General features: G+C 33.8%; 1 protein-coding gene across 1 annotated transcript; it reads right to left on the bottom strand.

Annotated features, from left to right (window-relative positions):
* Positions 1-8,308: 8,308 nt before the first annotated feature.
* LOC114334234 (phenoloxidase 1-like) lies at positions 8,309-58,448 on the bottom strand. The gene is made up of 13 exons (XM_050655056.1): positions 58,363-58,448; positions 48,187-48,309; positions 43,724-43,991; positions 40,178-40,398; positions 32,485-32,687; positions 25,527-25,779; positions 23,613-23,777; positions 22,784-22,912; positions 20,864-21,191; positions 14,505-14,740; positions 13,125-13,359; positions 11,610-11,906; positions 8,309-8,605 (listed from the first exon to the last, which is right to left on the bottom strand). The coding sequence occupies exons 2-13, from the start codon at positions 48,292-48,294 to the stop codon at positions 8,502-8,504; spliced, it is 2,547 nt and encodes an 848-aa protein (XP_050511013.1). The 5' UTR covers positions 48,295-48,309; positions 58,363-58,448; the 3' UTR covers positions 8,309-8,501.
* Positions 58,449-60,392: the final 1,944 nt, after the last annotated feature.

Here is a 60,392-nt window from a genome sequence, read left to right as displayed (position 1 = left end):
TGTCGTTTTGAACCTGAGGGTCTTTGATGATATATTTCAGGTAATTTCTGGTTGGTATAACCTGATCCTGAATGGCTAGTAATGAACCCTCCGTCTCAGGGAACATCTTTCCTGATGTCAACCAGTAGTTCGACGCTATATCGTCGACATAATCTTGGCTGACCTCATTGGGATGTCGCCCGTGCAGAGGTTTACCCGTCCAGGCGAGCACTTTTCGTCCTTAGTAAGGTGGTTTATGCGCATTTCTGGTTCCCTCAGTTTGATCGGTGTTGTGTCATCTACTGCGCAGATAGCGCGATGTAGAGTAGATGTCTCAGCCTGCATCTGAAAATAAGTTCTTATATTAGCAATTTGTTTATCTAATTGCTCACCTATATTCATAAGTCCTCTTCCTCCTAGATTCCGTGGTAATGTTGTTCTTTCTACTGCACTCTTAGGATGGTGTTTTTGTGCCTTTGTGAGGTGTGTTCGAACTTTTCGCTGAAGAGCTTCTATATCTGTTTTTGTCCACTTAACAATACCAAATGAGTAGCTAAGCGCGGAACATGCGTAGGTGTTTAGTGCCTTAAACAAATTTCTACTGTTAAGGTGTGAGCGAAGCAGCTGTTTTACCCTTCGTATAAACTCAGTAGTTATCTCTGTTTTCATTTGTTTATGGTCAATTTTCCGCGCTTGCTTTACTCCAAAATATTTATACATATCGTTTTCACCCATGGCCTCGATGTTCTGGCCATTTTGCTTATCGAATCCTCCGGGCTGTACTTTTCCTCTGACTATATTTAAAATACGGCACTTATTATTATTATTATGATTTAGCCATACGGCTCACACTCCCTCTAAGGGGAAAATTGACTCATCCCAGATACCTACGGTATCAAAAGGATTGAGCTCTGGTGGGACTCTTTCCGTGTTATCGAGCCCTAGGTGACTTGGAATGCAGGTGTATCTCCCAGAAATTTTCGTACGCATCTGGCCGTCGCGAGTAGTACAGCTTTCTGCGTGGTCTTATAAAGATCTTCAGTCAGACCCAGCTTTTTTATGCTTTCGAGGAGGGTCTTCGGAATGACTCCAGTAGTAGACATAATAATCGGTATCGTCTGGGTACTTTGCATTCTCCATTGCCTTCGTATTTGAATTTCTAGATCTCTGTACTTGTCGATCTTTTCAGTAAATTTACTACGTAGATTATTGTTGTTAGGTATCGCCACATCAATTAGTGTTGTTTGTCTTGTTCATTTATTAACTAGTACAAGATCTGGTCTATTATGTGCCACTGTTTGGTCTGTGAGCACAGTGCGGTCCCAGTATAGCTTGTAGTTGCCATCCTCAAGCATACTCTCAGGGACGTATTGATAATACGGGAGATGGTCTGTTTGGAGAAGTCCCAGCTTGATAGCTATCTCTTGATGAAGGATTTTTCCCACTGCGTCATGCCGTTCCTTGTATTCAGTTGCAGCAAATGCCTGGTAGCCCCCTGTAAGATGTTGGATGGTTTCTTGGGCTTGACATCCATATCGGCATTTGTCGTTTTGAACCTGAGAGTCTTTGATGATATATTTCAGGTAATTTCTGGTTGGTATAACCTGATCCTGAATGGCCAGTAATGAACCCTCCGTCTCAGGGAACATCTTTCCTGATGTCAACCAGTAGTTCGACGCTATATTGTCGACATAATCTTGGCTCACCTCATTGGGATGTCGCCCGTGCAGAGGTTTACCCGTCCAGGCGCGCACTTTTTCGTCCTTAGTAAGGTGGTTTATGCGCATTTCTGGTTCCCTCAGTTTGATCGGTGTTGTGTCATCTACTGCGCAGATAGCGCGATGTAGAGTAGATGTCTCAGCCTGCATCTGAAAATAAGTTCTTAAATTAGCAATTTGTTTATCTAATTGCTCACCTATATCCATAAGTCCTCTTCCTCCTAGATTCCGTGGTAATGTTGTTCTTTCTACTGCACTTTTAGGATGGTGTTTTTGTGCCTTTGTGAGGTGTGTTCGTACTTTTCGCTGAAGAGCTTCTATATCTGTTTTTGTCCACTTAACAATACCAAATGAGTAGCTAAACGCGGAACATGCGTAGGTGTTTAGTGCCTTAAACAAATTTCTACTGGTAAGATGTGAGCGAAGCAGCTGTTTTACCCTTCGTATAAACTCAGTAGTTATCTCTGTTTTCATTTGTTTATGGTCAATTTTCCGCGCTTGCTTTACTCCAAGATATTTATACATATCGTTTTCACCCATGGCCTCGATGTTCTGGCCATTTTGCATATCGAATCCTCCGGGCTGTACTTTTCCTCTGACTATATTTAAAATACGACACTTATCTAGTCCGAAGTTATATTATTATTATTATCCAGATTTAGCCATACGGCTCACACTCCCTCTGAGGGGAAAATTGACTCATCCCAGATACCTACGGTATCAAAAGGATTGAGCTCTGGTGGGACTCTTTCCGTGTTATCGAGCCCTAGGTGACTTGGAATGCAGGTGTATCTCCCAAAAATTTTCTTACACTTCTGGCCGTCGCAAGTAGTACAGCTTTCTGCATGGTCTTATAAATATGTTCATTGAGACCCAGCTTTTTTATGCTTTGGAGGAGTGTCTTCGGAATGACTCCAGTAGTAGACATAACAATAGGTATCGTCTGGGTACTTTGCATTCTCCATTGTCTCCGTATTTGAATTTCCAGATCTCTATACTTGGCGATCTTTTCAGTAAATTTACTACGTAGATTATTTTTGTTAGGTATCGCCAGATCAATTAGTGCACAACCTTCTGTTCTCTTTTGTTCCACGATGCGATGTTCCAAGTGCCAATTCGTAGTTTATTTGGTCTCTTTGTCGTTTTATTTTCATGGGTCGTCATCTGTGTATCCGTCCAGTTCCGAGGCTTCTGTTAGGTTCTATTGATACTATCAATTCCCAAAATTTGTTTAAAAATTTTATCATGAACTCTAATTTAATACAACTAATTACTGATGTTGTTCTGAAGCTATTTTCTTGTGGCATTTTTACAATTTTAACTATTTAGAATGGGAAATAAGCCACAATATTATTAAAAAATGATTTTTATTAACGTTTCGACGCCCAAATCGGGTGCCGTTGTCAAAATACAAAATACTATTAATATAAACAAAAATGTTGTTGCTTAGTAAAAAAATTCTAAAGTCGTCCCAGGAACGCAACTCATAAATATTGGCAATATCATTTTAAAGTCTTCTACTTTAAAATGTATCATATGTATCTGAATTGCCGATATAAATGAGTCAAATTAAATAAATTATTAGAAGAATTTTTTTACTAAGCAACAACATTTTTGTTTATATTAATAGTATTTTGTATTTTGACAACGGCACCCGATTTGGGCGTCGAAACGTTAAAAAAATCATTTTTTAATAATATTGTGGCTTATTTCCCATTCTAAATAGTTAAAACTAATTACTGAACCTACAAGGTTTAGAGTCCACAATCATCCTTCAATTTTAGATTTATTTTTGGCAAATGACGATCAATTAATTTCTACACTTGAAGTGTCGTCTCCTGTGGGTATTTCTGACCACTCGCTTATTACTGCTCACATTCAATTTAATTTAACACCGTCTTGCAAAAATAATTTCGTGACCTATGCCACTACCGATTTCTTTAATGTCAATTCTGTTTTGTCCCAGATAGACTGGCAATCTTTTTTTTTTTTTTCACCCAGATCCATCATCAATGTGGGACTCTTTTCTTTATACGTGGGACTTTATACAACAATTTCTAATCATACAACCGAACGGCAACTATACAGAAATCGATTAAAGCCTTGGATTAATCTCTCAGCTCAGTGGCGTAACAAACTCCGTCGGGGCCCCCCACAGAATTGGAAATCGGGCCCCCTTTAAAAAATCACCCAATGCGACATGTGTAACAAATACCTATATATGTGTTACAGCCCAGTAAATCAACGTAAAATATGGCGATACCGTGTAATTTTCAGTGTCACCACCGAAATGGTCAACTCAAGACTTTTCGAGTTATTTATGAGTAAAAATGTTTATTGCTCAACAAAAAAACCACGTTTTAGGCGATTTTTCGCAAATAGTTCAAAGAGTAAGTATTCGATCGAAAAGAATATTGATAGCAAAATTGTATCTAGCTTATAAGAAAAAAGTGAAACAAAAATGAAGTCTATCGACTCAGTAAAAAAACTTGTAGCTCATGAAAAGTTTTTCTTATTCGTCAAATTCCAAATCGAATATTTCAACGTGATATAACCAAAAAATGAAATACTGTTCGGGGAAACTCATCAGAAATTTTTTAAAGTGTTTAAAAGAAGCTTTATTTTTTACAAAAGTTTCTAGCATTAAAACTAAGCCAGTTACGCTCAAAATACAGCTTATCCCATTTTTTGGTAAAAAATTGTGAAAATCTCCCCTTATTTAGCACCCCAAATGAAACTAATCATTATCGCCTTTACAAATTACCTAACTTTTTTATACGACCTGTAAGTTTTACCGGTTCAAAGTGCTTATTTTTAAAAGGGTTCTAGTTTAAGGGCTTGAACGAGTCACTAATCACGAGAATATGCAAATTTTAAACAGCCATGTCTTAACCAATTTTTGTCTTACAGAAAAACAAAATAAAGCCAAAATATTTATAAAAGCAAGACCTACCTACATTTCTTTACTCTTTGAGATTTTTCGTATCACTAATACTTTTTAAGATATTTTGAAAAAAAAAGGCATTTTTCCAAAATAAAAAAACTTTTAAACTTTTACAAAAATAAGAACTTCGAACCGGTCAAACTTACAGATCATATAAACAATAAATATTTAAAGTAAATGGTAAAGCGCTAATGATAAATTTTATTTGGGGTGCGAAATAGGGGCAGATTTTCACGATTTTTTTTGTACCAAAAAAGGGGCCAACTTTATTTTGAGCGTAACTTGTATAGTTTTGGTGCTAGAAACTTTTATAAAAAATAAAACTAAAGCTTTTTTTTTGAAACATTTAAAAAAGTTTTAAGAGTTTTTCCCGAAAATTGCTTCATTTTTTGGTTATTTCAGGTTGAAATATTCGATTTGGTATTAGACAAATATGAATAATTTTTCATGAGCTTCAACTATGCTTTTACTGTGTCGATAGACTTCATGAATAAGTACACCATTTTTTGAATCTTATAAAGCTACATTTTTGCTACAAATATTTTTTCGATATCTAATACGATAAATACTTATTTTTGAGTTTTTTGCGAAAAACTCGTCTGAAATAGTTGTTTTTTTTAATAAACATTTTTACTCGCAAATGACTTAATAAGTATTAGCATAGATAAAGAAACTCTATAGAAGAACAAAAGTTGTATATAATTAGTCAATTTATACATTTCCGGACTTATTTTAAACGTATGTTTTCCACCCCAAGGAGGGGTGTCACCCCCCGAAGTAAAAGCAACCAACGGCATAAATCCAACTTTGAAGTGGAGTGTAACTAGAACCTAAATCCAAATTGTCAAGCAAATACGTCCGTCGTGACGCTGATAATTTCACTCCAAAAGTGCCTTTTATTGAGCTATTGGTGTATTCATGAATTGTTTATGACGACTTACATTTTTCATCTTTATTAAATGATTACATTAGTATTATTCTATGAGATGAACAACTTTCTTCGTGCACTATCTACTATCAGCGAATATATTTACAATTTTATTAATTCGGATGGACAACTTTATTTTCAATACTGCACTGCTTAAAAAACGTATGTATGCAAATAATATAAAAACACATTTTTTACATGCAATCTTAATAGCCGAGAACGAAGATGACTTACAACGCCTACTACAAAAATTCAAAATAACCGCCGAAAAGTATAACCTGACACTATCCAAAGAGAAAACCCAATCGATGGTAATATTCAGGAACCCAATTAGATGTAAGTTAGTAGTGGACGACCATATAATCGAACAGGTAATGGATTGCAGATACTTAGGTGTGGAAATATCTAGCGACAGGCATCTGTGGCAAGAATCAAAACAGCAGGCAATGAAAGCAGCGAGAATATCTGGTTTCCTGAGGGATATAATCTGGCGGAATAAATATATGAGCACCGAAAGCAAAGTCCGCATGTATAAGACATGTGTTAGACCTGTACTGACATACGCAGCTGAGACAAGGGCCGAGACAACAAAGACCAAACAGATAATGAGAACAACAGAGATGAAAACCCTAAGATCCATAAGAGGTATCACACTCAGAGATAGAGTACGAAACGAAGACACATTGAGAGAGCTAGGCGTTCAGGACGTAGTGAGATGGACAAGAGCACGACGACGCATGTGGAGGGACCACGTAGATTGGATGGATCCTGAACGTATGGCGCATTGGGCGAAAACACAGAAGCCCAACACCAAGCGACCCATAGGAAGACCCAAAAAACGATGGTACGAGAGTTGGAGCTCCGGATCGCAGCAAAGACTGTAACAGAAGAAACAGGACATAGTCCTATTACAAGAAGAAGAAAACATTTTTTACATATATTAGACAACAAGATGGGGTCTTGACATATTGGGGGCCCCCGTAAGCTTCATGCTGCGGGGGCCTCTGTTACGCCTCTGGATAATTGTAGCGAAGTACTAAACGTAGGTAAAGATTAAAGAGAAAATTGATTTCTAGATTTAGAATTATTGTTCTAAAATTCGGCAAATTACAATTATTCTCAAATCTTTCAATAGTCACGTACAAAGCATTATAGTTTATTGTCGTTACCATAAAATTTCGGAAGAGATTAAGTTTCTAGATAATATGAGATGATTCAGTTGGCAAATACGTCTATTAAGAAATTTACGTTTTCAATTTTAAACACACAACGTAAAATTTTATAACAATAACAGATTTTTACATAATATCAGATGACAAGATGGGCCCCTAAGCGATTGGGCCCCCGCAAGCTTCACGCTGCGGGGGCCTCTGTTACGCCCCTGTCTCAGCTACACGCTTAATTCGGCATAAGCGAAAGCTTTGGCGAACATATTTATAAACTGACTGGTTCCCGCGATGATTTCCTCGCTCACCGCCATTTCTCCAACCGAGTCAAACAATCGTTGCTAAACTTAAGAACAGAATTTGGAGAATCTATGATTGCAAGTGGTAATAGTAAAAAAATTTATCGGTATATACGCACATCCTTATTTTCTAAAGTGTCCATACGACTACTTCAAAAAGCTGACGGGTCTTTATGTTCTTCGAATCATGAATCTTCGGAATGTTTATCTTTATTTTTTCCCAGGTTTTTACAGATGAACCGAACGATACCATTCCTCAAATAATGTGTCCACCTCTTTTTTCAACTCTTGATAATATCTCGTTCACACCGGATAAACTTAAACAATATTTACGGAAATTACGCAATAATTCATTTCCTGGATTAGACGGACTAACATCATTTTTCCTTAAACAATGTGCAGAATCTGTAGTCATCCCCATATCTCTCATAATGAATGTTTCTTTTAATCAGGGGTATCACCCCTCGTCCTGAGAATTGGCTTCGGTTACTCCTAAATTTAAGAAAGAAAATAAACTTGATTGCAACAATTATCGTCCAATAAGCCTAGTTCCTATTGTCGGCAAGGTCATGGAATCCATTATTTCGGAAGCTATGTCTGAGTTTCTCCTTCAAAAAATGACATCCTCCAACAACAGCATGGCTTTATCAAGTGTCGTTCAACCATCACAAACCTTCTTCATTGTGTAAACGACTGGACGTCATCGTTAAGTAATCGGCTTCTTGTTGATGTAGTCTACTTAAAACATATGTTTTCTTTCAATTACTTTGGTCAGAATCCACGGCTCACTCCCATACATGAGCACTGATCTAATTACTCTTTTATACATTCTGATCTTTGATTCTCGTGTTCGGCTCTTAGATTTAATAGTATTGTGGAGGCTTTACATACACTTGTTTGCTGCTTGAATTATCCCTTTAGTCTCTTCCGTGATATCGTTATCTGCAGTGATTGTTTCTCCGGGATATTTAAAACTCTCCACTCTTGCAAAGTTATATGGATCTATCGTAACATTTCGCCCTATTCTAACTCGTCCCTTTTGTCTGTTGATACACATGTATTTGGTTTTCTCTTCATTTACTCTTAAACCAGTTTTCTTCGCCTCTACCTCCAATTTATTGAAAGTCTCCTTCATATTGGTGATTGTGTTTCCCACAATGTCAATGTGATCTGCGTGTGATAGTACTAATTTTAGTCCATTTACTCTCAGTAATTCTGTTCTAACTACTTTTTCCAGGATTACATTAAAAAGGATAAAAGAAAGTCATAAAAGGTAAAGCAATATTTAAATTTATTACCAAAAGTAATACAAAGTTTGCCCAAAGCCTACAAGGTAAGTTATGCACAGTACCTACATAGTAAATACAAAATAAGCAGTTAAAAATAAAAAAGAAATCTGAATAATTATTAATGAATCCCTTCGCAAAGAGTAAACAAAATAATTCCATTCCTGATCCTCATACTTGGTTAAGTTGCTGCAAAGGTATATACCGGTTCTTCTTCTATTTTAGGTGAAGGTTCTAAAGGCTCATCGGTAGGAAGTGCGTAGGGATCGAAAGGTGGTTCTGAAACTGCATTAATAATATTAAAAATAACAATTAAAGACCAAACATAAAAATTATAAAATGAGACAAGATAAATATTTTCTTCTGGCAAACCGACATGTTTATTTTATATATTTATCCACATCTGGCGTGGACCTTAGGAAGGCGCTTCACAGGGCCAATTTAAGGACATTATCCACTTATTGTAGGCAAGAAGAATAATCAAAACGATCGAAAATATCTACCAGAACAACACAATAAAAGTAAAAGTAGAAGAATAAATAACTGACCAGGGCCGGATTTAAGGGGGGGCAGGCTGGGCAGCTGCCCGGGGCCCCCACAAAGCCCCAAACTTAAAAAAAAGCAGCATATTATTCACATAGAATAATTTTTGTCAATCAATTAACTGTAATATTTCGTTATATGGAAGGTTTCTCTCCTATTAAAAATGTATTTTTGGTAAATTACGGTCATAAAGCAGAAGGTATATTTAAGACATTCTTGCAAGAAGATGATATCGATTTGAAAAGCTACAGGGCACAGTCCTACGACAATGCGTCAGTTATGAGTGGAAAATACAATGGTGTTCAGCTAAAATTTAGATAACACAATATTATCTTGGCGTTGTAGATTCCATGTGTCGCCCACTCTCTAAATTTAGTTGCTAAAGCTGCAGCTAAGTGTTGTCCTGATGCCATAGAATTGTTTGATTTTTTTAAGGACTGTGTGAACCCTATGTATTTTTCACTTCCTCTACATATAAATACAACTTGTTAATCGAATGTTTAGAAACGTATTTAAGCGAGAGCAACGCCGACCATGGCAGAAATATTATTGTTCCTAAAAAAGAGTGAATACTACTAGATGGTCGTCTAGAAGTGATGCCGCAAAAGAACTAGTTAAAAGGTTATAATCAGATTAAAGTAGTATTATCCAAAATTTCAATTGACGATGGGCAACAATTTGTAGCGATACAAATGGTTTGTATAATCAAGTGTGTTTACTGAAAACTGAAAACAGGGATATTTGCAATATTTTGGAATGAAATCTTAGAGAGGACAAACAGCACAAGTCGTATTCTCCAAGATCCAAATATTGAATTTAATTCAGGAGTGGCGGCACTTAAATCAATTAAAAAATTTATATTTTTTTAAGGAATATTTCAGAGACTTAAATGACAATATCAGAGAACTTTAGGACTCAAAATTTTATAGCTATTATAGATCACTTCATTTTCTCTTCAAGTCATAGGCTTTCGGCATATCCATTCATTTAAATTTTGGATTTTTACATTATTTGGAAAATTTAACTCCCAATGAAATTGAAGCTCACTCACTGAAGCTTACCGACAATTATAGCAATGATTTAGATAAAAAAACTAGGTGTCGAACTAGTACAATTTGTAGAATTTTTCAATTCATTTAAAGAGGAAATCGGCTCATCAAATATAAGTAAAGAACTTCAAATGTACCGACGGTTAAAAGAGACAAATGTGAATGATGCGGTTCCAAACGTTGTAGTGACACTTCGTTTATATTTAGTTCTGATGGTAACTAACTGCAGTGGAGAGAGATCATTCTCAAAATTTAAGTTAATTAAAAATCTACTTTGGTCTATGATAGGCCAAGAGCGTTTGAACCATCTCTTTATAATGAGCATTGAACACAATGCCTTAAAGCAACTAGAAATGCGCGACATAATCAAGGAATTTTCAGTTAAAAAATCTCGAAAAGTACCCGGACTTTAACCATACCATAGTCATAACAACAATTTGTTTAATGGTAGGAGGTAGGGCCCCACGCCAATTCTGCCCAGGGGCCCCCACTGCCTTAAATCCGGCTCTGTAACTGACACAATGGAACCTGGCAATAAGAGAAGACAGGGGGATTCCCTGAGCACTCTATTCTTCAACCTGATCATGAATGAAATAGTAAAAAAACATAAGAACAAACGAACAAGTGATGGAGATGACACAATACCGCTCAAACTGATGGAACAAGACATGCGCATAAACCAATTATCTAAGCAAGAAATAATGTGCACCTAGATGTGTAAACCATTGCATGGGAGACATCTCAATGAGGTTAACCAAGAATATGTCAACAACAAACATCTTTCCTGATGTCAACCGATGCTTCTTATGATTCAGGATCAGGTTATTCCAACTAAAAATTACCTGTTGCGTATTTTCAAAGACCCTCAAGTCCAAAACGGCAAATGCCGATATGGAGGTTAAGCCCAAGAAACCGCCCACATCTTACGTTGGGCTGCCAGGCGTTTTAGCCTATACAGGCGTAGAAAGATTCTTCATCAAGAACTAGCTAGCAAACTGGAACTTCTTCAAATCGACCATCGCCCTTTTTATCAATACGTCTCTGACATAATGCTTGAAAACGACAACTGCAAGCTATACTTATATCACACTGTGCTCACAGACTCACCAATGGCACACAATAGACAGGATCTCCTACTAGTTAATAAATTTACTAGGCAAACAACCACAAAACAACTTAATACCATGCACAAAGCGATACTACTCTCAACGTTCAGATGCGTACGAAAATTTTTGGGAGATATTCCAACGTACCTACAAGTCACCTAGGGCTCAATAATACGGAAAGAATTCCACCAGATTTCAATCTGAGCTGAGCATTTTGCTTAGCTGTATTGAATACAGGGGATCATACGTCAGTCAAGTATATGAGGATATCTAATTTTTTATATCTATTTTTTTAATCCATACAGTTGAATATTTATATTGTTAAAATAATAAAAAAATATAGTCAGTACTCAAAAAAAATTACATAATCACTTCTACTAATGAACTGACGATTTTTACACTCACAAAGTTTTAGCTGACACGGACTTTCATTTACGTTTCAATTCTAACCTGTATTATATTAATTTAACTTAAAAAAACCCTACTTTATACTGTAAATCATATGTTTTCAATAATGTAGGTAAATAATCATTATCAGGTTTTTTAAATTCTAAATATTTTAATTCCTATTTTATTAATAATAGTATTCACCTCTTGACTCTTCTGAAGAAGAGGATGATCCAGAGCTGTCATCTTCGTCGCTACTGGAGCTATCGGAGCTGTCGAAGCTATAATTTCGTTTTCGTTCCTTTCTTTTCTTTCGTTCCTTTCGTTCCTTTTGTTCCTTTCGATCTTTTCGTTCCTTTCGTTCCTTTCGTTCTTTTCGGTCCGTTCGTTCTTTTCGGTCCTTTCGTTCTTTTCGGTCCTTTCGTTCTTTTCGTTTACCTTCATCTACATCATTGTTGTCGACATCAACTGGATGTTCTATCTCACTGTTATCGACGTTTTCTGTAAAAAAAGAACAGATGTTATAGCTATATTGACATGACTTTAACTAGATTTGTACATGTTAAAATATGTAAGTAAAAAATATACCTCCTACTATAGGAGGAATCCTGCTGCTTGCAAAAGATGGACACAGAGTAAGAAAACAACAAGATCCCTGTTAGCCGAAAGAGAAAAGAAGAATCTGAACGACGATGTAGGTGATGCATATTTACTAAGAGAAGTGTAAAAAGACAAAAGAAAAACTAGAAAAGAAAATAAAGAATATAAAGAAGAGATAATAGAATTCAAAAACTCAGAGCTGAAAATAAAAGAGGAATTAGAAAATACAAAGTAACATCTAAATAACATGGAAAATAGATTGAAAAGGCTTGAAAAGGAATCAAAGAGAAACAATAGTATAGTAACTGGATTAAACTTTGAAGCAGATGAAGAGAAAATAAAAGAATATATGACAAATTTTATAAAAATTTGTTTGCTACAAATAAGACGTGGAAAAAAATAGAATTATTCAGGAAAAGAGTCAGTTGAAAAAGGTGAAGGAAAAAGAAAACTTGTTGAGTTGGTCATTGAAATCCAATATGTGAGGTTTTCTCCAAAAAATTCCAACCACGTGGGAAGAGTCCTGTGTTGCCCTGAGTAATATCCAGGCGTATCTAGAACATCATTTAAATTTTATATAAATATGTAACATAACATAATCGTTTACATTTAAAGGGTTTTTATCCAACACATTTTGGTGGCTCAGGCATGCTATTTTTTGCTTTTAGAACACTGATGATAGATTTCTTAATCCGAAAACGTTTTGTCTTATTGTGACCCTTATTTAGAGTATTTTAAAATATACCTTTTACAACAAAACTAATATTTTTGTGATTTATGGTATACAGCCAGCTACAGGAAGTTTAATTTCCTCGTGGAGGTTGTTTTTAAGTTTTCATGTAGGGATTCTTCTTGTTCCCAGAAAATATCCATTAACGTTTAGTTTTAAGCCTTTTCAATTGTAGAATTTATGTAAATTCTAAATATAACCCCTGTTTGGTTCTAGGGCTATTTAGCAAGTACAAAAGTTCACTGATGATGGACTGATAGGTCCGAAAAGGTTCTGAACACATTTATGTAATCCATTTTGATTTTTAAATAAATTATACCTACTACTAAGGAGTTTTTTACTTCGATGTTTTTGTATTATTTTCCTTTCGCTCTACTAAGAGTACGTACCATTAACTTTAGGTGCTGCATCTATTTGGTTATTAAACTGAATAAACACGTCTGTGACTTTCATATTCGGTGTAAGAAACTCTTGAAGAGTTTTAATACGTTTCGTAGGTTCTTCAGGTACTCTAGGTTGCCTATCAAATGGATAACCCATAGACCGACGATCAGGATACTGGTTATCCCTAAGGCCGCAATAACTTCCGGCATCACAGGATTTTCCAGTAACGCTATTCTGAACCTAAAATCAAAATATTAATGTTGAATGAGTTGCATGTGTGAATTCGTGATATGAAATGAGATAAGGGACGTATTCACAATTAATCTATTATTTACTCCGGACCACCGGTTTCGCTGTCTATAATATGCACAGCATCATCAGGTCCCGGTAACAGTAAACTAAATGATGCCGATACAAAGAATGATTTCAGAAGTATGCACTAGCATATCTTTTTGCTCAATTATTGCTATTAGAGAACATGGAAAGAATGGAGTTAACTGAATTGATTAACAAATATTTAACTTAATAAGTTCTTGAGCCACTTTCTCCTTAAGCCATTGAGGCTCTCACAAATTCTATGGTGAACTCTAGATTAGTGTAGGAATGTCGATACGAACTCATAAGACTGGCGCAACATAACAGTGTTACACTGATATGGGTTCCAGGACATCGGGGCATATACGGCAACGAAAGAGCTGATACACTTGCCAGGGGAGCATCAGATACAAAATACCTGGGTCCAGAGCCAGCAGTGGGAGTGCCAAACAGCACCGTCCATGAACGGAAAAAAGCCTGGATCTCAACATGGAAGCCCAACATAAGCTCAACATAAGCTCAACATAACTCACACTGGGAGGGAGTACCTGGTCAAACACACAGCACAATGTAATATTGGACGGACATGTGCTAGTAGGGCTGAGTTACTGCTAAAAAGAAGCAGGAATCAACTCATAACAGGTTTTTAATGAGTATGCGCTTGTTAAGGGGCACCTGCATGCAACGGGGCTTTTTCGTGGAGACTTGAGCTGCAGACTCTGTAGCACAGAACCGGAAACAGTCAACCATCTTGCGTGACTACGAGGCATTGGGTCGCTCGCAGCAAACATTTTTTGGAGATAAGGAAGTGACTTAAAATATATATGGCACCCACTCACTAGACCTATATAAGCTAGTACAGGGTTCCTTAATTCTGGAATGGGTTTCATAAAGGTATAGAAGATGTACAATAAGCCAAGTAGCTGCGGTACGACCGGTATATAATAGACAGCTTCCAGGAAAAAAAGTCACTTCCAATCGGTCAAAATTTAACCAAGGCAAAAAAGTATTAAAATAGTTACTAAAACTATACAGTTTGAAATTGGGATGAACGAACCTAGTATACTTACTTTATCATCAGAATAGTCAGAAATCATAACGAATAATTCTGCTTCAAACCGTTCATTTCCTTTTGGTATCAACATATTTTCTGGCCAACCACATCCACAAAAATCGAATTTAGTCGTTGCTTTGACATCAGTTTTATCTGGTCTATTTTTATCCAAATCTCGGAAAGTTCTTCCAAATGGAATCGTCACTGAAGATTCGCTCGATTTTCTGGATATTGAGTTCTGTCCGGATTTCACTAAAAGTTGAAAACATCGAGTATTTGAAAATTATTATTAGTGAGACAATAATAAGATATTGCTACGATTTTCATTAACCATGTATTCCTTCACCATAATCATTAACTACTATTGTTGATGCTTTACCATCAAAATGGATTCAGACTAAAAATAGAGACACTACAGGCAATATATTTATCTATATTAAGTACGATACAAGAAATAGCTATTTGTATAACAAGAGAGGAAAGTGCTACTTTTCCTCCCGAGAATGAAGTTTACTGCCCGACGTGTAGCGGAGGTCAGTAATCATTCAAGGGAGGAAAAGGCACTTTACTCCCATGTTATACATATGGTTTTTCCACCTTCCTCAAATAACAAGTCATTTTTTCATTTTTACTTAATTTATTTATGTAGGTAACTAACCAACAAAATTTATTAGAACTAAAACTAACAAATAGTTACAATATAACTGTCAACTGTCAAATATAAGTCAAATTATTAATGTAAACATTGTTAAATCAAAATAACAATTTACTGTTTTTTACCATTCAGCAAAATACAGGGTGTTTTATAAATAAACGTTAAAATGTATAGATACTTACGTAATAGAAATTAGATATTGTACAGGGCGTCAATAAGTTATATTTCATGAATGAAATACGTCATGGTATTTCATTCATGAAATATTCATGAAAATTTCAATCAATTTGAAACTAATGCTCATCGACATGATTACCATACAAGAAATTCTAATAAGCTCCGAATATCTCAGTATAAAACATCAAGATTAGAAAATAGTTTAAAATTTTATGGGAATGAAATTGTACAATAAGCTTCCTGGTGAAGTGCAGGAGATTGCTTCTTTTAACAGTTACAAAAATAAAATCAAAAACTTATTAGCCAAATGCTACTATTCAGTCAGAGAATTTCTTGAAGATACTGTATAAACCACTATCTTATTTTTATGTATAAATTGTTTTGTATATGTCTAAATATGTTATATTATATGTGTTAGGTGTTAGGTACCTTTATAAAAATTGTTGCTGAACAATGTTCAGCCTGTAACTACGGTTCTACAATGTAGAATCATCTCTGTGACTTGTCCTATATATTTTTGTAAGAATGTCTTTAAAGGATAAATAAATATTTCTATTTCTATTTCTATTTCTATTTCTATTTCTATTTCTATTTCTATTTCTATTTCAAATATAACTTATTGACGCCCTGTACAATATCTATTTTCTATTACGTAAGTATCTATACATTTTAAAGTTTATTTATAAAACATCCTGTATTTTGCAGAACGGTAAAAAACAGTAAATTGTTATTTTGATTTAACAATGTTTACATTAATAATTTGAATTATATTTGACAGTTGACAGTTATAATGTACCTACTTATTAGTTTTAGTTCTAATAAATTTTGTTGGTTAGTTACATAAATAAATTAAGTAAAAATGAAAAAATTACGTGTTATTTGAGGAAGGTGGAAAAACCATATGTATAACATGGGAGTAAAGTGCCTTTTCCTCCCTTGAATGACTACTGCCCTCCGCTACGCGTCGGAGGACTGAAATCGCCTAAATTATATCGCCTAAATGAAGGAATAATGGACGATAAAAAAGAACTACATAACAAAATCAAGGAAGTGGAGGATAAGATGGAAAGGATGGAAAAACAAAAAATTCTAAACAACCTAACAATAACTGGACTTACAATGAATACCGATAATGAAGATACACTCGAAGAAGCTTTGGAAAAAATGTTTCAGACAAAACTCCTTTTGAAAACAAAGATACGTAGAGCGCAGAAGATAGATGCATAGTGGAAATTGTAGAATGGAATGACAAAATAAAGATACTCCAAGAAAAAGCAAAGCTAATGGGGCAAGACATTTTCATAGACGCGGAACTTACAAGAAAGGAACAAAAAATCCAGAAAAATATAAGAGATATAGTCAGAGAAGAAAAGAAAAAAGGTGCTATCGTTAAAGTGGGCTATCAGAAATTAGAAGTGAACGGGAAGAAAATGAAGTGGGATCACAGGTCCCAGAAACTCACAGAGGCAAGCAAGTTAAAAAACTAAAGGCCGAAACGAAACCCGGAACTATAATGACTAATAGGCAAAGAAATTGGAAAAGCGAGAAAGAAAATGAATTACCAGATAAAATGCAAAAATCATACAAAAATAAAACAGATTATTGGCAAAATGAAAAGGACAATCAGGAAACAGAAGAAGAAACGGACTCTCGGGTGCAGAGAGCTGATTATTCACTCACCTTAAACTCTAAAATCAATGAAACTGAAGCGAAAATCAAAACAAACCCAAATGGAGTGCAGTAGGACGAAGAAGCAGAGGACGCCCGACCAAAACATGGAGGAGTACCGTTGAAGAAGACTACAAAAGTATGAAGAAAACCTCGGGAGAAATAGCAACCATGGCCAGAAATAAAGGGTAATGGAGAAGCTTCGTGGATGCCCTATGCTCCTTCACGGAGTAACAGGATTGGATATACAGGGTGGGGCGTTAGTATGACAAAGTCCAATTACTCGTTTGTCGTAAGAGATACGAAAAAAAGTTATTTAGGTAAAAGTTGGGGCACTTATAGGACCATAATTTAAAAATATTTTAAATATACAGGGGCGTGCGTATTGACAGGGTGACACAAACTTATGTTTGTTTAAATGGAACACCCTGTATATTTTTACATTTTTGGATTTTACTCAATGTTTCCATTCTTAAAATATATCGTTCTGTAATATTATACGAGGTAGTTTAAAAGATAATTACGTTTTTTTTTTGTTAATTTCGTAGCAATATTTACACCCGGTAAAATTGTAGTGATTTGACATAAATTTTTTATTTTACGTTCAAACGATTTTTAATATAGTCTACTATTGTTAAACATTAACAGTGTAGCGAAATGTTAAATTTTAGTATACAGGGTTGGTCGAAACTCGGAATGAGTATTTTCTTAAATGGAACACCCTGTATTTTAGTATTGTAATGAAATGATATTTTATGGGATTTTTTTATTTCGTAAGCATTCCCTATACCTAAGTGCTTTAATTTGTAAGTTATTCGTGATTCTTTAAGCCAAACATTAATTGCAAGAAAAATTACGTGAAATTTTATTAGGTGGCCGTGAAAATATTCAATCAAAAATAATTTTTCGAAAAAAAATAGAGCATAATCTGGCCTGATCCTTAAGTTATTAATATTGGATGAGATATCCAAATAAATTCGTAGATAAGATTTTTGGTCCGCAAAGTATTAATAAAAACATACAATATTCTACCTAGACGGCTATGACACTAAATTTCCTTAAAAATTTGATATTATACAATTTTTATAGTTCCAGTTGCTTTGTTACCATTACTAATATGAGTTTTTCTAACGAGGAACTGATTAATAAGATTTTTGTGCTAGTGGAGTATAACAAAAATGTGCTACTAGCAATAAAAATTTTTCATCAGAAATTCCCTGATAGACGACAACTAAGAAAAGAAACGTTTAAAAATATACTAGAACGGTTTCAACGGACTGGACACTTAGATTATGATAAATCTGATCGAACAAAAACTATTGTAAGTGAAGAAAACAGGAATTAAATGTAATCCTTAGTGTCACTGAGGATCTGCATATTAGTACGTACAACCGTTCTTACAATCTAAGTATCTCTTTTTGGTTGTCGTCTATAAGGGAATTGCTGATGATAAATTTTTATTGCAAGTAGCTCATTTTTGTTATACTCTCCTAGCACAAAGCCTTTTTAAACAGTTCCTCGTTAGAAAAATGAATATTAGTAATGGTAACAAATCAACTGTAACTAAGTATAATGTCAAATGTTTAAGCAAATTTTGTGTCATAGCCAACTATGGAGAATTTTGTATGTTTGATTAATATTTTAAGCACCAACAACCTTAACTACGAATGTATTTGGATATCTCATCCAACAGTCATAAATTAAGAATCAGACTAGATTATTATGTATTTTTTTTCGAAAAATTATTTTTGATTGGATATTTTCACAGCCTCCTAATAAAATTTCACGTAATTCTTGTTGCATTTAATGTTTGGCTTAAAGAATCACGAATAACTTACAAATTAAAGCACTTAGGTATAGGGAATGATTAAGAAATAAAAAAGTACCATAAAATATCATTTCATTACAATACTAGAATACAGGGTATTCCATTTAAGAAAACTCAGAAAATACTCATTCCGAGTTTCGACTCACCCTGTATGCTAAAATTAAACATTTCGCTATACTGTTAATGATTGACAGTAGTAGACTATATTAAAAATCGTTTGAATATAAATAGAAAATTGATGTCAAATCACTACAATTCTACAGGGTGTAGATATTGCTACGAAATTAACAAAAAAACGTAATTAACTTTTAAACTACCTCGTATAACATTACAAAACCATACATTTTAAGAAGAAAACATTGAGGAGAATCAAAAAATGTAAAAATATACAGGGTGTTCTATTTATAAAAACATAAGTTTGTGTCACCCTGTCAACACGGACGCCCCTGTATATTTGAAAATATTTTTAAATTATGGTACTATATGTGCCCAACTTTTACCTAAATAACTTTTTTTCGTATCTCTTACGACAAACGAGTAATTGGACTTTGTCACACTAATGCCCCACCCTGTATACAGGGTGTCCAGAAACTCTACCGACAAACGAAGACAGGAGATTCTTCAGATACTTTTAAGATAATTTAACCCAATTCACTTAGTCCGAAAATGCTTCCTAAGGGAGCTAGAGCTCTTTGAAGATGGCGTCTTGTAATTAGTTTTTCTTAAATACCTCTAGAACGCTTCTATTTAGAAAAACAAAAATTGGTACGCGTATTTATCTTCAAGATATAAATCTAATCCCTCCATTGCAAATTTCTAGTACCGATCATAGGCGTCCGTTTTGGGTACGGCAACAGTTATTTTATCGCATAACTTTTTTATCTTTAACTTATATGCATTTCTGATACTGGACTATTAAATTTCGAAGTATTTTAGTACTAAAAGGTACTCTTGTTTTAAATCGGTAGGACACATCGTTTTCTATAAAAATCGATTTGAAAACTTTTCTCTTTTTGAATTAAAAAAAAATTTAAAAAAAAAACTGTTTAGGAAGACGAAACTGGTACATTTATTTGTATTCCAGAGATAAATCGATTTCATTATTTGCGAATTTCTAGTACTGGTCATAGGCGTCCGTTTTGGGTAGGTCAATAGTTATTTTATAGCATAACTTTTTTGTCTTGAATTTTTGAGCATTTTTGACATTAGATTATTAAATTATGAGGTATTCGAGTACTAAAAGTTACTCTTACTTTATGTTGGTAAAATACTTCGTTTTTTGTTGAAAAGTTCTTTCAATTTTTTTTCAAATTCCAAAAACGAAAAACTTTCAAATCGATTTTTCTAGAAAAGGGTATGTCCCACCGACTTAAATCAAGAGTACCTTTTAGTACTAGAATACCTCACAATTTAATATTCCGGTGTCAAAAATGCATAAAAGTTAAGGACAAAAAAGTTATGCGATAAAATACCCGTTGCTCTACCCAAAACGCACGCCTATGACCGGTACTAGAAATTTGCAATGGATGGAATCGATTCATCTCTGAAAAGTAAATATGCATACCAATTTTCGTTTTTCTAAATAGAAGCGTTCTGGGGGTATTTAAGAAAAACTAATTTCATGACGCCATCTTCAAAGAGCTCTAGCTCTCTTAAGAAGCAGTTTTTGACTAGGTGAATTGGGTTAAATTGTCTTAAAATTATCTGAGGAATCTCATGTCTTCGTTTGTCGGTAGAGTTTCTGGACACCCTGTATATTATAGACAACTATACCATTGAACGTGTGGATGCCTTCACATATCTTGGCACAGAAATAAATCAAAAAGGTTCCGCAAGTAGCGAACTTAATGCGCATATTTCCACTGGGAAAAGTCAAAGACTATCATGGCTGGGACATGTCCAGAGACAATAAGATGCAAAAACAGCAAAGACAATAGTATAATGGAAGCCGATAGAGAGATGAAGAAAAAGTAAGCCCAAAACGAGATGGTTACATGGAAGACGACCTGAAAATTATGATTTGAAAATGTAATACAATCATACTCACGTTTTACTGTAAACTTGTCCAACTCAATAAACATATTCTTCTGATGTTTAAAAGTCCATGGTTTGCCTTTTTCGTCGAATTTGGGAGCCATGAATATTCTACAAGTGCCAACAGTGGGACAGTAGTTGGCATTATTGACAGTGATCTCATAGGAAAATGGTTTGTGTTGCAGATGTGTGAACTTTACAAGAACAGCTCCACGAGGTTGGAAGTCCAGGCCTCTTGAGAGGTCTATTTGGGACTGTTGCCAATGCGTCTGAAGCGTGTTAACAGGAGCACCTTGCGTTTGAACTTTGATGTCTTGGACAATAACGTTCTCAAAACCTAACTAGAAGAAAAAATATTATATTATTATTATAGATATTACACAACATGTAATATGAAGTAAGAGCTGAAGATGACGCCAGAGAGGATGTCGAAAGCTCGCTCCTGCTCCTGCTCGGACAACCAACAAAGTAAGATCGTAAAGAGGAGTTAGACAGAAAGACACGATTTCTCTAAGATTGTTTACTCTTGCATTATAAGACGTGTTTAATAAATTAAATTGAGAATAACGCAAAAATACAGAGGAAGTAAGCTGCATACTAAAGGATCTCAAAGGAGGATCAGGGAATTGAATATTATTCTTTCTCACCATCCCAGGAATGGGAGAATGCATCACCCCACCAGATATACGTACAAAAAACTATTTATCTTTCCTTAAATTATGTATCCTTATTGATTTCCGTTGTGTACATATCTTTTTAAATACCAAAATATTTATAAAATTTAACAAACAATTATTTACAAATAACAATAAATTTTGTGATTATTAACTTATAATAGTAAACAGTATCATTTCTTAAATAGCACAATGAAAAGTCTTAGATCCGAGAATATAAAATTATTGTTGGAACCAAAATGTTTGTGTCTTCTAAAATTTACAAGGCAAATGAATGATAAATGAAGTAGACTAGGGGAATCTAAGATTGCATTTTACAACCCGTCAATTTATCTAGGTCAATTTTCGTCGAATTTTGATTCCTTGTACTCAGATAGAAGTACGATATTCTATAAAAATATCGTCTCGAAAATCAATACGATACCGATACAATACATACCTTAGCAATAATAATATCGATACGATACTCATTATCTGAAATCAATACAATACTCTTGTATTGTCGATACGCTTGCCTCGATATTATTGATTATATCGATACCGAGAAAAATAAATTAATATGGTGGAAATCATATAGTGTCTAGTGTTTTCACCTTTTTATCTTGCTTGGTTTGCTAGAAATATTTTGTGTGCCCAAGTGACGTCCGTACCAGTCGAGCGGTTTTTTTCTGAAGCATCGCTGATACAAACGAATTAAAGATACTCTAAAAGATAAAAGTATCAAAGAACTCGTTTGTATGAACTGATTAATGGAGAGCTCTTTAAAGAATAATATTTGTGAGGTTACAATGTAATTTATCCTGTTTCTTGAATATTTTAAGAGATTTTTTGATAAAAATAGTGATAAATGAATAAAGAATCATGTTTTTTATTAATTTAATCCTTTTGTCGATATTCTATCGAGTATTGTATCGATATCATATCGAAATCAATACCAATACGATATTTTTATAAGAAAGTATTGCTGATATCGGTACACGATACGATACTTCATTGGCATAACTAATACAATACCCAATACTTAAAGAGTGTCGATATTGTATCGTATCGTGAAGCTCTAAGTAAGACTAAGAGAAAATGAAAGGCAGATCATATAGTATTCTGTTTCAGAGGAAACCACCATTTTCTTACCCTTTTGGGATCTTCAGATAGGCCTGTGGTCTGATCTGAATCAAAATGAGAACCAACTGCTATACTAAACAAACTGATATGAAATAATTTGCTCGTTACTACACCTTCTTAAATAAATAAATACTTACTTGCTTTTCAGTATAACCAGGCAACATGTCCTTATGATTTTGGAATATGTCATCGATAGTTGCATGCCAGCGGTAGAAAAATGGATCTCGCATAGCAGTCGAAGTATCGCCCATAACGGCAGAGTACTCCTGCAATAACAATCCATTGTAAATTGTGCAACAGAATTCGACTAGATTAGTGAAGTGATTAAAGGTCTATTCTAAATTAGTTAAATTATGAAAGCATATGCCACTGAATAAAATATGCAATCAAAATCTGAATTTAACAAAAATTGTCTCATCATCTAGGGAAAAATATTGGAACAATACGTAGGCATGTGTGAATATTAGGAAATTAAAGCGAACTAATATCGAAACGAAAGGCAAATCATAGTAAATTATAGTACGACTAGACCTTTAAGAAAAAAACTTGGATCCTAACAATTAACTATTACTGGGAAAATATTCTCGGTCAAGTACAGTACAAAACTTATACCACGAAAAACAAGCAGAAATTAGCTGAGAATCATAACAGCCTTATTTAGTGGACAAGCGTCAAGGACACCTGTACAAAATGGGGCTGTTTCATGGAGATTTAAGGCGCAGACTCTTTAGAGTAGAGAACTTGAAAATGTCAACCATATTTTATCAACCTAGTGCAAAACACTTTTTGACGACCACCATGTAACGTTTGAAACATATACTCCTCATCTACTACACCTGTGTAAACTGGTACAAGGTTCCAGAAGTCTGGAATTGGTGTCACTAACAAATGAAAGATATAGAATTAGCCGCAGTATGACCAGTTTAAAATATATGTCTTCCAATAATAAGACCTTTAACAACTTACCAGGTGTCTGAAATCAGGATCGTGAATGTAGGCAGCGAAATTATGACCCATATTATGGAAATCACCATAAAAATCTCTATCTGGAGAAAGAATACTGGATTCTACCATGTTACCCAAAATGTCGATGCCATCGTTTTCTGTTAGTTCTACCGGGTCGCGCTTTTTCTGCAAAAAGAAATTATAAAAGAAAATTACAAATGTATTAATAATAAATCAACCAAATAATAAGCCACACACATTATTATATAGTATAAAATAAGAAAAATCTGATTTGCTAATAGGGATATGACATCGATCCACCATAGGTCCATTTTAAGTCCACTGAAGGACATAGGCCTCCCCTGTTTGTATCCAGTCTGCACGATCTTCTGCAATATGGATCAAATTTTTCATCATCTTTCGCAGATCACCTAGCTATCGTGCAGGTGGTTTTCATCTGTTTCGATTATCTGTTTTTGATCTACATTTGGTTCACTTGCGTGTCTACCTTCCATACTTCATCCTTGCCACGTGGTTAACCAATCTCTATTTCAATATATCTCCATAGAAAAAGATCAGAGTTCATAATGGTGAAGTATCTTTTCAGAAGTCACGATTTACCACTTGCTTCCAAAATATATATCATCAGGTGCTATGTATATTCTACGTTATTATACGGAGGTCTGGACAGTTTCCGAAGTTTCTTTAAGAAAACTCGAGGCATTCGAGATGTGGTGTTACAGACACATTTTAACAATTTCGTGGGTGGATCGTGCGATTAATGTGATTAATTAAATTAATATTAATTAATATTATTATTAATGATAATACATTGACAACTAGGACAAGACTAAGTGTATCAGCTATAATGGAGTTATTGACATTATGTACTAATAATACATATTTTCAACTAAATAATGAATTATATAAACAAAATTTTGATCTAGCAATGGGCTCTTCTTTATCTCCATTATTGGCTAATATATTTATGGAGGATTTCGAAACTAATATAATTTCTAAACAAAATTTAAAACCAAAAGTATGGTGGAGATATGTAGATGATGTGTTTTCAATATGGCTTCATAGATCAGAATTGTTGATACATTCCTAAATATTATAAACGATCAAGAAGAGACAATAAAATTTACAATGGAAAAGGAATATAATAACACTCTGCCTTTCCTCGATGTTTTAGTCTCAAAGAAGGATACTGTATATGAGACTCAAGTGTATAGAAAACCAACACACACCAACAGATATCTCAATTACAAATCAAATCACAACATCAACGTTAAAAAGGGAATCATTAAATCTTTATATGATAGAGCCAAAATTACTTGTTCTAACGAAAATTCATTGTTAGAAGAAAAACAATTGTTAACATCTCTTTTATTAAAAAATGATTATACTTTATCGTTTATATATAAGGAATTGTCAAGATTAGATCGAATAGAACAGAACAACGTAGAACGGGATCCTATAACATCCACAAGAAATAATACGAGGAAAATATCAATACCATATATAAAAGGACTATCCGAGAACATTAATGTTGAGGTCCTACGTAGAATAGGCAAGGAATGCGAGAATGCAAACTAGAATATCTTGGCTATTTTATGAGGAACGAACAAAGATATGGCTTGTTCCAACTAATTCTTCACTGCAAGGTATTTGGAAAGAGAGGACCAGTGAGAAGAAGAATATCTTGGCTTCAAAACCTGGGAAAGTGGTTTAATAATAGGTACATATGTAGACAACCGGGCTATTCCGAATAGCAGCAAGTAAAGTTAGAATAGCCATGCTAATCGCCAACATCCAGAACGGGTAGGCATCGTAAGAAGAAGATATTTAGTAATTAGTAATTTTTAATGTGTTTCAACTGACCAAAGAAAACCTTCATACCGGATTAGGTGCTCTATTAAAAAAGTAACTTACATCTCTAGCGTATCCCCTATGAATAGCGTTATATATTCTATGTCTCCAACGTTCCATCTGTTCTACATCCACAAAGACTTCTTCAAGGTCTCGCTGTAAGTTCTGCCAACGCATGTTCGATACTCTAGCAGGATAATTTCGGTTGGCAACCATGCTATTTAGTTTCGGATAATAGGCTTCCAATATCGGGTCATTAAAATTGGTAAATTTTTCCACTCGCTTCAATCCGTTGCAAAGACGTTCAAAATTATACCTAGAAAGTTAAATCAAAATGAAGCTTTAAACGACAACAATAATAATAACAATAATAGATAAGTCAATACGTCCCTGAGAGTATGCTTGAGGATGGCAACTACAAGCTATACTGGGACCGCACTGTGCTCACAGACCAAACAGTGGCACATAATAGACCAGATCTCTTACTAGTTAATAAATTAACAAGACAAACAACACTAATTGATGTGGCGATACCTAACAACAATAATCTACGTAGTAAATTTACTGAAAAGATAGCCAAGTACAGAGATCTGGAAATTCAAATACGAAGGCAATGGAAAATCCAAAGTACCCAGACGATACCGATTATTATGTCTACTACTGGAGTCATTCCGAAGGCCCTCATCGAAAGCATAAAAAAGCTGGGTCTGAATGAACATCTTTATAAGACCATGCAGAAAGCTGTACTACTCGCGACGCACAGTGGTCCAAAATCCCGAAAAGCTGGCCAAAAGTCAAAAAAAAAAATTCGACGTTTCGGGAATATAATTACATTTTCTAAAAGGGAATGAAATTCCCTATTCAGTGTTGGCAACCCTAGAGCTATATCTCCTATATCTGAATTTCCAGTTCAGTTCAAAGTTGATCTTCGTACGGAACAAACCCGCAGTTAAGAATGACGAATATTTTTGACGCACACAGTCTTGTGCTTGTATCTCGAAAACGAAGTGCGCAAATTCAATTCTGCAAAATGGAGGTTATTCGTGGAGCCATTTTTAATAAAAGCCAATAATATCAAAATATTTGTATGTGTTATATTTAGTAGATTTTAAGTTGAAGTTAGGTATTAAGAATGTATACATTTTGAAAAAATTAAATTTTCAGATAGCCAAATAGTTAAACAGTGATGAGCGCACTAATAACCGGCAAAATAACGCAAAAGATGGAAAACATATTAAGTTGTGAGATAAAAAGAGATGAACCTAGTGGAGGTGTTAAATTTAGCGATAGTAACTTATAGATTGACAATATATTGATTGTTTCTTGAAGCGCTCTGCGCTATGAGTTTCAATGTGAATCGTTAACAATGCAGAATAAACAGATCATGCCGCGGCATTCAGGTAGTTGTTACTACTGTATATCTTTAGTTATTTCAGTATCGTAGTGTAAAATCGTAGATAAAAGGGCCACGTACAGTACTGTTGAAATATAAAGTAAAAATTAGTTTTGACTTTCATATGATTAATAATCATATGATTAAATAATAAGAATAAAAAATTGGCGGATTGCGTCCGCCATTTTGTTTTTTAAAATTTCGATTTCAGATTCGTAATCAGCAACCTTAAAAACCCCCGGATATCAAATTTCGACGGTATTAAATATATTTAAAATATATAAATCCGCCATATTACATCCGCCATTTTGTTTTTTTGGAGTTTAGACTTCGGATTCGTAATAAGCGACTTCAAGAACCCCTGGATGCCTAATTTCATGCAAATCAAAAACGCTTTCATATTTTGGCCATCTTTTCGGGTTTTTGGACCACTGTGCGACGGCCAGAAGTGTATGAAAATTTTTGGGGGATACACCTGCATTCCAAGTCACTTAGGGCTCGATAACACGGAGTTATCGAGCTCAATCCTTTTAATAGTTAAAGAAAGTTAAAGAGTCCCGCCAGAGCTCAATCCTTTTGATACCGTAGGTATCTGGTATGAGTAAATTTTCCCCTTAGAGGGAGTGTGAGCCGCATGGCTAAATTTTATGTTTGATTTGAAGAAAGCATTGACAGAGTAAGACTCAAAAATGTAATCCATCTTCTGTATAATAGAAAAGTCCCCTAGATATCATAAAAACTATTGAAAACATCTACCAAAACAACAAAATGGAAGTCAGAATAGATAGGCAACTTACAGAACCTATAGACATAGGTAGTGGAATAAGAGCATAAGACTCATTGACTCCTATGCTCTTCAATTTAATCATGAATGAATTCATCAAAAACTTCAACAAAGGAAGAGAATACAGAATGGGAAAGAAAGAGGTAAAAATACTCAGTTGCGCCCATGTAACATGGTCGTTGCGTTTGTTGCTCTATCCAGGTAACAAAATCAGCCTAAGACACAAGTTAACTTTTTAAGACATTTTTATTTGAAATTAAAACATCAAAAGATAAGATAAGCTTTAATTACTCGTTAATTTCGTTAATAAAATATATTTATAACCTACGCATCGAGCTTTCGGCTCGGGTCGATGCGACAATATTTTGTACATGAAAGAACGATATTGACGATCGCATGGATTAGGAATTACTTTTATTAATATGAAATGGACGTATAATGAGAGGAAATCTCGTTCAGCTCGCCAGAGGAAAAAAAATGTTGGGAAATACGATCACCGCTCGTATAAGGATAGGTAAAAGGAAAAACCGTCGAAATTCGTTCAGCACACCAAAGACGACGGGGGTTGTAGAATTGCGGAAAATGGTCGGGATATACTACTTAAACTCACCTCTTATACCTCGTTGTTGTTTATTAGTCTTCGATCAATGTTCCAAGAATAATAAATATTGATAGCCCAAGATGAAGATAGTCTGCAAAGATTACTCCACAGATTTAACATAACAGCAAAAGAATTCAATATGACAATTTTATCTCAGAAAACTAAAACAATAGTAATCAGTAAAGAACCAACCAGATGTAAAATAGAAATTAATGGTATCAGTATTGAACAAGTAATGAAAATAAAATACCTTGGAATTACATTGTCAAACTACGGAGACCTGGACAAAGAAGTGAGGAATCAAGTACAAAAAGCAAATAGATTGGCAAGATGTTTCAATAACACTATATGGCGAAACTGACATATTAACACTGAGATGAAGTCAAGAATTTATAAAGCCAATGTAAGACCAATAATGACATATGCATCAGAAACAATACCCGATACAGCCACAACACAAAGACTATTGGAAACGGCAGAGATGAGAGTACTGAGAAGAATTACAGGAAATACGCTGAGAGATCGGAAAAGGAGTGAAGACATTAGAAGGCAATGTAACGTACAGTGTATAAACGAATGGACATTAAATAGAAACAAAGAATGGAATAACCACATAAGTAGAATGGGGAGACACGTGTGGTCAAAATAGCAAGAGATAAAGCACCAATCGGTAGAAGAAGTATCAGTCCACCCATGACACTATAAATAACAAGATAATATATTGCGCATCTCGAAGAGAAGGGAGTCGTGACGTAACTGGAGACCCAAGTTCGTAATGGTTCGTAATGACCGAATGATTTCCGATTAGGTTGAGTTGCTCGCGGTTGTATAGTCCAGGCTGTATGGTCGCCCCCGTTAGGTAAATTATTCCGATTCGATTTTTTTTGCACAAACTTACTAAAAAAGACTTCCTTGTAACAAATCCGCAGGGTGCCGGGAGGTGCCGCGGTCAGAAAATTGTTTAAACAATTTTTTTAAACAAACTCAAAACATTGATTTTTTCGATTCGTTCAATTTTCCTAGATTTTTTGGATCATTATAATACACCTGGTTCTCGCGTATCCAAAAAAGTTAATTAATCTGAATTAAGCTGAAAATCTGTTAATAGATTATCGGTGTCTAGTCGGACAAACTTTGATGTACTGGAACAGGGGAAGTTTTAATTGTGGAACAGTTTAAAAATTTGGAACGTCAGATTACGAAAACGTTCCATGTATTTTGTCGGACAGAACATCCAATTGATTTGTTACCCTTTCATTAAACTCTCATGCAAAAATCAGACTGCTATTACTAACCAACATGATTTATGTCATTTGACATGTTCTTCGTGTTCCACTCATTAAAATGTCCAGTTGGTAATAAACACCAGTCTTATTTTTGCATGAGGGTTTAATGAAATGGTAACAAATCAATTGGAAGTTCTGTCCGATAAAACACATGGAACGTTTTCGTATTCTGACGTTCCAAATTTTTAAACTGTTCCACAATTAAAACTTAGTTAAACAATTAAAACAAAGTTTGTCCGACTAGCGCTCTAGGTTAACAATTAAAAATAACAGCTCAGTAATAAAATAATGACAAAATTTCTTCAGAATCCTGTAGCGGGGACTTTCAACTTTGATTCAGTCACTTTTTGACTTTTATAATAATAATTTTTAACCGAGTTATTAAACCTTGAAAATGGCCATTTTCGCGTTTTTCAAATTTTAAATCGAGTATAACTCAACAACAGTCAATTTTAGAGAAAAATTATAAGAGACCTTTTTGGATCATAATGACCCAAAGAATAAAAAAAAAGTATTATACGAAGTGAAAAAATTGATTTTTTGAAGTAAAAAAATTGATTTTTTAGAGTGAAAAAATTGATTTTTTGAATTTGTTTAAAAAAATTGTTTAAAAAATTTTCCGACTGTAGCACCTCCCGGCACTCTGTATATTTGTTACAAGGAACTCTTTTTAAGTGAGTTTGTGCAACAAAATCGAATCGGAATATGTTACCTAACGGAGGCGACGATACAGTCTGGACTATAAGCTAACAACAAGAGTTCAAATTCCGGTCTCCAGTTACGTCATGCGATGCGCGAACTCGGACGTATTTGCGCTACGGGAAGATACTATCTTGTTATTTATAGTATCATGAGTCGACCGGCAAAAGGTGGAGTGACAGAAGTACAAAGAAGTACAAAAACAAGTGAATATGGCAAATAGGGCAGCAGGATGTCTCAACAACACAATCTGGAGAAACAAATACCTCACAACGAAAACGAAAACCAGGATATTATATAAATCAACAATAAGACCGATAATGACGTTCACAGCGGAAACAAGAGCAGATAAGACGCAAACACAAATATTGCTGGAAACAGCAGAAATGAAAGTCTTACGAAAAATAACAAACCATACTCTAAAAGACAAAGTAAAAAGTGAGAAAATACGAACGAGATGTGGTATACAAGAAATAAATATGTGGACCAAAACAAGAAAAATATAATGGAAACAACACATAGAAAGAATGACAGAAAATAGAATAGTACGAATAGCAAGAGACAAATCGTCAAATGGAAGAAGATCATTGGGACGACTGAGGAAAAGATGGTCAGCCAGTGGCGGCTCGTCAGAGGAGGCAACGGAGGCTTAGCCTCCCCACAATTTTTTTAAACATTTTATGTCATCTCTGGGACATAATATTTCTGAATCACGAGAAATTATTTTTGAATCACGAGAAAAAACAAGCGCTCGTACTAATACAAAGTGTAAATTATTGCACACTTGTAACTAAACGCATCTGGAACGCATCTATATGCCCACCTATACGCTGTGAGCAGCTCCTCATATCCCTACCAAGGGAGGCAGATACCAGACTCCACTCCGCTGTGTTATAAGTTACGACAAACGTCTCGAAACCAGTAATATAGTTTCCTATGCGTACAATAATACTCGATAAAGAAACGTAATATTATATCGCTTCACGTCATACTACCCAGAAATATAAGGCAAGGGAGGCTAAACCAGAATTAGGTTCCCTTGTGTTTTTACTTAAATTCTATAAGGAAGTTAATAGTCAGGGTATTTCTTGGTGTGATTTTATCATTTTATTTTTTTTTTTTATTAGTGTTTGGTGAATTTTTGTATTTCATATATTTTTATTTGTGTTGTCATTGGCTTGGTAAGGTTATTTTTACAACTTATGTACCGTTGTTTGTTTATATAAAATGGATAAGTTAAACGAAATCAAAATATCTGAAGATATAATTGACTGGCTGCTCAGGAATAATTTTAATACTTTAGGTACAATATAATAAAGCTTATATTATTAAAACCTTAGGAAGACCACAGCCAAATTTAACTATTATTAAATCCTTTGTAATCTTCAAAATCGTGCATTTAGTATTAATTGGTTTAATAAATGGGACTGGTTAACCGGGTCTATTATTAAGAGGGAAAAAGTTTTTTGCTATCCTTGTATCTTATTTTCAATACAAACCGAACATACAACGTGGTCTAAAATAGGATATTCAGATCTAAAAAATTTACCTCGTTCAACTGAATGACATTCCAAATCTAAAGATCACATATTTTCGTCGTGTAAATTAAAACTTTTTGCTAAACAAAATATAGTAACTACTTTAGATACTGCTCAAAAAGAGGCCATAATTACTTACAATAATCAGGTTTTGGAGAATAGGATGAATTTAAATAGGCTTATCAATATAACAATATATTTGGCTTCGCAAGAATTAGCTTTTCGCGGACACGATGAAAGTGATGATTTCATTAATCGCGGCAATTAAAAGGAACTTCTATCGTTGTGGGGTAAATATGACTCAAAATTCGAAAAGCTTCGTTAATTTTAGATTTAATCCTGTTTTTATAAAGTTTTTTAGTATCAATAATTCTAACAATATTATTATTATTATTAATTACAAAAGCTATTCTACATCTCAGTTATCAATGCAAGCATGCGATAAGAGGGAGGGTCCCCGTAAGGTGAAATGTAAATAAAAATGGTCAAAAACAAATGGAGCCTTAAATTACATTTTCTGGTACATTTTTTGATAGTGCAAATTTGTCTAGATTTTTTATAGTTAGAGTCTTCCTATTGTAAAACTCACGAGCCGCCACTGGGCCAGACAACGTCAATTGAGGCTAAAAACCGAAGTAAAACAGGCATTGAGCCTATTTATAAAGTAGGAAGAAGAAGTTAACAATTTAGTTAGTCTATAAAACACGTTAATATACTTACCTTGCCATAATCTGTTGGTGCATATAGTAAAAGAGTTCCCCTCTGCGATCCTTCTTAACAACGTCAATTTTTCCCTCCATTGGGTATACCAAATGCCAGTGCCAGTGATGAAGATTTACTCCGATATCTTCTCTGAAATATGCTATACGATGTTCATCCTCCAAATTGGATGCCGTATAATTCATAGGTATGATAATCGGAGCCTATAACAATTTTAGTTAAATTGTATTACACATATCATTTTAGCTTTTAAATTTATTGTTGATCATTCAGGAAAAGATCCAAGATTAACGTGGTCCTGGTAGAAGAAGAGACCAAGATAAGTATACAATTGCCTGCAGGCAGCAGGGCTTGACCAAATGCAAAATCTTGGGAGAAAATCATGGGAACACGATATTGATGTTCACAACGTGTTTGTAGACTTCAAACAGGCATATGATTCAGTCAAAAGGAACAAACTATACTATATATTGGCTGAATTAGCAATACCACACAAACTAATAAGACTCATTAAAGCCACAATGGATGAAACTCATTCATGTGTACGAATACAAAACCACCGGACAGACTTTTTCAAAATTTCGCAGGGACTAAAGCAGGCCCCAACATTGTTTAACCTGGAACTGGAGTATGCGGTTAGGCAAATGCAAACTGGACGAAGAAACCTACTGACCAACCGAACGGTTCAACTGGCCGATGATATTAATATTATGAGTAGAACATCAACAGGAGCACAGGAAACATACGCAGAGTTAAAAACACAAACAAAAATGCTAGGTCTGGAAATTAACACAGAAAGAACAAAAATAATGACAGACTAGAAGAAATATAGTCCCACAAAACGTTATACATGAAGATGACATTGAAACGGTTGGTTGGAAAGTTTACATACCTGGGAGTAGAAATATATGCCGACGGATCAGAAGATGGAGAAATACGGAAGAGAATAACGCAGGCAAACGGAGCTTATTTTGCCCTCTCCCATATATTTCGGTCTAAAAGTGTCCACCGAAATACAAAGATGAGAATCTATAAAACTTTAATTCGACCAATAACATGCTATGGCAGTGAAGTCTGGGTCCTGAAAGAAACATCCAAAAACAAACTCAACACATTCGAAAGGAAAGTACTGAGGAGAATACTAGGATCTGTGAGGGAAAACGGAATCTTCAGAAGTCGATACAACAACGAATTTTATCAACTTTATAAGGAAGCACTCCTGTCAGACTTCATTAGAATATAAAGATTGCAATGAGCCAGACATGTGATAAGAAGAGAGGATAGGCTACCAAAAAGAGCAATTAATGCTAGAATGCAGGGAAAGAGACCGGTTGGAAAGCCAAAAAAGCGATGGAAAGACACAGTAAACAGCGACGCACAGTCCCTTTTAGGATTCCGTGTATGGAGAAGAGCAGCCACAGACAAGCAAGTGTGGAGGCAAAAAATAAAGGAGGCCAACGCTCAATTTGGGCTGTAGCGCCGTAGAAGAAGAAGAAGCAGGACTTGACCACTACCATATAAAATTTTCATTTTCTCAGTTAACTCATATTGTGAGTACACGGAACCAACTTTCGTTGGAGTTTTTTCCAGAAAAATTGACGGAATATGACTGCATATTGTAGAGTCCATTTCGTCTCCTTTATTCGTCGTCTGCTCGACTTATAAATTGTAAAAGGCAGAGCTTAAGGTTGCCCAGAAATTGGTTCCACGGTAGAGGTTTTCACATTTATGGATACGGGATCCGGATCTCATTTCGTGAAATTTTTAATTAATAAAGAAATATTGTGCATATGTGCATATGTGCAAAGTGTGCAATGCACACGGGCGCCATCCTTTGGGGGCGCCAAAACCCAGGGTAAAAAATTGCTAAATAATTTGGAAAAAAAATTAAAAAAAAAACAAAAATGGATATTAAAATAAAAGTTAAGAAATTAATTAGGGATTTGGTATAAATAGGAGAAAAAGAGAAGAAAAACAGAATACTTAGGCCATATAATTAGACGACCTAAATACCATCTACTTCCCCTTATAATTTAAGGAAAATTTGAGGGAAAGAAACTTATATGGTTGCGAAATATAATACAATGGTGTGGAACCACAGTAAAAGAATTATTTAGCGCAACAGCCGATAGAGAACGGTTACAGGAACTTGTAAACATGATGGCGTCGAACCTCTGAATATGGACACGGCATCTAAAGAAGATGAAGGTAGAAATACGCACGAAATTTTATTAGTATATCATCCAGTTACTGCCGATTCCTATGTGCGAGGACATGTCAGGAGTCAGTCATTTTCATTTATTTTGTTATGATTTCATTCTGTTTGTTTCATTTTGATATTTTAGTCTACAAAATAATAATAGCCCATTACTCTTAATTTTTGATGTGAATTTTAAACCATAGCTTGTATTGACATGCAATTTGGCGAACACGTAGCTACCACGTCAAAGAAAAATGTAACATTGTGTCGATGTGTGCTTTTGCCCTGGGGGTGATACTTTAAAAATAAGTCCGGAATTGGATAAACTGACAAATTCTAAGCAACTTTGGTTCTACAGAGCTTTTTAACTAAGTCAATACTTTTTGAGTTACTTGCGAGTCAATATGTTCTTTTTTCAACAAAAAAAGAATGTGTGTGTACTTTGTACGCACGTAAGAAGTTATACTTCTATTATATGATTTAAACGAAATTAATATACTTTTTATTTATATTTTGTTTAAATATTAAACTAATTTATACTTACTACTTCTCAAACATTTTTATTAGAACAGTGCCAAAAATTAAAATAATAAAAGAATAAAACACACACAAACACATTAAACAAGCCACAAATGATGTCTGAACATTAATTGTCGAAAATTTTTTTAACTAAATACGTATTTTCTGAAAATACAATTATATAATAAATATACTTACAATCATAAAATGTATTAAAAAAAACAAAAAATAAAGTTTCTATTGGGACTCGAACCAGCGCTGATAAGAGCGGTTGGTATTGGAATTCATTCGCCTTCTCCGCTTAGCCACGGACACTATGTGTCATTATTTACGAAGATCGACTAACTAAACGGATTAAACTTGTGATATTTTGATATTTTGAAAATTGATCAAATTATTTTAATTTTGAATTATTGAAATGATTTAGAATTGAAAAAATACAACAAAACATAGAGTAAAAAACAATATATTAGGTGAATATTGATAGAAATTTTGATGGTAATCAAATTATATAAATAAAAGTATTACATACTATGTATTTTGGCAGATCAAATAGGTAGGTTTATACCCATGATACATTAACAAGTATTACGTACCTGTTGCTTTTAAAAACTATTTAAAAGTCACTACAATATTATAAACTTTTTTGTTTCTGTCCTCACAACAATAAAACTAATATATTATACATTTGTTTACCTTTACTTTTACCTCCAAACCACAGCTGCCATATCGGATAATTTTTGACATGTCATTTGAACATCCAATCAGAACAAAGTTATAATGCGCATGCGCCGGGCTGATAGGTTTTAACATATAAAAAAATCACCCTCTATCGCCGGTAAAGAAGTATAACTTCAAAACCCCCGTTTTATCGATAAAAGTATTTTATCGATTAAGTATTTTTAGCAAAAATATAGGCGGCTTACAAAAAAGTGAAAAAAATGGTTGATATAATATGAAGTCTGTAAACCCAGTAGAAGCAGAGTTGTAGATAATGAAAAGTAGGTTCTTATTCCTAATTCCTATTTTGACGAATGTTTTTTCTCCCCTGAGAAGGAGAGAAACTCGCCCCCAGGACAAAACCACATATCAGCACGGCACAATATCATTTTTTGTTTTTTTGACATGTTAGTTATTTGCACGTCAAATTTCATGTCAATCCAAGCGGTTGTTTAAAATTCGGAGGTTTTGCAATATTTTACTGTGAGTGATTGAACTATAAATATAACTTCTAAAATTCAGTTTTTTGCTTCATTTCAATCACCTACCTACCTACCTACATTAAAAATAATAAATAGAAAAAAATGATCCAAAATGCCTTAAGGGGCGCCAAAATATTTTTTGCACACAGGCGCCAGTAACCCTTACGGGGGCCCTGTGTGTATGCCTTAAACAGGTCAGGGTGAGAATGAAAAAAAGGATATATACGATCAATTAGGAGATATACTGAGTGATATTCTAGTACATTAATGAAAATTTAGCAGAAAACTGTAAAGCGAAGGTTTACGTCGGAGATGTAAACCTTCCAGGCATCGAATAAGAGAGAGAGACATCAATAGGGGAAGAACAGTTTGAGTTTATGCCAAGAAGGCGGACAGCAGGACTGAGCAGGATAGAGAAATAGGGCGAGAAGAAAAGAGTGTTGCATTTGTATTTAGTGTTCCTAGACTATGGACTTCTATGATTAATTAGGAGACGTACTGAGTGATATTCCAGCAGAGGAGAAAGTTATAACAGGAGGTGATTTCAATGCACATGTGGGCCAAACCAAGACAGGATATGAAACAATACATGGAGGATTAGGCTTTGGAACTAGAAATGAAGCTGGAGATGACATGCTTGAATTAGCAACAGCATTCAATATAGCGATTGTTAACACATTCTTTAAAAAGAGAGAAACTCAACTTATTACCTACAAAAGTGGACAACATCAATCCCAAATAGACTACTTCATGATAAGGAAAGAAAACATACGTGAACGCAAGGACTGCAAGGTAATATTTAGTGAGACAGTAAGCCAATAACATAAGCTGCTTGTTCTGGACATCTAAGTAAAAAAGCGAAACTAACCAAAATATCGGAGAGGACCACAAAAAATCAAGTGGTGGCTGCTGAAAGATGAGAAAGAAGGTCTATTCAGGAGAAGAGTAGTAGAAAAAATATGTTGGAACATGAAAGGAAGCCCTAATACAATTTGGAGAAAAATGGCCAGTAGTATTAGAGAGACTGCTATTGAAATACTTGGGAAAACGTCAGGAAAAAAGTTTGAGGATAAAGAGACTTGGTGGTGGTCAAACGAAGTACAAGGAAAAATAAAAGAGAAGAGAAAATTATATAAAAAGTGGCAAGAAAGCAAATCCGACACAGATCTTCAAAACTATATGGTGGCGAAAAAGGAAGCGAAAGTAGCAGTAGCAAAAGCCAACGCAGAAGCGTATTCAAACCTATACGATCAACTTGATACCAGGGAAGGCAAAACGAAGATATATAAAATAGCCAAACAGAGAGCAAAGAAAGCAAAAGATTTTAATCAGGTTAGATGTATCCGAGATGAAAATAATAAAATACTAGTTCACGAAAAGTATATCAAAAAGAGATGGAGAAAGTACTTTGACAGCGTATTAAATGAAGAATTTAACAGACAGCCTGTAGAGTCAACGGAGACAGTAACAGCAATGGTCACCAAAATAACCAACGAGGAAGTGGCTCTAGTGCTTCAAAAAATAAAGAAAGGAAAAGCGGTAGGACCAGATGATATTCCTGGGGAAGTATGGAGAGCATTGGGAGAGACAGGAACAAGGTGGCTAGCATGTCTATTTAATAGAATTATGGAAGTTGGACAAATGCCATACAAATGGAGAAGCAGTATACTGGTACCCGTTTACAAAAAAAGGGAGATATACAACAATGTACAAACTACAGGGCTATAAAGCTGCTTAGCCACACCATGAAAATATGGGAAAGAGTAACTGATAGACGGATACGTGAAGAGACCAAAATATCCGAGGATCAATTTGGCTTTATACAGGGTAGATCAACAACAGATGCAACTTTCATTATAAGGCAGTTGATGGAAAAATACAGGAGTAAAGAAACAAACGCTCATATGGCATTCATTGATCTTGAGAAAGCATATGATAGAGTTCCTCGAAAAATTCTGTGGTGGGCACTCAATAAGAAAGGAGTCCCTGGTGAATATGTAAAGATTGTGAGGGATATGTATGAGGGAGTAACGACTAGTGTTAGGACAGGTGTGGGAGAGACTGATAAATTTCATGTGAAAGTAGGATTGTACCAAGGCTCTGTGCTTAGTCCGTATTTATTCTCATTAGTTTTGGACCAGATAATAGCGAAACTACAGAGTAACAGAGCTCTGGAGAAAAAAGGTTTAAAACTTAGTAGAACAAAAACAGAGTATTTGGAATGTTCATTTAAAGATGGAGCTCCTACAAATAAAATGGTATCTTTGGATGGTGAAATGATTGTGAAAAGCAATAGTTTTAAGTACCTAGGATCGGTATTACAGAGTAATGGAGAAATAGATCGAGATGCATGCAGTAGAATTAGCGCTGGATGGATGAACTGGAAAGAAGCGAGTGGTGTGTTGTGTGACAGAAAAATTCCAATGAAGCTGAAGGGAATTCTATTAAACAGCCATAAGACCGGCTATAATGTACGGAACTGAATGTTGAGCAGTGAAAAAGAAAGAGGAACAACGAATGCATGTGGCGGAAATGAGAATGCTTAGAGATGAGTGGAGTGACAAAGAAGGATAAAATTAGAAATGAGTATATTAGGGGAAGTCTAGGTGTGGCACCAATTGATGCCAAAATGAGAGAGCATAGGTTAAGATGGTTTAGTCATGTTCAACGTCTAAACGTTAATCACCCAATACGAAGAATCGCTGAAGTGCAGTTTCCTGGAAGGAGTAGGAGAGGAAGACCAAAGAAGACCTGGGGGGAGACGATAAGGCAGGACATGTTGGTAAAGGGGATTAACATTGATATGACCCAAGATAGAATTGTGTCGAGAAATGGAATTAGGGAAGCCGACCCCGCATAGCGATAGGGCAAAGAGAATGATGAGGAGACTATGGACTAAGAGCTATGAAGATGTATGAGACAGAAATGGGTTCCTGAGAAGTACGTAAGGCTTGTGAAGAATATATTTGAGGGAAGAATTAGTGCAGGAGACCAAAGAAATGTTAGAGGGGGAGAAGTGGAAGTGATAGAGAAGAGCTATTGAAAACGGACTACTTAAGGTTAGCAGGTCAAAAACGGAGTATATGTGGTTGGGAGAAACAGGAATGATTGAAGACACAGAATTGCTCGGAGAAAACTAGAACAGGTAGGAGAGTTTAACTACCTTGCCTCTTACATAAACGGAAAATGGGACACTAGATGAAGAAATTGCTCACAAATTGTTGGTTTAAATGGAAGTGAATGAGCTGGGTACTACTCTGTGATAAAAAATCGGGAAATGGCTGGAAGCAAAGATATATAACAGTTTGGTGAGACCAGCGTTGGTATTCGGCGGTGAAGTGTGGCCGATAAAAAATATTTAAGAAAAAGAAGATGGACGTAGCTGAAATGAAAATGTTACGTTGAATGCTGTGTAAGACTAGAAGAGAAGGATCAGGAAGGATCTGATTAGGGAAAAAGCCGGGATTATGGAAGGAGAGGTAGAGGAAACTCGAGAAGAAGAGGATAGCTCTGTTTGGCAGTGGACTGTCATATAGCTAAATCAATTTTTTTATTAACACCGACTTCCATTAAAAAGCAGTATTTGCAAAAAATTGGAAAGATGATTCTTAATCTTTCAGTGGACGAACATTTTAACTCTTATACATTATATACAAACTGCTCGCATTATTAAAATATTTGTATTCTCTAATTTTCTAATTGGTATTCTAAATATAATAATTTGAACAATTTATATAAAAATAATCACCAACATTTGAATAGTAACTCTTACCCTTTTATTCTCTGGTAAAACAGTAACTTCTGGAACTCTGGCAAAAACTGTACTGTCAATGTATCTATCCGGGAATGAAAATACTACAGATGGCAAATCTAAATCTCTAGTATCAGTCCGATGTAATAAAGCTACAGATAACGCATAGTGAAAAAGAAGAGGATTGACACGTTCTCGAGCGCAACAGGCCAACGACAGCAGTTCATCGCAATCCTTCATTTCTAAAATCAAAAATAAAGTTACTCATACAAAAAAGAAAATATACAGTGAGCACGTAAAGGTTGGAATAAATTCATTTTCTCGAGAATAGACGATTATGAAAAAAAATCCCAAAACAGGTCAATTTTTATTTTTAAATTACGACTTTTTGGCATATATATTATACTAATGACGTCACCCATCTGGGCGTGATGATGTCATCGCTGATTTTTTTAAATAAGAATAGGGGTCATGAGATAGCTCATTTGAAAGGTAATTCATTTCTCTATTCAGTAATATAAACATTAACATAATTATTTATACAGGGTGTCCAAAAAATTTTTTTTGGTTTAGATTTATTGACATGAAAAGAAGAATGTATGTAATTTATTTAATTCAAAATGCATTTTACTGCTCTCAGAAAACAGAAAAAAATGTTTATTTGAAAAATAATCATGGCTTTTCGCTTAAACTAAACGTTTAAACTGTCACGAGGCTGGTGGGTGGCTGCTTTAATATTGAATTTAAGTAAAAAACAATATTTATTTGCCAAATAAACATTTTTTCCTGTTGTCTGATAGCAGTAAAATGAATTTTAAATTAAATAAATTACACACATTCTTATTTTATATCAATAAATTAAATTCAAAAAAATTTTTTTTGGGCACCCTGTATAAATAATTATATTAATGTTTATATTACTGAATAGAGAACTGAATTACACTGAAATATATGTCAAAAAGTCGTAATTTAAAAATAAAAATTGACCTGTTTCAGGATTTTTTTTCAAAATCATCCATTCTCGAGAAAATGAATTTATTCCAACCTTTACGTGGTCACTGTACATTCAAGTTATGTATATAATAATTATGTATAAGAATGTAATAATGTTAAACGTAGAATATAAAATTAAAATGTATGTCGACGAAGTAGTTTTCAATCCTAATAGTAAATTATTAATATTGAAAATATTAAAAATATTACTAAAAGATTTTTAAATTGAAAACTTATTGGTACACTTTCCTGGTGACACCTCCACTTCCGTTGGAACTTTACCAGCTGCAGACGGGGGATGTGAATTGCATAGTGTAGAATTCCTTCCCTCTCGTCTTCACTGCAGCATCCATTTGACTTGCAAATTGTAGAAGTCTTGGAGGTGTCACCAGGAAAGTGTACCAATAAGTTTTCAATTTAAAACTCTTTTAGTAATATTTTTAATATTTTCAATATTAATAATTATTATTAGGATTTAAAACTACTTCGTCTTTCAATGCCAGATGGCGCTAGCCACCTACTATCATCACTTCAGTTGGAATGGGTGGGAAAACCTCTCGATGCGAATCAGTTAAAATATGGAGAGCAGTGCCTACGTTCTTTCCGATGAAGGCTCCAATAAGAGCCGAAAATCGCGATTCAAGGGACTGGACTGCACTCCGTATTCTAACTGAAAAGTGAGATTGTTTTGCCTTCGCATTGCAACTGAATAAAAATGGTATACATTTTTATTTTAAAATGTATGTATTTAATTCTTGTACTGTGAAATTAATAAACATTATTATTATTATATTATATTATATAAAATAAAGCACAAATTATTGATAAGTATTTCATGACAATACCAAAATATATACATTTCTATATTTGATCCACAATTTTATAAGAGATGGAAAGACTGTTTGTACACAAAACATACGAGCAGAAGGGTCTCCAATAAAAAGATGGAGTACTTATTCCGAAAAAGTTCTGTGATTTAGCCCAAAAGGGTTTTTAAATAGTTATACCTTTTATAAAGGATTTTTTATTAAGTTTGTTGTGATATACAACCGACTACAGAAAGTCAACCTTTCTTTGTGCATTAAAATTAGGATGGTAGAAAACAAAACCTCTTCAAACAAGAGAACGCGGGATGAATAGTTGGGAAAGTTTGGCAGATGTTTTAGCAAAGATAGCTTAGGAAAAATTGGGTAAAAAAGAGAATGGGTGAAAAGAATAGAATCTTATCAATAAAAGGAAAGCGCGAAAAAATTTTATATCTGGCAAACGGGAAGTAAGAAAAGCAAAGAGAGCAAGAAGATAGAAAAAAGAAGGGACTGTAGAATTTGCAAAACAAGCAGAAACAGCAGCACAGCAGAAAACAAGAGGGCTAGATAACCAAATTAATAAACGACTAACCAAAAATAGACCTAACAGAATATTTGTTAGGTCCAAGACAAGGAAATTACAACAGATTACTAAGTAGAGAGATGGAAAGAGCCATTCAAGGAGCTTTCAAGAGCTGCTAGGTACGCCCTTGTTGGACTTGGAGATAGAGCTTCACGATACGATACAATATCGATACTCTTTAAGTATTGAGTATTGTCTTGGTTATGCCAATGAAGTATCGTATCGTGTATCGATATCGGCAATACTTTCTTACAAAAATATCGTATTGGTATTGATTTCGATACAATATCAATACAATACTCGATAGAATATCGACAAAAGGATTAAATTAATAAAAAACACGATTCTTTATTCATTTTTCACTATTTTTATCAAAAAAATCTTTTAAAATTTACAAGAAACAGGATAAATTACATTGTAACCTCACAAATATTATTCTTTAAAGAGCTCTTCATCCATCAGTTCACACAAATGAGTTATTTGATACTTTTATCTTTTAAAGAGTATCATTAATTCGTTTGGACCAGCGCTGCTTCAGAAAAAATCTGCTCGACTGGTATGGACGTCACTTGGGCACACAAAATATTTCTAGCCAACCAAGATAAAACGGTGAAAACACTAGATACTACATGATTTCCACCATAATAATTTTTTTTCTCGATATCGATATATTCAATAATATCGAGGCAAGCGTATCGACAATACAAGAGTATTGTATTGATTTCAGATAATGAGTATCGTATCGGCATTATTATTGCTAAGGTGTATCCGTATATCGTCTTGATTTTCGAGACGATATCAGTAGAATAACGATATTTTTATAGAATATCGTGAAGCTCTACTTGGAGAATGTAGATCTTGCGAAGCCCCGTCCAAAATGGCTGAAAACATTGCTCGAAAAATTCTAAAAACGGATCCACATGTAACGCTGAACTTCTGCTCCACAGAAAGACGGCAAAAAATGAGAGGTATGTGAAACAAACCACATTCCAACATCCTTAAGAGACGCTAATTGTATACGAACGTCTGCGGTCCCTCAGGTGAGTACCTATCCCGCAAGGATATAAATTATTTTTATTTGGGATTCGAACTCACACCCCTTGGATCAGAAGTTAGGCTCTCTCACAACTGACCACAGAGGGAGGGAAAAATTCATTTACAGAAAAAAACATAGTATTGACTTACCCATAAATAACGATATTAGCTTTGCGGCTATCCTTTGGTGCTTCGGGATAAATAAGGAAAAATTTTCGTTTTTCCCTATTTCAGTTACTTCAGCTAAGGAAGGCAAAGGAATGTATTTAACACGAACAGTCTTTTTATCGTGCTGAGGTCTATCATCATCTTCAGATGCTGTGAAATCGGTTCTTGGAGTAATGCTTAACCTTGCAATGTTAGGTGTGAATTGCCATCTTGGCTGATGTTCGTCTACAAGATTTTGGAATTCTTCTTTCTAAAAATCCATTTATATTGTGATTATAGTAAATTAAATTTAATGGAAGAAAGACATCAATATAAAACAAAGGTAATCGGATATACAAAAAGTGGATAAACAAATAAAATACAAAATTCAGCAGGCGAAAGAAGAATGGTTAAAAGAACAATGCGCAGAAATAGAAGAACACCAGAAAAGACATAATAGTTTTAACACGCATAAAAAAATTAAAGAGTTAACCAACAACAATAGAAAAGGAAAACGGGGAATACTTAAAAATACAAATGGGAAATTTATGTTGAATACTAACGATAAATTAAAGATATGGACAAAATACATCAATGAATTGTTCAAAGAAAATTGAACAGAGTAGATAAAATTAGAAGATGATATAGATTTAAAATATGGATATTAAAAGGGAAATTAAAAATGGCATTGGAAAATATGGACTAACAATGAATACAAAAAGATGAGAGTAAGAACTCTTTGATGCTACGTTAGAGATGATACGTTAGTGAACTCTTCTTCTTCTTCTTTTATATAGGCAGTACTGCCTGTTTTTCTTCAACGGTGCCTTTCATTCTGCCCCTAAGTTGTCATTCCATCTTTTCCTTGGGCGTCCTATACTTCTCCTGCCTAACGGTGACTTATCCCTGGCTATTCTTACTATCCTTGATTCAGACATCCTGCTTATGTGCTCATTCCACTCTTCTTTTCTGTTCTTTACCCAGGTATTTATATTGTCTACTCCACATATGCGTCTGATTTCCTCACTTCTTACCCTATCCTGTAGTCCTTTTCCAGCAATCCTTCTTAAGATCTTCATTTCGTTGGTTTCCAGATGTCTTCGTGTTTTGCTTGTATCTGGTCTTGTTTCGGCCGTGTAAGTCATAGGTAACTGGCCTAATAACTGACTTATATATTCGGGCCTTTGTTTCCAATCTTAGGTGTTTGTTTTTCCAAATTGTGTCGTTTAGGCATCCGGCCGTTCTACTGGCTTTAATTATTTGGTCTTTTACCTCTTCTTCGATATTGTTGTCGGCTGATAGATTAATTCCCAGATATTTGAAAGTCATTACTTGTTGTATAATTTGATTGTCTAACTCCAATTTGCATCTTATTGGTTCTTTGGCAATTACTAAGCTTTTTGTTTTTTGGACTGATATTTTCATATTCATTTCTTTTGCGTTAATGTTGAACTCGTGCAATAATCTTTGTAAGTCGTCTTCGCACTCTGCTACTAACACGGTGTCATCAGCGTAACAGAGTATTTTTATCTCTCTATTGCCCATTTTGTACCCTCTTTTTTTCTTCACTTGTTTTATTATGTTAAACAGTAGAGGGCTTAGTGAATCTCCTTGCCTGATTCCTGTGTTTGTTTCTATGGGTTCTGTTATTATTCCATTGACTTTCATCTCTATTTTATTTCTTACATATATGTTTTCTATCAGTTTTATGATATCCAGTGGTAAATTTTTCTCATATAAAAGGTGTATCACAGGTGTTAGTGAACTCGATACTGAAATATGGACTTAAACGCTAGACATTGAAGCAAGAACACATAAATAAGCTACATACAGTCATTTGAAATGTGGTGTTACAGAAGGAAGCTTAGAATAGCATGGACACAGAAGAAAACGAACACGAAAGTGTTGTGAGAAATGGGCAAAGAATACGAAATAATAAACACAGTAAAAATAAAGAAAGTTACAATATCGTTCATTTGGAAGAAGAGGGTTATAACATAACTAAGAATTTTCACTTTTTCAGTAGAAAGGTTTTAAGATTCATATTAGTTTATTTCATTTATTTTGTGCAGTGTTTATTGATATTATGGGATTTAATGATTGAGTACAATAGATTTCTGATCTTTTTATCGCCCTGAAAAGAATTTTCTTTTTTAGGATATCAGGCTTAGAAAAAAAACTTAGATATAACCTTCTTGAATAAAGAAATATTATCAGTAGTAATTGCACAAGAGCTCTAAAATTATTGATTTTTTCCCGAGTGACACTTTGACAGTTTTAATTTCACGAGCCGAAGGCGAGTGAAATTATGTCAAAGTGTCACGAGGGCACAAATTCTATATTAATTTTTAGAGATCGAGTGCAATTTGTTGCGATTATTTCATGAATAAAACTGTTCAAAACCAAAATTTTATTGTAATTTATTTATGTAAGTACAAAGTAGTACAATTAAACACACAGTTGTTATAAATATTTGACGGTTGAAAGTCATCACTTTTATAATTTTTAAAACATTAATTGTCATTAATGCCACTGAATGTATTTTTTATAGCAACGAAGGGCATCTGACGTAATATACTTGACGACGGGAAATTATCAAAAATTATCTGTCTAATTTAGATTTTTGTAGCCTTCTATTGGTCAGAATCTCCTATGAATGAAATAATCTTTTTAATACACTATGTTTGCTCATATAGTTACATTTTAGGAATTGTATTAATAAAGTATTATTAAAAATGTCATTATATCAATTATTATTTAATAAAACTTATTAATAGAACATTAAAAAAAACTAATTAAACAGTTCGTATCCCTTATACAACACAAAATGAAACATAAAGCAATAATAATAATATTTGTTTTTCTTTACAAATTTTTGTGAAAACTTAAATAGTAGCTTAACTTAAATAGTAACTTAAATAGTGATACAGTAGCGATCAACAGGTAGCCAAAACGCATTCAAAGATTGCGGCTTTAATTTTGAATATTTTTTCGAGATATTTGGCACACGTATTCGTAATATAATAAAGAATGGCGGTACAGAGCCCAATTTGAAAAATATATTAATATGTGGAAATTACTCTGTAATTAAATAGAATATTAAAAAAACAAGCCTGTACCGCCATTACGAAGAACAAAAAAATACACTTTCTTCAAATAAACTTTTTTATCCGATGCCTAGATTTTGTGTCATTTTGGAACTACTAATGAAATAAAAAATTTTAGTAGTTCCAAAATGACACAAAATCTAGGCATCGGATAAAAAAGTTTATTTGAAGAAAGTGTATTTTTTTGTTCTTCTTAATAGCGGTACAGGCTCGTTTTTTTAATATTGTATTTAATTACAGAGTAATTTCAACATATTAATATATTTTTCAAATTGGGCTCTGTACCGCCATTCTTTATTATATTAAGAATGCGTGTGCCAAATATCTCGAAAAAATATTCAAAATTACAGCCGCAATCTTGGAACGCCTTTTCGCTACCTGTTGATCGCTACTGTTTCCTCTTAAACACAACAAGCATTTGTTGTTAAATTAAATTAATCCTTAAATAATACTACAGTTTAATTTATAATAATTTACCCAATGCAAAAAAAGATAATTCACATACCTAGAACAAAATAACTTTGAAGAATAAGGTTATATTTCACAAAACTACTTTTTACGCACATGAATTGCGCACATTGCTTCTTTTTTATGATGAATTATCAAAAAAAAGTTACAACTAAGAACTTCCTTCTTAGAAGGAGTTACTTCCTTCTATCAGAACATAGGTACTGTTTACTTTTAGTGTTATAACTTTTAAGAGAAATGGTTAGATCTTTACTTATAACTCTATATCCCAAAACTAAATCACCATTTTAATTAAATTAACTTATTTTTCTCTCTTATATTCCAAGATATAACTGTATTCTGTAAAGCGATAAGCGAATAACGTTTTGTAGAGAAATGTAGGGGAAAACCACAGAGTTACATCTGCCATCTCTCGGAGACTAGTGTACTTACACATGTAACTATTTTTTCCATAGTAAAAGAAGTCATTATTTGGAGGTATTGATACAATAAAAAAAACTTTGAGATGTAACCCTCTTCTTCCAAATGAACTATATCTGCGACAAGTAATGAGGAGACAGCGATATGGAATAATAAGACTGACAATTCTTCTTCTTATTTTGTCATCTTACGCAGGTTGGAGATCACTTCTTTAAACTCTTCCCTATCTTTTGCAATGTGACATAATTGTTCAATACTGAGGTATGTCCAATCTCTGAGATTCTTTAATCAAAATTTCTTCTTTTGTCTTTTCTGCTCTCTACTCTTCCTTACATGATGACGTGTGGCAGGGAGTATTTACCGACTGACAATACAGGGATAGAAAACAGAAGAAAGAAAAAAATTTAAAAATTAGTTGCAACTATATAGCAAAATACATCCAATAATTTAAAAGTAATAATGGTCACTTACCAAATACTCTTTAGGGACAATAAACCTAACGCCATCAGGGCCCTTCGGTATAGACAGCGATTCTTTAGGCCGGTCAAATAGCAAAAGTAGACACTCCTTTGCTTTCATTTTTCGAACGTAAATCTAAAATTAAAGACAAAAAATCAAATCGAGAACAATGATATCTAAAATTAAAAAAGAATAGCATCAAATACTAAGAAAATGGCACAGCTTTTTACGGAAAAATTGAACAGAATATATTAATAGAGAAAAATCTACCAATAAAGGCAGAATTTGTGTAAAGGAGCAATAGACAACTTAAAGAATAACAAAGCAGCAGGACCAGACCAAATCGAATCGAGAAGAGAAGCTATAAAAGCATTTAGGCAGATATAGGTCTGGATCCCGCGTATGAAAAAAAAGTTGATTAATAGCGAGCTGAAAATTTGTTAGTAGCTTAAACATTTTCTTTAGAATAGAAAGATTAGCATCAGAGATACGAAAAAATATTTAAATATAAAATTGTAGGTTATTTAATTCCCAAGAACTTGGTTTGAAAAAATTTTTTCTACGGTAAAAATTGAGTGAATCGTAAATGAGTATATCGAAAAATATTGATTTTTTCTATATAAAACTAACACTTTCGATAGCGAATAAATCGAAAACTATTAATTTTTTCAAGAAAATGTATAGAACATTTTTTGCTTAGAATGAATGTTTTTATCAACTTTTGTGGTCAAAATATAATAAAAGATTTCCACCCCCAAGATGGTGTGGCAACCACCCCCATGACAAAAGCGCCTTTCGGAATCATATAGATTTTGATCCTTGGACTATCCACTACTTATTTTCAAATCTTCAAGCAAATCGATCCATTATGTAAAAATTGCGAGGTGAAAAGGTTCCTGGCCTATAAATGTCTACAGTCTACGACATTCCGGGATATGCTGGATAGCTTCCTTTTTTGACAAAATGCCCCTGATGATGCTCTCAGAGCGAATGTACTTGGTCAAGATTTAATAAACAATTATTGTGCTCGATATCTGGCTTTTATTTGTAAAATAAAAACAGAAAATTTGAAAATAAATCAGACTAAAAAATTGAAACAATAACTTTCATCCTTAAATAATCCTAATTATTTATTTATTTATATTTATCAACGGGCAATCACCCAATTAAAATACAGTATATACATTAATCACATGAGATTTTTAACCTAATCTACAGTAAATTTAAAAATTTTAATCATACAAACTAGGAACATTAAATAACAAACATTAACAAAAAATGTACAGAACACAAGGATATCAAGTTATCACACTCAGTTTTTAAGCTGAGCTTTAAATTCTTTTGGAAAACTATAACAATCTAAAGTTTCCGAATATTGGTTAGCAAACCTAGGAGTTCTAGACATGAAGGAGTTGTGTCCATAGTTTGTGCGATGGAGTCTAACGTAAAAGGGTTGATTTAGCCTTGTTTGTCTACTGTGTGTGAACATGGAGGCTAATTTTCTCCAATAGTTGAAGATCAAAATTATTCGAATGTAGTATGCTATAAAACATTGTGAGATCCTTATGCAAGCGTCGGATTTGGAGAGAGGTTATGTTGAAATACTTTTCCATATTAGAATATTTAATTTTATCAATCCTCTGGTTTTGTTTAAATGCAACAAATCTTAAGAACTTGTGCTGAACTCTCTCAATAGCGTGAACATGGGTGTTATAGTGTGGAGACCAAACACATGAACAGTAATCTAGGTGAGGTCTCACAAGTGAAGAATACAATATTTTTATGGATGAGATATTTAGAAAGTCTTTAGCACAACGTTTGATAAACCCTAAAAGTTGAAGTGATTTTGAGACAATAGATGAGATATGGGGGATGTAGGATAAGCTGGAATCGAGCACAACACCTAGGTCTTTTATCTGAGATACAGAGTCTAAAGTACAATCCGTAATAGTATAGATATGATTTGTAGGAGTTCTATTTCGACCAAAAACCACTGACATTTTTTAACATTAAGTTCCCTTCCATTGCTATCACACCAATAGCTCAACCGATCCAAGTCAGATTGTAATTTTTGTTAGTCACCATCATTCTCGATTTTCAAATATAATTTTAAATCGTAAGCAAACATTAGAAAAAAAGCAAAGTGGAAACAGGAGGCAATATCATTCACATAGATATTGAATAGAAGGGGTCCCAGATGTGACCCTTGTGGCACTCCTGAATGTAGCTTAATTTCAAACGATTGAAAACCCTGAACACGTACTATTTGTATTCTTTCAGATAGGTAGGATAACAACCATTCTAAAAGTTCACGCTGGATACCCAGACCTCTCAACTTATTGATTAAAATCTTGTGACTTACCCGGTCAAACGCCTTTGTAAAGTCTGTGTATACAGCATGAACCTGGAAGCCACCCTCAAGAGATTCCACAAGGAAGTCGGTAAATGTCAATATATTAAGTTCAGTGGAGCGGCTAGAGAGAAATCCAAATTGCTGGTCGATAAAATTATCAAAAGAAGTGATTTTGAAGCGAGAAAAACAATGTTTTATAATCTGTTTAAAAATTGTTATAAATAAATAGGTTGCTAGGAAAATTTTAGAAAATTTTGAAAACACGAAAAGAATTGGATCAAAAAACCCCTTTGAAAATGACCTTTTTTTCTCAAATGGGAATAAAAAAAAGTGGGAAGATAAGAAAAGCAAGTGAAAATCAGCTGTTATAGACATCATAAACTACAGGAAAATATATATAAATAGAGATCATTTTTTAATATATGTTGAAATTAATACAGGAATTACTACGAAAAGAAAAAAAACAGGAGAAAGTCTAGGTAATCAAATATTTTATAGGCCATAAAAGTACAAAAAGTGAGACGGTTAACACATATTCAAAGAATGTCAAACACAAGACTATTTACAATAAGACCAAACCACCCTAACTAAAATTAGTAATTGACCTTATATGGCCTTCTTATGTGTGGTACACGACAATTAGACCGAAATCATTAGACCGAAAGCAGTAGACCGAACTCATTAGACCGAAAAGCACTTTACCGAAACCTCACTAGACCGAACAGCATTAGACCGAAATGGTAAATAAATTTAAAGTTTGCAGTAAATCATGCTAAGATTTTGTATATCTGTCTATTTGTTTATTGTATTTTTTTTTGTATTATTTTATATAGACTGTGTAAATTGTAACTCTGTACACTGTACAGTCTGATATGAAATAATTTTCATCCGTTAAACAAATTAGTGAAGGTAAAAATAAATTAAGGGTAGAGTGACGTTAACACCATTTTAACTGTTTATAATAACCATCCAAATAACATTTAGTTGTAATTACATTATTTTTATCTCTTTTACTGCGACAAGTAAAAAGAACTGCTTTTCGGTCTTCTGCTGTTCGGTCTAGTGAGGTTTCGGTAAAGTGCTTTTCGGTCTAATGAGTTCGGTCTACTGCTTTCGGTCTAATGATTTCGGTCTCTTTACAGAAAACCCTTTATTTATGTATTATTAATAGGTTCTAGAAGTTTGACCGGCTTAGAATGATTAGCTTTTAAAAAATTAAGTAAAAAGCGAATTTTTGTAGTTTGGAAAAAAATGGCCTTTTGTTTAGAATAGAAATATTATCATCAGAGATACGAAAAAATGTTTAAATATGAGATTGTAGCTTCTTCAATTCTCAAGAAACTGGTTTGCAAGAATTTTTTCTACTGCAAAAATTGAGTGAGCTATTGACAATTAAAACATGTAATAACATGCAAAAGCCACCTTTACCAACCCTTTCAAAGTCACCTCTTTATGCCACTGAGGATTTTAAAAGGATTTAGTATTAATAGTCTTATAGATCTTGTAAAAACCTACCAAATTCTTTTTTACCAAACTTTTTAAGATAAAAGATAAAAAAGTTACTGTTAAAAAATCAATATATTTTTTTGCAAAAAAAATGAGAAATCCAATTGGAAGCATAATAATGTACGTTAGCGGTGTTTTTAGTCATTGTCCTTACTCATTCTTCTTTATTTGTGTATTATTAATAGATTCTAGAAGTTTCACTGGCTTAGAATGATTAGTTTTTAAAAAACTGGAGTTCAAAGCGAATAACGAATTTTTGTAGTTTGGTAAAAAATGCCATTTTCTTCAGAATAGAAAGATGGGCATCAGAGATACGAAAAAATGTTTAAATATAAAATTGTAGGTTATTTAATTCCCAAGAACTTGGTTTTGAAAAAAAATTTCGGGTATAATATCACAAGAGAGTGAGAATAAATTGAAAATAATGCGACAGTTTTTCGAAAATTTGTTGTCTGGCAATAGACACGAGAGCCCGCGGGGCTTGAGTGGCTATTGCCCAATGACAACAAATTTGAGTAAAAATGAAGCATTATTGTCTTATTTATTCTTACTGTCGTGTGATATTCGTAAGATAATTTTTAATACGTATATTATGGATATTTTCTTAAATGTGACAGTTGTCAAAACTAGGAAATTGGTTGGCATTAAACAGAAACAATCTACTTAAAAAAATTCTATCGGTAATTTTCTACAGTAGATAATTCTCAGTATAATTTTAATCTGACTGGACAGAATTAAACACGTGATCAAATATCTTACTATACGATTGGAAGTTAAAATCATCAAAAAATAATCGACGGCAAAAATTGAGTGAATCGTAAATGAGTACAGTCCATCTAATTTACTTACCGTTGCACGTCATTATCTACGTTAGAGATCTAAGTTGACGTTGTCCAATTACAAAAAATTCTTGAATTCATTTTAAATCATACATCACACAATTTTTGCGGAAATGGATTATACAGCAAAACAAATTAGTATTCAATGTAAATAAATAAAAACTTTAGAAATAGAAAACAAGAATTAAGTTATAATCTTACGTTAAAGTACATAATAAAAACAGTAAATATAATGAAACAAATACTTATAGTAAAGAGTATAAACAAATATGAAGTACATCACCGCAACTGTCAAATAAATGTTACCAATTTATGCCAAAATATCACCTTCGTTCGATTATAGTTACAGTGTATTCCGAACAAAGTGCTTCATAAAAACGCTAGATAATCTATTTGTACAAATTAAATGAAACATATTATTGTGTATTTCTTTAAGTTAACATTAATAGAAATCTTTAAATATTATTTCTACGCGTATATAATAAAATATGTCTAGTGGCTGTAATGCCAGTGTACTCGGCAAAGTGATTCTAAAAAATAACACACCTACCGCCTAAATATTTCGTGTTGGTATCATGTGAAGTCACAGGCTATGACGCGGATGACGTGCAACGGTAAGTAAATTAGATGGAGTATATATCAAAAACATTGATTTTTTATATGTACACTGTGGGCCGAAATAAAGGAGTACATTTTTTGGTTGAAAATAACTTTATTATTTTTTGGGCGATTTAATTTCTTTTTGCAGGGCTAATTGCCTAGCATGTCCTCAACATGACTGCAGATTTGGAAGAAAAAATAACGTACAGGGTCGGTTAACTTATAAAAAAACTTATGTAACGGTGCAGTTGAGCTCGTTGCAAATGAAAACTGTCTTAGCTAAAATTGAACTGATATGCTCTTTTCGCAGGTTAACTATCCAGAAAGCTTCAGTAAAAAGAAAAATTTTAAAAATTACCGGATTCGCAAAATATCATTTTTTTATTTAAATAATGTTCAGAACATACCTTTGCCATAAAATTTTAAAACATCCCAAATTTGTAAAATATTATTTTTTACTTAAATTAGGAAATCTAATTCGAGTACTTTTCTAATATATTCACCAGAACGAAACCCTCTTAACACTAAATTACATGTTTTTGCTTCATATTAGCAGTAATTTTTGTTAAATAGTCCATGGGGTGAGACCGCTCCCATCTGGAAAAATTTCTGATTCGGTTTCTCTGGGGTGTGGATTCCTATTCAAAAATGTCCCCTTTAAACAAATCTGAAGGGTGCCGGGCGGAATTTTTGGCAGAAATTGTTTAAACAATTTTTTTAAACAAATACAATAGATCACGTTTTGTTTTGCTCCAAAATATATATATTTTATTTTTTTTTTTTTGGGTCATTCTAAGCAAGAAAGGTATCTTGTAATTTTTCTCAAAAATAATAGCTTTCGAGTTATAGGCGATTTAAAATCCGAAAAATGCGAAAATATGTATTTTCGATCCTTAAAAACTCATATTTAAATTAAAAAAATTGAAGAAAGACTTCTGTGTAAAAGGTATATTTATTAAAATCCTAATAAAGGGTTACATTAAAAGACAGAACGTTTTCGCTCTAAAGAGAGCATCATCAGTGTTCTAAGCAAGCTCTACATGCTCAGCCACCAAAAATACATAGGTTAAAACCCTTAAAACCCCGACCAAAAGTCTTACATTGGCGTGTATTATGTTAAACCCTTGCGATGGGTGAAAATGAAAAAGATATACCTCACAGCATTATATGACTCTACCACGTGTATGTGGGTGGTTGAGTTGATTTCTCTGTCTTCACAAAGAGAAAGGTGGAAGTCAACTAATTACAGGTGACAGGTAAGAAAAACCTTTTTCTTCCACCAATTAGTTGACTTCCACCTTTCTCCTTGTGAAGACAGAGAAATCAACTCAACCACCCACATACACGTGGTAGAGTCATATAATGCTGTGAGGTATATCTTTTTCATTTTCACCCATCGCCAGGGTTTAACATAATACACGCCAATGTAAGACCTAAGTTAAGGGTTTTAACCTATGTATTTTTGGTGGCTTAGCCTGTAGAGCTTGCTTAGAACACTGATGATGCTCTCTTTAGAGCGAAAACGTTCTGTCTTTTAATGTAACCCTTTATTGGGGTTTTAATTAATATACCTTTTACACAGAAGTCTTTCTTCAATTTTTGTAATTAATGGTATACAGCCAGTTACGGGAAATTTTTCCTTATGGATTTTCATATTTAAATTGGTATTTTTGAGGTTGCCAGATACTTAATTTGAAGGTACAACATTCAGCTTCAAGATTCTGAAGAGTGATCGTGTATAACTTTAATTTATACCGTTGTTTTTTAATTGTTAAATAAATATGCATGTTTATCCGATTTTTTTGCCTCTGCGGCGTGCTCTATTTCAAAAATCTCCTATTTTCCTCCGAAAAATATTTTTTCTAGATTCTTTGGGATATTCTGAATAAAATAAGTTTCTTGACATTTTTCTCAAAAGTTAATAGTTTTAAAGTTATAAGCTATTTAAAATCCTAAAAATGACAAATAAAAGCATTTTCGAATTTTAAATCGCTTATAACTTTATAACTATTAACTTTTGAGAAAAATGTTAAGAAACCTATTTTATTTAGAATGTCCCAAATAATCTATAAAAAATATTTTTCGAAGGAAAATAGGAAATTTTTAAAATAGAACGCGCCGCACCGGAAAATAAATCGGATGGACATGCATACTCTTCATAATCTTGGAGCTGAATGTTTAAACTTCAATTTAAGTATCTGGTAACCTCAAAAATACTAATTGAAATATGAGTTTTTAAGCCTCGAAAATGCGTATTTTCGCATTTTTCAGATTTTAAATCGCCTATAACTCGAAAACTATCAATTTTTGAGAAAATTTACAAGATACCTTTCGTGTTTAGAATGACCCACGAAACTTAAAAATATATGTCCGGAACTAAAAAACGGATCTTTGTTTAAGTGAAAAAATTGTTTAAACAATTTCTGCCCAAAAATTCCGCACGGCACCCTTCAGATTTGCGTAAAGGGGACATTTTTGAATAGGAATCCATAAAGAAACCGAATCAAGAAATTTTTCCAGACGGGAGCGGTCTCACCATATGGACTAAAATGTCTTAAGAATTTCTCAAACGCTCAAATATGTCAATTTTACTTGGTAAGCCATGACTGCTTAGGTTGCCATGGAATTTGTTTGACATTTATAGTTAAATGAGTAAATTGGCCAGTTCATACTGCCACTTTTAAGCAAAAAGGACAGAATATTAATTAAATATTACCGTGAAAAATATATTTATGGCGCAAGAAAAATTGTAAATGCATTTCCTGAGAAAAATTGGCATATTGGAACGATAGGAAAGTTATTAAGACATCTAAGGGAAACCCATGGGACTATTGAACATGAAAGTGAAAGAGGAAGTGGAAGAACTGAAGAAAATATTGCTAGAGTAAGGGTGGTTTTAGGAAATTTGCAACCTGGCCAATCTGTTGAAACAAGGAAAATCGCAAAAAAAACTAGGATTTCCCGCACTAGGATCAGTTCGAAGAATCATTAAAGAATATTGACACCTTAAAGTATTTAAAAAAGTTTACTGTCAAAGACTTACTGCCAATGTAAGAGAAAAACGACTGGAAAGATGTAATTTGAGCTAAGAAGATTCCGCTCTCATGAAGACATTGGAAAAATATGGTTTTCAGATGAATAAATGTTTTATTTACGGCCTCCTAAAAATACCCAAAATAATAGGGTGTATTCTGACGTACAATTTAAAAGAGAAATTCCTCTAGAGCATCTCTTAATTGAAAAAAGTCATTTCTCAAAAGGTGTCATGATCTCTGTTGCAGTATCCATGTTATGAAAAAATCGTCTGATTTTTGTTGATGCCGGAGTAAAACATGTTATGATTACACTTTCCAGCAGGATGGTGATTTTTCGCACACTTCCCACAATACAAGGATATTCTGGAGTGAAAATTGCCCGGACTATATTTAGCCACCTAATAGCCCAAAATTAAATCCGGTTTACTATTCAATTTTTGGAATTTTCGAACAAAATTTGTATGACGGACAACAATTGAAATGATCGAGGAGCTCAAAGAAAGAATGCAGTTTGTTTGAAACAATTTTGAACAGGTTATAATAAATGGGGCTATCAATTTATAGCGCAAACGACTTTAAGGAGTGGTAAACAATAATGGTGGACACATTCATAATATTTTAGTCTAAGTTTTAAAATTATTAACATGCTTTTATAAATGTGTTATTTGTTAAAATAATATATTTTCCTAATTTAATAAAAAAAATATATTTTACGAATACGATAATTTTGAACAATTTCCTTTTAACTGAAGTGTTCTGGATAGTTAACCTACCAAAAGAGCATATCAGTTCAATTTTAGCTAAGACAGTTTTCATTTGCAACGAGCTCAAATGCACCGTTACATAAGTTTTTTTATAAGTCCGACCCTGTACGTAATTTTTGTTTCCAAATGTGCAGTCATATTGAGAACATGATAGGCTATTAGCCCTGCAAAAAGAAATTAAATCGACCAAAAAACCAAAAAGTTATTTTTAACTAAATATTGTACTCCTTTATTTCGGCCCACAGTGTATATAAAACAACATGTTCGATAGCGAATAAATCGAAAACTATTAATTTTATCAAAAACATGTATAGAGCATTTTTTGTTTAGAATGAATGTTTTTATCAACTTTTGCGGTCAAAATATAATAAAAAATTTCCACCCCCGATATGGGGTGGCAACCACCCCCATGGTAAAAGCGCCTTTTGGCATCATATAGATTTTGATCCTTGGACTATCCACTACTTATTCTCAAATTTTCAAGCAAATTGATACATTCTGTAAAAATTACGAGGTGAAAAGCTTCGGTTCCTGGACTATAATCGCTTTGAATGAAATTTTTTAGACGTACGTCATTGAAACAAATTCTTCTTCTTCCTTTAAATAGCTTTATAATCTTTAAACCTTTAAATACAAGTAAGAATATTTTGACAAAGTGTCCATATTTTGGGACCATGTTTCCAGCAAGATAGAAGCCACTCATCCTTGTCAAACTATTCTTACTTTTACAGCTTTTACATAAAGGTTTTTAAAGATTATTAAGCTTTTTATAGAATTATAATTTATTTAGTAGTTTTTTAGAAAAAGTAAATCCAAAAATCAGTAATTAAATAATTTTAAAAAATACAAATAACTCGAAAAAGAAGCATCTTTTGAAAAATTACCAAGAAAGAAAAAGTATCTACTTATTTAGATGAGATACGCCTAAAAAGTTTTATTGGAAGCAATTCGGGAAATTGTTTTTTTTTTTGTTAGAAGTTATTTTTTAATAAAAATTTTCGGCCTACTGGGAAAAATTAAAGAAACAAATGTTTATAATGTTTTTAATGTTTAAAAAACTTTCGAAAAGAAAAATCGTGTGTGTCACTTACCTCTAATATGTCAACAACTTAACGAGATACAGCATACGCCGAAACTGCAGTCGAATTTTTGCTTTTTGCAATATTTATATGTACAGAAAACCGATAAGTAGCTGATAGCATGTTGATGGATTATCATGGTACTTGGTCTACCGTTTCCTATCCTAGATTTGTGTAATTAAAATAAATCAAGAAATTCTGTAATATGTACAGGCTGATTATGAAAGTATTTCAGCAATCATAGAATACCAAAAAATAGACCAACTACACCCAATACAAGAAATAAAAAATCAAAAATGAATAACCATTTTCAATTTCGTTGCAACACGAAACTACAGCCGCATCATTATTCCAGTTCAATCAGAGAGTGCAGCAAGCACCTCTACCGGTTTCGAAACTTATTAGTCTCTCATCAGGAGGCACATATGCTGCTCTCTCTGACCCAACCAGGACAAACCCCGACGTGCAGTCACGGATTGCAACGAACGAAATGGCAGGGATGCCCTAGCGGCAACTGCTATCAAAAAACTAAGTTTTCAATCTAATAGCACATAAAAGAACATCCAAAAATGTTATTCTACACTCTACCAGACTGAAAACAATGGGAACCTTCTCTGGTAACACCTCCGAGGCTTCTACAATTTGCAAGCCATAACGGATGCTGAGACTAAGGAAGATGAGGAAATTTTACAATTTATAATTCACGTCCCATCTGCTCAGCGCGGTAAAGTTCCAACGAGAATGGTTCCCTTCGTACTCCAATCGGAGTAAACATGTAAATCAAAAAGGAATGACCATTTTTAATTCCGTTGCAACACGAAACTACTGCCACATCATTATTCCAGTTCAATCAGAGAGTACAGCAAGCACCTCTACCGGTTTCGAAACTTATTAGTCTCTCATCAGGAGGCACATATGCTGCTCTCTCTGACCCAACTAGGACAAACCCCGGCGTGCAGTCACGGATTGCAACGAATGAAATGGCAGGGATGCCCTAGCGGCCACTGCTATCAAAAAACTAAGTTTTCAATCTAATAGCACATAAAACAACATCCAAAAATGTTATTCTACACCCTAGCAGACTGAAAACAATGAGAACCTTCTCTGGTAACACATACGAGGCTTCTACAATTTGGGTCTAGGAAAGTTGGTCGAGAACACTTCGTCGACGGAAAATTAGTCGGCAACATTTGATTGACAAACAGTTGGTCGAATGCACAATTCATCGAATGTACAATTCGTCGACGAACATTTGATCGAATGGATTTTTCGTCGACAAACTGTTATTTATCTTTAGGATAAAGGGATTAATGGTGACAAACGACGGATTATTGGTTTTTATTTTGTTAACTGGAATATTGTATTATACATATCTGAATTTATTTTTTTAGGGTTTTGTTAATTTTTATTTCTAAATCTTAGTTATTTTTAAATTTAATGAAAAAATTGGCTGTGGAGGGAGAGTAGAAAGCAAATATAAACCGATATTTTAATTAGTGATGTTGTACCGTTCTTCTCTTTGGTGTCGGCGCACTTGCGAACGGAGCATTTCCGGACAAGTCAAATTTGGGGGCACTTGCGGACAAAACGAAATATGCGAGATGCATATTTCGTAAATAAATTGTTAGGGAATCAAGGCATTTCCGTACAATGTTTTCGACTGCAACAATCAGTCAATATCAATAAAAAAGTAAAGAAATCGCGAGAATAAACTTCCCTTCACACTTTATCGAAGGCTTAGGACTGGCAATCTATAAAATAATTTTTTTTGATATAAGTAACTTAACTAAGAGAAACTAACTTTATAATATTGACGTGTTTCCGCCATGTATTTATTCCCTTTGGGTCTTTGTCGACGAAAAATCCATTCGATCAAATGTTCGTCGACGAATTGTACATTCGATGAATTGGGCATTCGACCAACTGTTTGTCGACCAAATGTTGTCGACTAATTTTCCGTCGACGAAGTGTTCTCGACCAACTTTCCAACACCGCTACAATTTGCAAGCCATAACGGATGCTGAGACGAAGGAAGATGAGGG

The sequence above is a fragment of the Diabrotica virgifera genome, chromosome 1 (genome assembly GCF_917563875.1).
Source record: "Diabrotica virgifera virgifera chromosome 1, PGI_DIABVI_V3a".
In the NCBI taxonomy this organism is placed as follows: Eukaryota; Metazoa; Arthropoda; class Insecta; order Coleoptera; family Chrysomelidae; genus Diabrotica; species Diabrotica virgifera.
The sequence above is the reverse complement of the archived record's forward strand: the minus strand, read 5'-3'. Positions and strand labels throughout refer to the sequence as shown.

Bases quoted from the DNA above. Each gene is read 5' to 3' on its own strand.
- LOC114334234 (XM_050655056.1), bottom strand. From the start codon at position 48,294: ATGAAAGCAAAGGAGTGTCTACTTTTGCTATTTGACCGGCCTAAAGAA. The intron at 40,399-43,723 runs GTAAGTCAATAC...TTTTGATTTTAG, and splicing joins GCTAATATCGTTATTTATGG to AAATGAAGGATTGCGATGAA. The intron at 8,606-11,609 runs GTGAATACTATT...TTATTAATGCAG, and splicing joins TTCTTCAGAAGAGTCAAGAG to TTTCAGAACCACCTTTCGAT.